Source organism: Megalops cyprinoides, chromosome 23 (genome assembly GCF_013368585.1).
Source record: "Megalops cyprinoides isolate fMegCyp1 chromosome 23, fMegCyp1.pri, whole genome shotgun sequence".
NCBI classification, from domain to species: Eukaryota; Metazoa; Chordata; class Actinopteri; order Elopiformes; family Megalopidae; genus Megalops; species Megalops cyprinoides.
The window spans coordinates 19,669,601-19,741,689 of record NC_050605.1 but is presented as its reverse complement, the minus strand read 5'-3'; the positions used below and the strand labels follow the sequence as shown (position 1 = coordinate 19,741,689).

The following is a 72,089-nucleotide window of genomic DNA, read 5'->3' as shown; positions in this document are numbered from 1 at the left end:
AATCTATGTTATTCTTTGTCTATGGAATGTTTTATTGTGTTGTTTTATTAATTTACATTTAGTATGTAAATTGCAAGTATGTACAGAATTGTATGTCTCACAGACAGTCCGATACATTATCATCAAATAGGTTTAAATGATATTCCCATCACCTTTAAGCAAACAGCACCTATTAAGAAAATGTGAGTAGACATTTACCAGTGTTCTTTAAATCACACTTTAAAACCATTCTTAACCTCTAAGATCAATGGCTTTCAGGAAACGAGGCCCTGGTCTCCATGCAATCACATGCTTAGCGAACACCTATTTGGGAAAACTGGAAAACATTTGTGACATTCTCTATATCTGGTAATGAATATAAACTTTTGTCTTCCAGGCAATGTTATAGTTATATTAAGTTATAGCTCTGGAAGAACATCTTTGCTTGATATATTCCTTGCATGATGTCACAGAAGCAAGGGATTCCAGGATTGAACAAACCAGGGCCATCTCTCATCATCTGTATCTGAAAAATTATAATACATTTTCAGATCTCACGGGACTATAATGTGTTTGTTATTACTATGTGGTATTGTTATGTAAATTATGTGCTTGGCTGGACCTCAGAAAATTGCAAGATTTTTAATGGATTGAATTTAAAGGGGAAAGCTATCATTTTATTGAACAGAAATGGCTGGCTTGCTATTCTGGGAAATGTGCAGGGATTATTTAATTGGGTACAATTAGAATTAGTCACTGTCTGAAGTAAACAAAGGATGTATTCTTTCTTGTACGTACTGTTCCTTTTCAAATATGTACCGTGGGTGTCTAAACTGTCTGGATCACTTACTAGTTGCTAGAGATAATTAGTGATTGTTTTATATGTTAGGGGTTACGTGCCACTCATGATGAGTTATTTTTCTTTTATGTCTGTTAAGGTAAGAATCTGAATAACTGCTTCTGTGTAACAGGACTGAAGAATCATTGTTGCTACCAATCATTGGATAGTGTTGTATTGTCATATGAGAAGTACTGAATAATCTAAATCATGGCATTGCTTTTGATTTGTCTTGTTTATATTGAATAATGTTTAAAATAATTGTTTTTCCTCTACTTAGAGTTTATCATTAGCATATTGTTGTGCCCATTAATTTTTGCCATTTCACCAAGGTTGCGTCTGTTAGGAGACAGTTTTGTGGAATGGCATAGCGTTTGTTCCGGAGACACGCGATGTGTATTCGAATACAAACGCTGGAGACAAGCGATGTGTATTTGAATACAAAGCGATGTCGCTACATCCGACCGGAGCCAAACGGCGCCTCTTGTGAACCCTATGGAGCCAATTAGATTACAGGGCTCAGGAAATACCCAATTAGAGAGGGAGCTGTTTAGCTATGCACAGCTACGCAAGACCAATCAGAAACAGCACCCCTGCTGGTTATCATAACTCATATGCAAATGTGACTGCTATTAACTGTATAAAAAATGAACTGAATCCTATACCTGTTGAACTTCTGCTCAATGCTGATGTTCCCACGGCCGGCTGTGTTAATAAACTTCCTGTCTTTTGCTACGAACATCGAATCTGCTTCTTGTCGTAACGAAACACTTTTTGGTGTTCCGGACTTTGACTAACACGTCCTTTATGCCAAATTTTAAAAAGAATTTCACACATTCAGCCCTCAATAGCGTCTTCCTAAATCTTCACTTTTCAAGCGACTCCAACAAATCTTTGGCAGATCAAAGCAAAATATTCAAAAGATGTGGAGAAATGACTTCATATTTGGCCTCATTTGGTTGCCACTGGCAAAACTTTCAAACTCAGATGCAAGGTCTGAAAATTGCTGTCAAAGAGGCATGTCCAAATTAACTGGCACACAAGTAATACAAGAGGTGGGAATAACTTAATGAGTGGAAGCTATGATGAAGGTGTGACTGGCCAAACAACATAGCTCTTGCATTACCTGTAAAAGAACATTTTTACCAGTGGCTTAGCCTAATTAAAATAAAAAAAATGAATGTAACACATAACTTGCTCATGCCCAGGAGCATAATAATATGAAGAATAATTAACTGGAATCACTAGCCTTATTCAATTTGTCACAAGTCCTTCACCTTTCACAAGATTTCACCTGTAAATATTATCATTCTTAAACTACATAACCTCATTATTACAAATTGCTTTTCATGCATGAATTTTGCTTTTTCTTTTTTCATAAAAACCAGAGGTTGCTCTTGCAGTGATCCAGACTCAAACCAGGGTTGCTGCGGCCCCAACACAGAGCACTACTATGATCACAGCAAGCCACTCAGCCAGACACATCTTTAGTTTTAAACGTCATTATTATACAATTTTATGTATTGTAACATCAATGTAGAAAACAGAATCAATTTCAAGATGATTTTTTTTAAAAAGGCAAATACTTTCACTCATGTCCCACTTGTTGGGTCCAAACACCTCCTGGTTTAAACTGATATTTGATATTTAATCATTTAATATACGTAATATAATTTGATATTTAAATTATAAACAGCCTAGCCAAACAGTGCCTCCATTGTTTGTCAAGGGTGGTGTTCTGTTTCCTAAATCCCTGGTAATAGATGTAAAGTAGCATTGAATACTTTGGTTTTTGTAGCCTCTTTATTGCCAGATTGAGAACATTTAACATAATTTTGGGACATACTGCTTGGCAGTTGACATACTTTTATTGACAGCTATTGTGCTACAGGTTAATGATGGAAAATGACATTGTGATTATGCACACACTGTGATTCTTGAAAGCACTGGACTTGAGTAATAAATTATCATGCTGTACATTAATAGTATAAGTATGAAGACAAAAGACCTACAAAATGAGATTTGTTTTCTTTCAGTAACTGTGAAAATATGATGAAGTATGATCTCCCACATCAAACAGCATCATCAGATAATATTAAATATATATTTATATATTTAGATAATATTAAACCCTGTTAAAATCACACCATAATATGCCATATTTGTCCTGCACGGCATATTGGGATATGAGTCAGGTAACACCATGGTTATAAGAAGAAATTTCAACCTTTGATCATAATATGTACAAGAAATTAACAGTGTGTATTACTCGTAGTAAGTTCCCATTGCAAATATGCAGTTTCTGGCTTGCCCAGGAAAAAAGAATGACTAATTAATATCAACTGCAGAAGAATCGTGGTGTCTTTATATAACACTTACATTTACATTCATTACATTCATTGTGCAGATGCTCCTATGCAGAGTGACTTACAAAAGTGCATTCGGTTAGGCTAAAAATGGAGATGATACTAAACCATAAGTGTTACAATCTGATAGAGGGAGTATTGTAATTACATAATTTACAAAAGGCAAGAGGAAATGTAAATGTTGGACTCCATAACCTATGCTGTAACAAACATAATATTTGTGTGTACTGCGCACAATCACACTGTGACCAGCTACAGAAATGGTGATACAAATAAATACTTTTTTACATTTACATTTATTTACATTTATTTATTTAGCAGATGCTTTTATCCAAAGCGACTTACAGAAGTGCATACGGCAAGTATAGCGACAGTACGGGGACAGGATGTGTACAGTTCCAGTTGATGTTGCACTCATTCAAAATGATACAACAAGTTCGTTGGATTATCATATCTTAATTCTAAAGAAACAAAGGAACCACTATTTTACTATAAAGAATAGCACTTTTTAATATTATTCTTTAACGCATTATTAGCATTGTTCCATCCACACAACTGGTAGTAATGTATTGAATTAATGCTTGGGTAAACCAAACATAAGTCAAGTAATTGCTTTCATTGAAGTAGTTGAAGCTTGTACATGTTATTCACACAAATCATTTGGAATTGTTTGCCATAATAACATGTTTAAGGTTCACTATTTGTTGGAAAACAAAAGTATTCTGGCTGATCTTTGGCATTTGCACAGGTGTACCAAAGGGGAAAAAATCCTTTAAATCCCTTATAAGCAAATATATATGGCTAGAATTCCTTTAGGGAGAAGGAAGATAAATCAACAGAAAGCAAAAGTAAAAACATTTCAGTGCATCTTATTAGATACACTGGGAATATAAAATCATTGTTGCCTTCAAAAATCAACAATGTGGCATTTTCGTGAAAGGCACAACAGAGGATAGAGATATCTAATAAGACTGCTGCCTGTCAAGAGAGAACATTTACAAAACTAATTTATAGTAAAATATTGTTTATGCTGCAGGATTGCACTTTTCCAATTATCCAGCCCGCTTTGGAAGCGGGCTCAGAGGGGAGCCGAGAAGAGGAAACTTGATTTGCAATCATTTCTTTTCATTGATTTCATAAAGCTGGTTCAAGGAGGACTCAAAAGCGCACTTCACCGTGCTTTTAAACAAGTCATTTTTGGCTTTCAGACTCTGACTTTGGCTCAGATGAGTCACTTGTATTATCACAGACTGTTCTGCATTTCATAAACCTATCTGAACATTCTGTTTCTTTTTGGTGTCGTTTGATGGGATCAGGGACTTCATTTGTGACTGGCAAACCACGGCCCTGAATTTGCTTTCCACAGAATTACATATTTGTATGATAAACTTGAGTTATGCACAATAAAATTGTGTGGTTTGTATTATTAACTGTGATGGTCATCAAAACCACAGACGATTTAGATAGTGATGGGAAAGTGAGGCTGAACACCACATCTTTGGTGCCACTATGTGCTCTCAATCATAGATTTATTTGAATGAATCTAACTCTAACATTGATTTCCACAGCAAAGTATGTAGCTGATGACATCAGACAGACACACCCAATATTACAAAGCTTCACCCTTCTATCACTGCCTTTAGATCAAGCTTGATCAGCTTGAATTCGATTGTAGTAATATGATGCACCATAGGGAGACTGTGAAGGCTTTGACCACCTCTCCCTAGAGACTAATTGTTAATCACTTGTTAATTGCGTGCACTTGTGTTAATTTTTAGGGAAACCAGCCAATTGGGTAACGAGCCACACCTTACTAATTGAAGCCTGATTAAACACAGGTGTGACTGGGGAGTACAGGAAGGCTTGTTTTTGTCTCTGCTGTTGGTGTAGGCTGGTTCCTTTGTCTTTGGTTTGTTATATTTTAAAACAAATTATTGGTTTCTTTTAACCTTTTGTTCTTTTTTTGGCTCATTTATGGGAGACATGTCGGCCAGCTTCTCCACAGCGACACAAGCACAATATCTTATTGAAGCAGGAAGCATGAAAAGGAAATCCTTTCGTCCATCTTCTCTTCAACCCCTACTTAGCAAGTATGTGCAAAAATTATCCCTCACAGTAAAGGTGGATGGAGAACAGACACGGTTTGATCTGAGTGGGTAATACCTCTAGTAATCTTTCTTTTGTATGTGTGGGGCTTTTACAACACGGGACTCAAACACACCATTCACAGTGTAATTGCATAACACAAACATAGAATGACCACCAACAACCTACCCAAAACAGATTAATACATACAGAAGTTATGTGAAGGATCAATTAGGATCTGGATGGACAGACAGATTATCAGACAGACAGACTTGAGCTTGTTTGGACAGCTGACAACCTCAACTATTTTATTTCCTCTATTCCAGGAAGGAATTTGTGAGTCAATTCTCACAGGGTTTTTAGTCCATCTGCCTCTATATCCATGACCATAGTACCTGACATCACACAAAACAGTCTTCTTCTGTAACTGCACCCTCAGTTACCCGTCCCTATTTTGCCTTTCTTCCAATTAATTATTTCTCCAATTAATCTCAAAAGGTGCTCTCTTTTTTAAGCAAAATTAAAGCTGATGAACAGTCCATGACAAAGGTCCATTAACATTTATTGGACTTAATAAAAGAAGGCCAACATATGTACTGCACACACTCACTATTCGTGTGGTAAATCCCAGCTGAGTGCCATATTTTGAGGCTGGCATTTGACTCCTGTTTGTAAAGTATTTGAGATGCTGAAGGGACTAAATGCAAATACACATTGTTTCTGTGTTGAGTTTTGTTGTACTGCATGTTGTCTGGGGAGTGTGCTTATAATGTCAGGGACTGTCCTGTGACTAGGGGAACAGATGTGTGACTGGACTTTAACCGCTTCCTGCAGACTCTGTGAGAATGCATGATTACTCAAATGATTATTTGAAATAAAAAATGCATAGCTCACCCATATGTAAGGGAAGCCATGTCATCAAAACGATCCACCAAAAAAAAAAAAAAAAAAACCCTGGGAGATTTACTGACTGGGCGCATCTCCCTGGATTGTCAGAAATGTGCAAACTTACTGCAAAAGTAATTTTCTGCTGAAAATGCATCAGAGGATTCTGTCAAATCCAATTAGCAGGGTTTCAGGCTGGATTTCAGGAGCTTATGTATCAGTGCTTCAGACAAAAACACACAGAAGTAAGAAAAAGTATAGAACAGGTTCATTGTACAATGAAATAGCATATAAATGCCTTAGAAAAGGTAAATATAAAATCAACGGATTACACAAATCTTAAAAATTCCTTATTTTGAGTAATCCCATCAAACCCTTACCTAGGGCCAGATTTACTGAAATTGCCTGTTTTAGGCATAAATTCATTACTATCTGTTTGAAGAATAAGGGGATATTTACTTAACAGGCAGTTACAAGTTGCAATCAAGAACAGATTTTCTGAGCTGATCCCAGTGTATATGTATGTGCTTCATGCATATGCTAATGTTTATATGCATATTCATTCATGGGATAAAAACCTCACTAAAACAAGGAAGAAATTATTTAAGTTAAGACATTGCATGCGATTCATGAAACGCTTCATCCATTTCAGCCCCCATTTTTGCATGAGATTTTAATGACTTGTAAGTAGGTGGTAGGAATGACTTCTTGATCATACTGTGGCATAATTAAGGCAAGGAGAAGTAAAGTAATTCTATCTTGACCATGTCAACTGACTTTGGGGCAAAAAGGAGGCATCACGGTGAAAAAAAAATGGAAGCAGAGAGGGTCCGTGGCCCACAAATTGGCCTTTTTCCATCCGAGTGAGGATGAAATGATTCAGAGGAATGGGCTTGGTGCTGGTGGGCAGATTGTAGGAGGCGGTGCCAATCGCACTCATCAAAATGTTAGGATGTGGCAACAAACTGAGTGAGACCAAGATGAGATGCTTTACACACTGTAAAGATGGCCATGAGTGTGGTGAGTTGATTTATTAATTGATCACTTTATTATTTGAATAATTTAATTCATTTCATTTTTAATAGCTGTAAGGGTAAAAAAAAACTATAGGAGTATATTGGAACTATGGGAGCTTGATAAGAGTGGTGGAAGTTGGGGGGGGGGGGGGGGGGGGGGGGGGGTTGCAGGGTAGAAAGACATTTGTAGTGTTTAAGGTTTCTGTGTAGTTGGTTCATTTTTAATTTTACAGAGCAGTTTGATAATGGTATGGTTGCTGATGTTGCAGGTAATGTGGCATTGTTGTTAAGCAAGGAGCTTTGAAACCAGAAGGTGACAGGCTCCCCGTACAGGCACTTGTACCCTAGTGCAAAGTATTTAACATTAGTTCAGTGGATATCCAGCTGCGGTGTATGGGGAATGTGCATAATAACTCAAAAGAGGCAAATAAATCGGCTAAATTGCTGTGGGTGAAGGGGCTTTTCCTATTGTAAACATCCATGTCTCTGAGGATAATTAACATTATTGTTAGTGCTGTTCTCTTTCATTGCATTCTTTTTTAAAACCCTTTCCCCCGTCTCTAATCTATTGTCATATGTGTCACTCACTGATAATTCATACTTGTGACGTATTTCGTCTGGCTTGTTCTTTATGAATCAAAAAGGAGAAAAGGAGTTCATTTGCTGAAAGTACAAATAAATCGTGTCCTTTGTACTATAGCATCTGAAAAGATAAAATTGTTTTGCATTGAGATAACTGAACAACTACAATGGCAACTCAGAATCCAAAAGCAGAGGGCAGGGGAGAGTTTTTTTTCACAGAAATGACTGAGCAGCTGATCTTCCATCTACCACGGATTCACATAACAGAGAATTTAAGGATCAGAGCCCCTTTGAACCACTAAATTCCTCCATTACAGCCTCAGTAGGATACCTCAAGTAAATCAGGATAAATCTAAAGTAATTTCCATTCATACACTGCCAGTTATCCTAAATAGGTGGATTGAAGTGGGTTTGAGATGACTTTTGACAAATGCTTATGAAACTGTCCTTTGAAACCGTAGACAGTTAAAAATTTTCAAGTGGCTCAAGTGCAAAGAGAGTATAAAAGGTCATAATTAAGATGAAGGTAATTTACGTGGTTTTAGCGTTTGCTAAAAATGGCATCTGGACTGCAGGAGGTACTGCGGTACCATCTGAAAGCGAAAAGTTTATGCTAATGAAAGTAGTGTGGCTGGACCATTTTGAACATGATCAAAGGGATGAATCAAAATCAAATCAGCAAATGTTCAGTTATATAAATTTTTTCATTAAATGATATGTTATGTAAGATATAAGCTATAAATTATAAAATTATACAGATAGGAGGTGATAGTAAGCCCTGGACCCACACAGTTTTTCCCTCCTGTAGGAATACTACACATTGATTCGTCTCTTTTTAAACAATGAGAAGTGAGGATTTCAAAAATGGGTTGCTGTGTGAGTGTGACTTGTGGCCAGGGGCCTGTTTCACAGAGCAATCTTAACTAAGTTACACTTTTCTTGTGTTGGCCAGATTAAGTTAACCCACTAAGCAAATTCAGGTTATCTCCATCTGCAGAGGGAAAATTCTGGCCAAAGTGACTATCTTAAGTCAGACTTGGATGTGCAGGCTAATTGCATGAACCCACTTGACTTCAAAAGGTACTCTATTGCTGCAGTGCTCAGCGTGCCAAACTGCAATACAAGAATCTGACACTTGTAAAAAGCACAGTCACTCTCAGTGGCAAGCCGTGACAAATTATCTTGGCAACGTATGGATTTAGTAATTTGCTTTTTACAGTATACCCTTAGGGGTGAAGCGATATTGTTCATCAAGGTAATCATCAGAGAAATGGTATGAGTGCTGTCAATCTTAGTTTGCGCAACGAAGCTTATGAGGTCCCTCAGATGAGGTGAAGTCATGTCTAAAAGTTGTGTCATGGCAATTGATTGGCCAGATGTGCTGGCTTTCATAGTGTCGTTCAGGCTTAGCTGAATTTCTTTGTTCAGTGGGCAGGTTTGGGCTGAGCAATATATTGCTACTGTAACTTAGTTACAGCTTTAGCTTGCTTCATGAAACATTTCAGTCTGACATTTGGGAACATCTTGTTAAAGTTAGATGGCAAGTCATGTGACCTGTGCCTAAGCACTGAGAGTTTTGTAGCCAGAGCACAAGCACCAGAAAAAATACAAATTAAAAATCTGTACAATGGCAGTAGGTTTCCCACAACTTTGTTGAATGAACCTCTAAAATCTCCACAATTACAATAGGGTCCCTACAGTTTCACTGTATGGACCTCTAATAATAATAGCAATCTAGTAGCCCTTAAGCTAAGCTGAGGCTCTTAACCAGAGTAGGTAGCTTCAATAATAATGATTCTATACAAATTGGTTATAGAATGTACAAGATATATAAATTACTCTGCATAAGGTTGTGTCCTCAGAAAATAAACAATATGCTGTAACTGTTAGCATAGATTAGACATAGTCAATGCCAGAGCCATAGCTGTATTATAATATAATAGAATTACTTGACACTATTACACAGTAGAAGTTCCACCAAGACTTCATAAGGAAATGCATTGTCAGTTTTTCCTGATCCTTCTAGTGTTCATGTCATGTCATTATAATGTCCCAAAGAAGTCCTAACCCTGCTGAGAGACAACCAGTGACACTTTAAAAGGTAGACACCCAGATTTACAATGCCTGCGATTGGCATCCCTAAAAGCAAGGCATGGAGATTGGAAAACAATAAGGAATTAATTTATGAAAAAAAAAAAAAAAAAAACTATACATTAAATCTTTTGAAAAAGTGGTTGTTCAAGTACCACCAGCTTTCAGAACACATTTTGAGCAGCACATGCTAATTAAATTACTTTTAAAATGAAATTCATTTCAACCTTTAGAACTCCACAGAGGTAATTATGGAAAGAAACTGATTTCATGGTGGATTCAATTAATCTTTGCATCATACAATTCCATTGTGGATAACCACAGTTCTGCTCAAAAAGCTTTTTTTTTTTTCATTAGGATTATTTCTGAATTACTAGTGCTTTCTGCATTGTTTGGAAACATGGATGTCTGGGGTTTTGACAATACAAATCAAGGTTAATTTCTGATTTATGTAAAATCTGTTTTCATGACATTAAATTTAACATGTTGTGATGCTCTGTGTTAAGGAAACAGTCAAACAGAATAAATTAGCTCCATGGATGAAGAAAACTTAACAGATGCATCTTTTAAAATTGTGATTTTTTTTGGCTAACACTGTATCTGCCCTAAAATTTCTGCCCCACAACTTCCCAACTGCATCATATTTGCGTTATCTCAGCATCACATCTCATCAGTGATATGCTTTGGCCGTTATTTAACCGGGGAGGAGGAATTCTTTCTGTGAGCATTTGCATGTAACCAAGCTTCTACGGCAACAGTTTTGCAAGATATTTAAAAATAATACATCCCTTGCCGTCAATGTTGTTGTTCCACTCAACTACAGGACTAGCTTCCTGCTGTGTAATTGCCAGCTTGTAGATTTCTACCGTCGGAAACTGTGGACCGATCCACAGAACTATTCTAAATTCACTTGATTTATGCAGTCCTGGTATGAACACACAATTCCAACAATGTGGCTACCATACCGGCACATCTATTGTTGGTTTCCTTTGGTAAGACAGTCCCATTATAGAGATGATCTATGTCCAAGCCAACTAGATTGGACTGTTACAAATGTAAGATTTGTAAACCTCTCAGGACAAGGACACCTAGTTGCAAATATAAAGTAGAAATTAAATAAGTTTGGAATGATTCATTACTACCAAATACATTTGAAATTATTCATGAAGCTGCATTTCTTGTTCTTTTCATGTAGATATCTACAGTGCATCCAGTGGATTGTGTGTTGCATGAAATGTACCATCCAGGAAAGTTCTTCCAGAATTTTGTGAGATATGAAATAACAGCTCAAATGTAAGTTCATTTTAATAATTTCTCATATTTCTACAGTTGGCTCTCCATTCTACTCACATGTTCAAATGACAAGCTGAACACGTGGAGTGCATTTCTAGGGCTTTAGAGGACACTTCCTACAGCTCTGTCCATGAAGAGTTAAATTCTTATATCCCTTCGGTTGCCTTGGTACTGCAGGACTGTGAGTTTCCAGAGAGACAAGGGGTCATCTGAGTTTACACCACGGAGGGAGATGATTTAGCTGCAGCTTTCCTCCAAATGAAATCTCAGAGCAAACATGCCTCCAAATCCCATTCGATCTGCGGGACTAAACTGCGGATATCGCATTTCTGATCGATTCATAAGGGTGTTGCCTGTTGGGGATTCGAAAGTTAAAAACTGTGTTTTCTCAGTCCAGGAACCGAAAGGAATGCTACTGCTCTTTGTAAAGTTCTCGCCGCTTGGCAAAATTCCCAATATAGCGGCGGAGAGATGGTGCACCCTTGAAAGGTGCCCCTGTCTGAAATGCAAATCTCATTAAGAATCTTTCCCTGTTAAGGACAGGACGTTAGGATGTGCAGCCAAACATTACCATTCACCGCAAAACAGAAAGGTCATTTTTGAGAGCTGGACCGGTCCGTTGTCATTCGGCAAACAATTCTGAAATTGTCTGGTATCCAAAACAATAACTCTGGTCTGTCTGAAAGGTCAGGGAGAGGGGAGGCAGTCTCTTTCTATATAGATAAGACTAGTTATGTAGTGAAAGTCACCAGAAAAGTTTCCTGTCTACCTGAGTTGCATGGCAGATTAGAAAAATAGGGCACCAAAGGCCAAGGTATGTTATATTGTAATGGCTTGCCACCTTCTGATATGAGCAACTGTAGAACGACTTAAGTCTGATCATGGGGCATGTTTGGTAGTGAGGGAAGAGTGTGTGAAAACCACCAAAACCTACCTTTTGGCATCATTTTCCATTCAAAGGAAAATTGATTCCAGCAATTCTTAGATCTTGAGTGCAAGAACCTGATTCATTCCTTTTGAATTAATGGTACATTTAATAACAGAAAATGGCAAGATTACTGCCTGAACAATTTCAAGGCCTATTTTCTTTGGGGGGGGGGGGGGGATCTGCATTCGTTAAGAAGACAACATGCTTTTTCCTCGTTAAAGAATTTACTTTAAATCAGGTGGATGCGGCATGTATAAATCTTTATATTTTTAAACTCTTAGGGTGAAAATATGTGCAACGTGTTTTCAAGATCGTCATAAACGTATAGTGAAAGCACTGCATAATCCTCTTAAAGAAGTGGAATAATATGAAGATGATGTTTACAGGGGCTTATATTTCTGCCGCATGTTCTGCATTCCCGCCACCATTCCAGGCTCCGGGTAAGAGGATTACTGTTCTTAAGCACTTAGGAAATGCTCCGCTTTGTCAACATTGTGCCACCTGAGGGTTCTAGAACAAATTACCCATCCTACCCACCGGTCAAACCGTATTAGCAATCAGTGTGCGCCTCAAAGAAACCACAAAGCAGACAGGCGGTACCGCACAAGTGTGCTGCATGATGTTCGGTCATGCCGTTTATTATAAGAGGTTCGCCGGTCCCAAGCTCAAACGGGCCGTTCAAATTGCATTCTTGAGCAAGACCCTTCACCTGAGCTGCTTTAGTAAATACCTAGCTGTGTAAATGGATAAAACGGAATATGCAGGCTATGTGTACCACACTTAGATAAGCATGATACGCTATTCACTTATGTCTTCACCTCATGTATGGACATGGGGTGGCAGTGTAGCATAATGGTAAGGTGCAGGGCTTGTAACCAAATGGTTGCTGGTTCGATTCCCTGCTGGGGCACTGATGCTATGTGTTTGGGCAAGGTACTTAACCCAGAGCTGCCTCAGTAAATATCCAGCTGTATAAATAGATAGCATGTAAAAACTGTAATGTCTGGAAGTCGCTCTGGATAAGGGCATCTGCTAAATGACAATAATGTAATGTACATGTATGGACCATGGATAGTGAACGTTCGTACTGTAGTGAACAGGAGAGGGTAGTAGTGAAGTTCTAGTCAGGAGCACTCATTTTACAGTTTCAAACAAGAGCTTTATACATATTGCCCCAAAAAAAGAGCATCCAGAAATTTAAGTGGGTTTAGTTAAAAAGCAGGAGTTTAATAAATGCATAATTGGATTGGGACCAAATCCAATATAAAAATAATTACATTTACAATACAAGCATATCACCTTATGTAACTTATCACATTATTTTAGCACAAATTAATCTACTCTTCACTCCTCAGTACATGTGGGGATATTACATTTGTGATTACTGTCTTATTGGTTCCAACAAATTGAATATGATTGACAATGTCAAGCTTAACTTTAGATGATTCCTTTCACAGTTCTTACTTACAAAGTTAAGTTTTGGTGCATCTAAAAGAATCTATTATGGTTGATGTGCTCAGTTACCCTGTTAAAGGAAATCTCCACCAAAATAACTCGATTATAATTTGTGTTATACTTTTAGAACAGTTGCGATTCATATTTTACCTCCCCACATTTGTTGAACCTGGTATTCTGCAACCGAAGTAATATGTCAGAGTATCTCTGGATTCCTTTAAAAAAAATCAGCTGTAACATTACATTACGTTATTGTGACTTAGCAGTTGCTCTTATCCAGATAAACTTACATGGGCTATAATTTTTACCTTATCCATTTATACAGCTGGATATTTATTGAGGCAGTTATGGGCTAGGTACCATGCCTGAGGGTACAACAATGCTGTCCCAGTGGGGAATCAAACCTGCAACATTTCAGTTACAGCTTAGCAACCAATAGTCATGAGCAAAATTCATCTATAAAATTGCTTGATTAACGTAATGCGTAATGTCAAAATGTCATTTTTGGATTGTGTGAAGTTCACTGTTTGTCCTTGATGAAAGTTGATTTCCGAAGTCTTCGAATCATCAGAACCCAGCCAGGACCTATGTTCATGTGCATGAAAAGTAGACCCCAAAGGAATATAAGTATGTTTCATTTAAAAATAGCTATTATACCTGTTTTTGTATCTTTAAACATTTTGGTCAGTTGGAGTTTTTTCAGATTGACATTTCCCTGCAATTACTGCTATATCTGAATCTCAGCAAAGCTGCATCGTGTCACCAATGTAGACCATTGAGTGGTTTATCACCAAGTCCAACATCTGTAATATCTCCACCATTCTGGCATCAATGTCGATTAAATTTTATATGCTGACTACGACGAGCAGGGACAATTATCGCACAAAATTTCATAAGAGTCAATCTACTCAATAAGAGTCCATCTATTATTTTTGATTATATACAGATCTTTAAGTACAGGTACAAGTACAAGTGGCTAATCAGCTATTAGCAAGAGCTTAATGTGACTGTTGAAATGGTCTAATTTCACATTGGGATCTACGAATGAATGAAAAACTGCAGTGGCCCCTGCAACAGTGCATCTCAAACAATTGCATATTAGGCAATTGCATATTACATGTTATGACCAAGTAACCAAGGGCAACAGTGGCTCAGGAGGTAGAGCAGACTGGGGATTGGAAGATCCCTGGTTCGAATCTGGCTCCTCCTGGCAGAATGCCGAAGTGTCTTTGAGCGAGACACTGAACCCCAAACTGCTCCCAGTGGCCAGTTGGTACCTTGCATGGCAGCTTCTGCCACTGGTAGGTAGATGTGAGGCATAAACCTTTAAAGCACTTTGAGTACCCAAAATGAGTAGAAAAGCGCTGTATATTTAAGTAGCCGTGCTGTTTCAGTACCACTAGCCTTGTTTACTGCCATTATGAGTATACTCTAGTAATGTGCTTGACCTCACAGTGATCCTGAAAATAAGCAATTGACTGCAATTCAGAAAAGGAAGAACAACACAGAGAAACACCTTTGCAGTATTCTTTTGTTATTCTTCTTCAATGAATGACTTCACCTAATATCAGACAGCAATATTCTTACGTTGGCATTTCTGTTCTGGTAGTCCTGGCACAATGTTCCAGCAAAATAAGATAAATCTAAATTACAGACACAAGGACAGTGTAAATTAAATATCAGATTCATGGCAAGAAATCAACAAAGCAAAATCATTTTCCTTTTGAGGTCAAGTCAGTTTTCTATTTGTTGTTGTAAAAAAAAATCATTGCTTTCACCCTTAAGATCATTATCACACATACACACAACCCCAGATGAATCAATACAAAATCCAAGCAAGCATCTAATGACAAGAGCTCTCCAAATCCTCCATTGTGTTGATGGGTTCTACCGTCGCAAGAGAACAGCTTGTTTACAAATGATGAACATTCAACCGAACAAAACAGACAGAAAGCTACATTTTCCTGTCTGCCATTTTGATAAAGTCAGACTGCTAAAGACGATATGGATGTGCCAATGATTTTCCACCAGTAAGATTTTTTTGTGAGCTCTTCCAATATTCATGCAGTTAGATTAGGTTGTGGGTTCTTTGCACTTCAACAGTAAACTATTTCCATTGAAAATGTGACACAAACGATTATTAATCCTTAATTATCATAAAACAAATATAGCTAACTGGCCAGAAATATGCTAAATGGTTTGGAGATTGAACAGGTAACCCAATAGCCAGGGTAAACAATAAAATAAAATATCAAGCTACTTATTTACTTTCAAGTGTATTCGGATTGTATTAATGTGTAATATCTACTGATTGCATTAATGTGTCTGTATTATCTATCAACTTAAACATACCCAAGCAGATTGTTCCTGCAATATATACATGTCAATCTCTTAGGTGCCACACTTTATTGTGCCTGACCTTGATTTCACTTGTGTTCTCTTTATTGCCAAATGAAGTGCCTAATCCGTTTGGTGCTGTAGAGTGACTAATTAAATAAATCTGTTGCTAAATTTTACAATGCAGCTGCATGGCAGTGTTCCTGTCGTGCCTCTAGAGGATATGCATTATCTAGTAATGTCTGTTGCTAGGTTTCATGGGTTTTTTTCCATTTCTCTTCCTGGAAAATCCTCCAGACTGGCTTCAAGGAATATGTCAGATTACCTAAGTCCTGTTTACTTGCCACACCGGGCATGGTACGAATTGTGTTAATGCTGTCAGGTACATGTAAACATCCATCATTATAATGCCAGCATCTGAGGGAAAGAATGCACATTTCATTGTGAAGGTCGATAAATGGCCTTGTATAACATGATTGTAAAGAAGATGGCCAATGCTTCTCACAAAAAAAGAACAACAGATGGAACAAACTTACAGGAAAAACAAATCATTCATTTTAAAAACCCACAAAGAAAGGAACCAACCTTTAGCGCACAGCCAAACTGCTGAATTAGGTTTGAATTAACTCTGACATGGGTGTCAAAGACTCATTTCCCATCAAATGACACAGTGATTTGTCAGTTTTAGTAAGATGGCTTTACCCTCTATGGTCACCTTTCAGACCAAAAGCTGATGCTGTCTGCATGCCAGTGATTGGCTGGTGCAATAACATTTGCACTGTACTAGGCAGAGTTGCATTTAACCAATTCATGCACAGCATGCGTGTTTGTGTATGAATGATACCATCTTATTCTCAGTGATTCTCAGCCCCTTTATTCCAGAGAAATGATTCCCGTGGTCTTGATGCTTTGAGGACCACTCAAGCATACAACTCGAAGGAAGGAAGAGAAAAAAAAAACTCATCCCTTGAACATTTAGTCTTTCTTTGTAATTTGTTCTGTAACTCTGTTTCCCTGGATGTGTGTCTCTCCCTGTTAAGTGGCCACTGTCTGCCTGCTGTTATGACTGCCTCTCCTTAGTTCTATGTTCCTAGCTCCATGCAACTGTGGATATCTCTGTGGATCTGTTCTGTCCCACACCGGGAATGCATTTTAATTGCACCCTAACCTCTGGTTTCAATTGTCCACATTTGATCTTTCATAATATATAATTTTATAGTGGAAATATCACCCAGAAATATATATATATATATATATATTTTTCCTTTCAGATTTCCAGATTGCGGAGTTCTGAATCACTTGCTTCTTGCCTTTCAGTGCTTTTACACTACAGTATATCTCAAGGCCATGTTGTTTGCTAAAGGCAATTGCTAGGTATCTTGTGGATACCGTATTAACGTTGTTCTGACTGATGCCTCTGAGGCCTATTTTTAACATCCTACAGACAGACAGACAATGTGTCCTCAGTCGGGCAGTTTAGAAACATTGCTCTGGCTTAGATTCATTCTGTGACTATAAACGGGACTCATTCAATATCAAACAGCAGAAGGTGGCAGATTTGCCATTTCAGAGTACTGTACAAGTTTCATGGAAGGATAGCATAATGGTTGAGCATGAGCACATAGGATGCCTAGGTGGCAGTGTCCATGCCCCACCCACAACAAAAAAGTTGAAAACATTCCAACTTTAACAGAACTAGTATCTAACTACATCTGTCTTCTATTTAAGTATAATCCTTTTTCAGGGAAACTCAGACTCAGAGAATGAAATAGCTGATGCTTGCAGTGATACCCCAGACAGCACCATCATGAATGTGGCACAGGTCAATGCGCTTACTGCTCCTGCCTTGTCTTCTGCTGCTAGTCAGCCTGTACATGTATTGTCTCCTAGACTATCATCCGCTGAATGTCCCGCTGTATAGGTCAAAATGACATGTGCCTTGCTTAACAGCAAGTGGATACACTTTACAAAATGCAATATCATGAAAAGCTGTTTATAAACAGAATTGTCAGGTGGTGTAGTCTCATAAAATAAAAAATAGTGCTGTGACTAATAGACATCTGTGATCCTCTTTCTCACATCAACAAAAGAACTGACAAATATGCAGTAGTTTATAGGTCTCTAAACAAGTATATGATAATGTATGTACATTTCATGGCTAAAACTCACTTAAGAGATTTAATCCTTTATTTGTTACTTTGAGTGGTATTATTTTTCTTTTGTCATTGTACAAGTGAAAATTTTTAGGCAAAGGCTTTCTCAGTTAGAGCATGAATTTCCAGACCACGACACATCTAATTGCCATACGCTTGTGAAACAAGCCCCAGGCCTTCCAGTTCTGTGTCCAGAAACACGGCGTGAATATGAATAATGCTGTCTCTGATGATTCTTGCTATGGTGACCCAAGCAAAGGCCTTTGCCTCAAAACAAATGGGGAAAAAAAAGCATGGAGCAGGTCATAACATGTGCGGTTCTAATCAATTTTTCCTGTGGACATCCCTCAACGGTATGTTCTCTCAGAGATTTCTCTGCAAGACAGCATCTTCCCATTACTTCTCTCCCCTTGCTGAGGTTTGGTGTCACCAACTTTAATGAGAGTACACTGAAACTCATGGCAGAGAGTTGGCCTTTCTCTGAAGTGCTCCTGGCCTAGGATTGGTCTCTGTCGTCCTTTCTTTCCTCTGTAAGTAAAATAAAGGGAAAGTGGTCTGAATATGCCTTTCCAATTATACTCGAAAGTTCGGCAAGTTGTTTGGCATGGTTTTTGTGTCTGGTAAAATAATATACAAAGAGGAGGTGAGAAGTCAATGTTAGAGGAGTCATTGTAGATATTGATTTTTTTCTCTCACATTCTTATAACCGTGACAAGAGCACAAAATATGTAAGATTATAGAGACAGGCAAACCTAAAGTCCCAGTTATTTTTTTTCCACGCATTTATTATCCCATGATGGTCAAAGTAAACAGACTAAAACACAACTAGTTGTAACAATAAGTTGTAACAGTTGTAATTGTCACTAAGTCTCAATTATAGTGAGACACAGTTGATACCATTGGCTAGATGCCAATTGATTGGAGCCTCTGATTAGATACCTAACTCACTAGCTAGCTACATTGGTAGGGAGCTAGCTAGCTAAATTGGGAATTCACTCCTAAATTGTACAATATTTTACAGTAAACTGAACTGTTCTTGTGATGAAAGGTATTACTGTACTTGGTGGTTGGATGTTTTCTGGACAAAGAATTCTGAGGGACAGACTGGCTTGTAAGCAGTTGCGTCTTTCTTCAGATTTACAAATTCTGTCCTAGCGTCACTATGTAAGGTCACTGTCAATCATATGTAATTATATAAATGTCCATTCTGATTGGTTAAAACCTTTATTTGAGTTTTTTGCTTGCTAAGGACCTTGTTATTTTCAGATAACTAGCTAAGTCATTACCTACCTACGTAGCAATATGGAAAGTTTCACCATTTACAGCCTGATTACCGTCATTGACAAACATATTGTTTGTCCACTATATACATATATCATCTATATATGAGATCAATATTTAGCTGTCTTTTTTTATCTCTACCTCTGTTTGACTCACTATATGCTGATGACATTTAAATCCATATTAATCAATTTATTGTTCTTCTGTAGTATCCATCTGTGTCTCTCTTTTCTCTCTCACCTCCTCTGTCTACACTGAAGGGTTAAACATAGGGGCCAGAGTTCCTCTTGATGGTACAATGCGTCTCATCACCATGGGAACCCTGCTGTGACCTGGTCTTCTCATCCTCAGATTCTGTGGACTGGGGATAATTATGGGATGTCACAAGGCCTTTCACAGCAACAAGGGCGCCCTGTCCCTCTGAGGCTATTTGTGGCTTCTGCAAACTGTCGCTCATTTTAGTTTTTTTTTTTTTTTTCCGTTTCCAGACATTTGAAAGGAATTCTCATTAAAGCACTGAAAGGAATGTTTCTCAGTGATACAGGGTACCTTGGTACCTCTGTTCTGTTTTGATGCTCGTCGATAAGGAGGACATCAGTTTTTTAACTGGAAATAGGAGGATGTAAAAGTTTTTCCATTTGGTTTGTTTCACTCAAAAGGATCTTATAATGCTTGAGTCTGTGAAACAGACACCTGGTGAATGCACTATTTTTCTGTCCAAAGCTACATTAATTAAATGTTCCTGTGTTCCCTGTACCTCTCGACAGTCGGCAAGCAAAAGTTTATTTTTAGGTTTTATGGAATTTCGTGAAGTACCAAGAATGAAAATGCGAGTTGATGCCTCTTGAAACAGAGTCATTTCAGGTCAGGTTTATAATGACATTATAATAACATTGAAATTTTGTTGAAGACTGTTTTTGAGTGCCTGCTCTCCATAACTCCACACTGTAACAGAGGTCCATTTGAAAAACATGCCATCTGCTTAAAGGTCCATTTGAAAAACATACCATCTGGACTATGGGGACCGCCCTATTTTACATACTGCTGTGGCCTCTGGGTTTAAAGCCTTTCCAATGAAAGAGGTGACATTTTGGGGTTATGGTGAGGCAGTAATGCTAAGCTGGAATGTTACTATCATGTCGTCTGTAAGATGATATCACATTTAAACGCAATCTTCCTCTGTTCATTTGGACACCCCCATTCATGACATGTCATTGAGAAGAATGATTATTATATTTATTCCCAGCTAGGGCATAATAAAGGGCTTTCTGACAATGGTGAAAGTAAAATTACCTGGTATGTTCTTTTCTGGCTGTCCCCCATCACCAGGCAATGCGGTACAAAGACGGTTGTGATCATTTTCTTTGTCAGAACTAGGGGAAAGGGAGAGAGGGGAGAAAAGAACAAGATAAGGACACAGATTACATTTTCCATAGCTGATGCTCTTATCCAGAGCGACTAACACAACTTGCAATGTTGTTTATACATGATCCCTTTATACAGCTGGATATTTACTGAAGCAATTCAAGGTAAGTGCCTTGCCCAACGGTACACCAGCACCACCAGTGATCATCCTAGGAATCAAACCAGCAACATTTAGGATGTGAGCCCAGCTCTTTCCCACTACACCACACTGCTTTCCTGTTACAGAGTGTTGTAACGGGAAAAGAACATTTCATAAACTTTCATAAAATTTCAGAGTGAATGGTATTTCCTAGTAGGCAGTAAGTTAACTCTCTTGTCCAATGAAAGACTGTAGTACAATAATCATTTTCAGTTTCATCAAGGATCCATCAGACCACTGCTATGAGCTGTGTGCTGTAGTGTCTGAATTTTTTATCACCAGTAAAATTGGTATCAGGAAAGGTCAGACCAAACATTGATCTCCATTTGCTTGCTGGATTGTTCTTGATGCCACATATTGCCATCTTTTCAAGCTCAAGAATGTTGCTAACCCACATCACTAGCTGGGTTCCAGATTTATTTATATTTCAGATCGTTCTTATTATAATGAAGAACAGGATTTAATAAAGTCTGCCAAAAAATTATGCAGTGCTAAATTACAGATGATTACTAGCTGCTTTTAATGTGCATGTGCAATGAGCCTGGTGGTGGCTTGCAACCAGAATGTTGCAGGTTCAGCTCTCACCAGCTTTTCTCTATAAATATCCCTATCAATGGATAATACATAAAGTAGGGATTGATATTCAGAGAGGAAGAGGAGGGTAGTTTGATTAGAAGTTATATGATGAAGAATCTGGATAAATGTGAAATTCCTTGAATTAGTGGCTGGATTGCACGGGGCATCAATCTTGTATTTCAAAATGGGAAGTCAAGGATTGCGGTATACTGGTTGATTTGATTTCTTCAAGTCCGGACCTGCTTGACGGTGGTCTGTTATTGTTGTTTTGGGGCTTGATCATTACTTGGTTGTATATGTATACATATATGTATGCATACCTGTCTATATGTAGCTAAGTACATGTAGTCATTGACATCACACAGTCTGCAGGTAGAGCTGCAGGACCACACCCCACAGAAGAACCCTGTGTCACAGTGTACATCTATCAGCCACATCTTGTGCCCAACATGCCCTGATTGGGCCACAACGCAGATCCGCATCACAGGACTGACCCCAAGAGTGTTCTTTAGCCAGCCCACCCCTTGTGTCACAGAGTATCCCTGACGCCAGTTCGAAATGGTCAGAGACACGGCTGCTGCTTTCTGGGATGACCACCAGATGGCCTCATAACTTGCTGTGTTCTATATCTCGTTTAGTTAATATCTTCCACCAGTGTTAATTATTGGTTTCACCTGTGTTTTCTGTTATATAAGCCCTGCCATTTGCCCACGTATTTGCTCAGTCTTGAGTTGCCAGTGTGTGAACTCTTGTTCCAGGCTGGTTTGTTTTTCTCTTCAGCCTTCAGTAAAGGAAGCTTTGTTTTCTTTGGACCAAGCTGTTTGTGTCCTGAGTCATCTCTGTACTTGTTTTTGCCCCTCTCCTTATTTGAGTAATACTGCTGATAATTTCAATGTAGAGAAAGTCATTCTTCCCAAATCAATACTGAAGCTGTATTTGTGATGGCAGTGCTTATTGCTAACACTGTCGCAAATTTAAGTCCCAGAAGTCTATCTTTTCATCCATTTAAGCTCATAACAAACAGCGAAAGCCAGTCTTGCTTTCATGGTAAAGTCTTTTGGTTCATATCTAGAAGCATACATACATTAGGCAATGTAGGTTGCCTGGTGTTTCTGTTTGTTGAAACTAGTTGACAGAATTTGCGGTTTGTTGTGACACGGCTGATTACTCTGTGATGATTAGAAGGGATTTTTACACCTGTTTGTTCTTGCAAATACAGAAGTACTCATAAATTCATCAATGCAGCTTTACTGCCATTTCTTTTTTTAGACCTCGTTGACTGAATTTGTCTGTGCTGACTTAGCTAATTACTCTGTGATGATGTGCATGGTTTTAACAACTTCATTATGTTGCTGCACTCATTATAGCTGAACAGTTGCTCTCACCTAAACCCTGCTTCTGACATCCACATATTTTGGTTATGTGTGCACTATATTCTGCAACAGTTTTGATTTTTGCTTTTTATTTTGTCATTGGTTTTTCATTTTAATTGTGTCTCTGTTTTGAGTAGGATAATCAGATTACAATGAGGACTATTATATCTTATAGGACTATCTTATATTTGGTACTTGAATTGGTACTTGCATTAGGTTTAGTTTCTAATATTTGTTAACATTCAAAAGACCAGGTGAAGCACATGCACTTCTAACAGTTTCAGCTTTCATATAGTGCAAATTAGAAACAACATATTGCTATTTAATTATTGCTGTTATAGAACAGAATTGTAACGTGTAATAATAAGTAATTGTAACATATGCAAATTGAATTTGTAATGTCAGGAATAACTAGATATAAATAGATGTTCTGAATGTAAATAGACTCCTTATTAAAATGAATGGAATTGACTTTAAAAAATTGAATTATATTAACAAGCAAAGTTGGAATTACAGTTTCATGACTGATGTAAACATTTCCAGTTACAACTTGTGAAAACTGAATTAACCATATTAATAACTGGAATTTCCTCTTGTAAGGATGCATGCTAATTGTAAATTTTAAAATAGATGAATGAAACTAAACTCTCTGACTAGCAACTGTGAAATTGCTTACAAATGAGGTTGCTGTTCCATTGAAATGTAAAATACAAATTGGGTTATTACCATGAATTGTTCATGCATTGTAATCGTGACTAGTGAGAATACAATTGCTTTTACTGAGAACAATGATGTCTTCATCTGAGTAAGATGTCAAAATGCATCAGTGCTGTTTTTTTTTTTTTTTTTTAATGAAAGAAAAGCCTAGAGTTGCACATCATTTGGGAGTGCCTGTCCACACATCCGTTTCAGTAGTTTATTACATGTCGCTCGGGCACAGCTGTTATAGCCAGGAGCTTGCAGGTTTGAATGTTGGGTAGGGATTCTGCTGATGTACCTTACAGCAAGATGCTTGACTTAAACTGCTTCAGTAGATGAATATAAAATGTAAAATGTGACGCTGTGTGCATCATACTACATCAGGATGAAAATGTGAATAATGCTATAATTAAGAGAAACGCGTCTATGAACTTTTCAAAATCAAATTAAAACTTCAAAGTTGAGGCAACAATTAAACATAGAGCTCAAAAACAAATATGGAAAGAATAATACTCATTGCTAAATAGTTAAATGTCTGCTTGAGACATTTGGGAGAGAGGGAGAAAAAAAGGGGCACTACTGGTTCTACTTTTAATTTTCCTCTTCATCAAAATACACCAACGCACTTCAAAAAATGAATGCAGTTCATTGACACTGCAAGATTGACACTTGTGAAGATTGGGAAGCTTTACAATAAATTGTGCTCTGAGACAATAAGTCGTCTATATCTGTCATTCAGCATAATATTTTCCTCTAATAAAAATAACATCTGGTGAACACATCCACCCACATCCATATCACATACCAAACAGTGAACAATAGACAGCCATGTGTCCATGTAAAACTAGAGATATTCCAAAATGTATGGTAATTTCATGTTTATTCTGGATTCTTTGAGGTATTATGTCTGTGGTGTAAACCTTGTTTCGATGATTAAACCAAACATATTCATTTTATGTAGTTTTGCTAGTAGATGAAGAAGGTTCTTTACATTGCTAACCTTCATTCTGGTAACGTTCACTTCAAAGTCATTGCCTTTTAGCCCCCTCTAGTGTTTACAATCAAGCAAAACCACATTAGGGTATAAATGTACTCCTACTGAAAATGCGCTTTCTTTTAATGTAATTTTTGTTTGACCAGAATCCCCCTCCCAGCCTCCACGAAAAAGGAAACAAAAATCTCCAGAGTGAATTTTTGTGTCTTGGTCCCTGTATTAGGACACTGGATAAAACAGTTACACGTTTTACCTAGTCAAATACAGTAATGAAAAGGCACTGTGAGTACAATTTGTAATAGGCCCTGAGGCACTCAAAATGTAGTCCAATCTGGCATATGCAGCGTAGAAATTTTACTTATTCACAGCAGTGGGCACAACCGTGGCTGTTGACAACTGTTTATATCGCAACCAAGCCTTGCCAGTGTTAAGGAACTAACCAGGAACTAACCAGGAACTAACCAGGTTGTGGCTGCTTAGGATCCCAGCCAGACCCTTGACCCATGCCATCAAGGATACAGAACTCAGATGGCCTTGATTTCCATGAGAAAGTGTTGTTTGAATAATCTAGATGGTTTCCTTTCCATTGTTTAGAAAATAATTTACAACAGTTACCAGTTAATATGCAGATGAAACAGTGCACTCTATGGAATATTCACATGCTGAAAGAGATGTTCTTTCATTACTTAATTTCACTTGGTAGAAGTTATTATATAGGCTATTATTGGCTAGAACATGCGGGTGTACATGAAGCCTTCAGCCACTCACCTCCAGTGAAATTGAGCTAGTAAGTTCAAACCACCAATCTTCAAAGAAACATGTTCAGGCTCAGAGAGTACATTTTCAGAACTATTCAGCAGGCAGAGAAAGCCAGTTAGACCTTCATTTGTTAGGAGCCCAGTTGGGCCCCAAGCCTCCAGGAACTAAACCAAGTTTATGCAACAATAGTGTCCAACCGAACCTCTTAGGCGAGAGAAAAAAAAAAAAAAAAAAAAAAAACCCAGTGAAACTTTATATTGCATTGAATTCTGGACCATGTATTCAACTATCCAATCAGAACACGTCTGAAATGTTAACAAAGGAAGCCTATGTAGTTCTTATGTGCTTTCAGTGGATATTTTATTATCAGAGATAGCCTTGGTAACCAAAGGGGGGTGTTTTATCCTCTCACCTTTTTTTGCTGCTGCTTGTTTGGAGATGACGGCATGAAATATGAGAAACATTGACATTGATGCATTGACATGTTACACCAGAACATGAAATGTTCACAAGATGACTGATCTTGTTTTGGTTTAAATTTTTACAGACATGTAAGTGCAATTTTTTGGGCGTTTAATACATTATGCTTCCCTTGCACCAAAGAACTTGATTATCTTTCAAATCAAAAACTGAAAATAATTTCTTCACCCCTCTACACTGGTACACTAGGTGGGATACATCCACATGCATTTAAGTAGGTGCACTAGGTGACAGAAGCCAGTGTGGGGAAATCACCTCTCACTGGTAGGGTAACATTACCAGAATTGACCTTCATAATTCTAAATCACAGCCTGACAAAGAAGGTTGATGTAAGTAAATTGTCAGTTTAGCATCTGGGAAACAGGTTCAATCCCAAGTTCTGGTATGCCAACACTTCTCCAGTTTGCAAAAAATTGAAGGGCTCCCTGAGATTTTGCATACGCTATTTATAATTGCTTCGCTCTCTCTGCATTCTCTGCTTTTGGACAAAAACTTATTTAGCCTTTATTTTATTAAACATCTCCAGTAACGCCCATGAGACTGGGTCACTGCCGGCAATGTGAGGGAGAAAACATCTCACCGGCGATATTGAATTAATCGCAGTCACCCTGACCGCCTCCCGCCTGTCTGGATATTTATAACACCCAGACTCAGACAAATAAAAGCCAGCAGAGCCAGTTTCATGGAACTATCGTGTAATTTAATTGTGGAAATGAAAGGTGAGCAGCCCCGGCGCTCAGGAACAGACTGTTCTGGGTGCGTTCCTATGGAGACGGCGGCAATGAGGGGATTGTGTAGCTCAGGTTAGCGGGGTCCCCCCTCGTTCTTGGTGAACCGATATAGCGAGAGCTCACACAGTAAACACAGGCAAGCTCAGGGTCTGCTAACAGCTTTTCACTGTGTGATGAGAGTGGCATGTAGCCACCTTCCCTCTTGTCACTGAATATTTTCCCTCATTAATTCAGCTTTTGTGTTCCTCTACCGGCTTCCCTCATTAGTAATGTTTTTTTTTTTTTTCTTTCAACAATTTTTTTCAGAGCTCTGTCAGAATTCATGAGGTATATAGGCATTTTACTACACCTCAAGATATAATTGATGCTTACCCACTGTTATTACTGACTATTTTTGTGTGTCATAATGTTCTCAGCTGAATAGGTAAGTGTCAAAATCGAAAATGAAAATTACATTGTTACAATTATGGGCCATTGTTTTCTGTGCCATGTTGATCAGCTGAATTCTCTTTCCTTCATTTGCATTCTTTACCTGTCTCTGCAGTGCCATTGTTAGGCAGCTGTTGTAACTACAGGGTGTGGTACAGCGGTCGGTCACACTCTTGAATAAGGGTATTGTTTTTAATTACCTGAAGAAATAAGCATCTGTGCAAACAGATCATTACTGTGCTGTTATATAAGATCTGTGAGTACCGGAGAAAGGATATCTGCCAAGAAACTTAATAAAGTAATGTGTTATGGTGAAATGTATAATGAGATTTTATCACCACTCTCTGCTCATCACTGTCTAATAACCAAATAATTTTCTCAGCCTGACATTTTCAGATACACTAAAAATGAGAAGTATCAGTTGAAGGTGATATTTGATTTGAAGTGTGGTTTGACAAACCCTAAGACTCCATCCCAGCAAAGGCAGACACAAAAGAAGCAAAACTGAGCATTGAACTCAGGGTACGTCCTGTCCTTAACAACTGATCCGGCATTATTTTAACCCAGTCTCAATCCCAGCCTGTATATGAAAAAATGAAGCTAATGAAGGATTAAAGCCTGAGGTTGAATCAGTTTTCTTGCCAAATAAGTTACATCTAAAGGCCCTATATTTTGCCAGAAAAAGAGAAGATATGGCAACCACAGACTCCGGTTTCTAACATTTATTAGTGTTGGACCAAATAATGAGTATGAAAAATAATTGCATATAATCGAAACAAACTTAAATGAAAGGTTCCATTCATCCCAAAGTGAGTATCCTATATGTGCTGACAACACTAGAGGGCAGCACAGGTCAAATCAAATAAATGAGACTGCGCTTGGTGTGACACTTTTCAACAAGCTGTCGCACAATGGGAGAACATCATCACAGACCAGGGCCTGCAAATTCTTCTGCAATAACAACCAAAGAGCTCACCAACTGGTGATCTCCTGTTCAACCCAGGTAATAATATTCCAAGTTCTCATACTTTCCCACCTGCACCAATGTAAACAACTTATCAAGAATGCAGCAGCTTGACTTGTCTGCAGCCGGCCAAAATATTTACATCTCACTTCTGGTTGTACCCCACCTTTCTGCTCACTTACCAGTATCAGCTCACATGGGATGCTGGCCTGAACAGTTAATGCCTTATTTTATGTACCATCAAATTCTCCGTAACACCTCTTCTCTCCTCCCCATAACCTGGTTCTTGCGATTCTTTCTGTGCAAAGACACACATTCTGGTCACAGCTTCTCTTGATTATTGCAGCCCCGGTGGTGGAATGAGCTACCTACAACATTCAGAGTGACACTGGCCAGTCACTGGCCATCTTCCAGCATAGACTGGCCAGTGTCACTCTGAATGTTGTAGGTAGCTCATTCCACCACTAGGGGTGCAATAATCAAGAGACGTCATATCCATAACACCACAGGTGCTTGATTACTGGTGCACTTTGTGGTTGCAGCCATTGCATTTTTATTTTTTGGCTCATTTTCTATCATATATGGTACTTGTGCTTGACAGTATGTTGATTGTAGCACTGTTTCTGTTTTATTATGGATGGTCTATGTTCATCCAGCCTTATTATATGCACAAATCCATAAGATGCCCCGGATAAGAATGTCCGTCTTTGTGAATCAAAGTGAGTCCTGGTGGGTTACTGATCCAGATTGATCACATTCTGGTCATCACTTAGTGTAACATTTAAAACAGGATGTTGTGAATAAACATGAGAATTTAAAAAGTAACTTGCATCCCATTGTTTACGTCAGAGTTTATGGAATAGACGTCATCATTTTCACAGCAATAAGGCATTTATTACACATGGGTAAATCGTGTAAACTCGGTAGGACTGTGTAATTCAATGACCAAACAAATTTCTAGAAAGGACTTTTGCCATGTCGTACTAATTGTTTTGACATACTCTGTTTCGAATGGGACTGCATTCACGGTCTGTTGTGTCCTGGCGATTTTTTTTTTCCTTTTTTTCAGTGCATCTGCTCCAGCCACTTCTTTGGATGCCCTCCAATGTTTGTTAAAAAAAAACGATAAGACGCTTGAGATACTCCATATGGCTTTCTCTCAAACTTTGGGAATTTAAAACCACGTGATTCTCTCTTCTAGCCCGTGCTTGGCGCCCAGTATCGGAACATTTGCAGGAGAATCCCTTCAGTCTCAAAGCAATCCGGTAGGAAGCGGGGGCGGGATGTGCTGGCGGTGATGTCTCCTCCTTGTCTAATTCTGCCGACATGGCTTGAGAGAGAGAGAGAGGGGGACTGGGGCGGCCAAAGGGGGAAAACGAAGGCAGCTGAAGGAAAACAGATAGGACGGCTTGAAGGCTTTATGGTGCAGAAACGCGTTGTTGTCATTGCGGGAAAGTTCTGGTAAGTGTGTTAGTTTGGCTCATGAGACTCGATATGAACTCGGTGAGTCCATCGCTTTTTCAGACTGTGCCTTGGTTCGGACTAAAAGTTGATGGAAGTACACGTGGATGAACGATTTTGAATTAAATGATAATGTGCCAGAAGTGAGGAGCAGGGTGGGGCAGTCTTACTTGCTGCGTATATGGTAGCAATTTTCCTTGTGCAATTAATTATGAAAGTTAATGGAAAAACAGCTGGAGTTTATCATATTTTCGAAATCTTCCACAGGTATTATTGAGAAAATGAACAGAATTACTATATATTCAGTGAGACTGGAATTGCTTCTGGGGGCCGTGTAAGTCTTATCAGTTCTGTTAATCGCAAAATGGATTTTTGTCAACCATGTTAAAAACAAAATCAAGCATGTTTTATTCAACAGAATTTTAGAAGTAGTATATCTCCCGATTTTCTCTTATGTGTGTTTTTGTATTTTGCATTTTTGTAACCTAATTAGATTTTTTTTTAACTCGCCTGCAATTTATACACGGTTAATTAGAGTAACTGATGGTCATTGCTTCGAAAGGGTAAAATGGTATCCGTTATTTTCAACCATGGTAAAAGAGAATATGACGGGGTCCTTGACTTCTCAAAGGAAAGCTGCATTCACATCTTTGGTTTGCAAAGGTCTGCAACTGTTGACAATATTATTTCACATATTAAGTACATGTGTTCAAAATCACATGTTTTATTGTGCAATGAAAATATGTGCACCACACGTGTTAGAATCATGATGAGGAATCAGTCATACACAGTAGCTTACATTGAAAAGTACATTTAATAATACCTTAAAACAAAAAAGTAATCTACTGACTGCTGGGTCTTTCTTTGTGAAAAGGACTTAATTACTCTTGTATTAGTGACTAACAAGTTTGTTATGATTGCTTGACAAAATAAAAACAATAATTGCAAAATGACTCAAAGTCAGTTTCTGGATGTGATATTTAAAAATGAGTGCGCTGAATTCCAGGTGTATATGGGTGTGTGCATTTCCCATTCAACAGATAAGAGTTTTAGGTAAGCAAATGAATAAATAAATATTTTAAAAAATTCCTGGGCCCAGCCCACAGGGCTAGGTGCACAAGCTGTCCAAGAACTGGTGGGGATGGTAGGAAAATGAACCTATGGGACATGCTCTAAGGGCACATAACCCCCAGGGGAAGATGGACCAGTATCTTAAGCTTTCCAGCCACAGGGTTGCAACTGAGTTACAGGGTGAATTTCTCTGCAGGAACAGTTGATTTATTTTACCAGTGTTGTTAATCCATGTTGTATTGAATTAGTCAAAAAGTGTTAAAGTTGTGCTGTGCTTAGCTGGAAGTTAAAAAAGGGGTATTTTGCCCTGTTATGCATTACTGTTAAACATTAGTGTGTTAGCTTAGGCATGTCTTTAGTCTTGTCAGTCAAAACCACATCAGAGCTAGTTACAATGAGAAGGCACTATTTAAATTCTGTAGATCTGTCATAGATCCCAAGCTCAGCCAGCATGGTCCAATTCCTTTTTATGCAGACTGTTTACCAGCAGTAATGTAATTTATAGTTATGATTGTTATCTGCCTGATATTTACTGCGCTAAACTCAGTATAGCTGACTGCTCAGGACAGTGTCCCACTTTGGACTGAACACATGATCAGTCATGAGGAGAGAGCCTTCACTGCTGACTGTGGCTAAGTACAGCAAAAAGTGTGGCATAGTAGGAGCTTGGCTTCTAACTCAGTGTTTGCAGTTTAGATTCTCAGCTGGGGCATGGGCGTTTTACCCTTTATCAAGGTATTGCTAAAAGTATAAAGTCGCTCTTGATAAGAGCATCTGCTAGATGAGTGTAATGTAAGGTACTGATTTAGTTCTGCAAATATCTGGCTCTGTAAACGGATAATGTAGACAATGTTGGAAATGTAGGCTATAGTACAAATCATATTGGATTAGTTCTTCTGAGACTAATTTCAGTTAATTTCAGATATCTTAACCTTGGTCACCTCCCACACCTTGATGGGATAGGATTTAAGATTGCTGCTTTCAACATTCTAGGCTTAATTGGTTTACAGTTTTTTTTATTATTTTGGGTAGCTAACTATGCTCCATCTTTTTTTTTTAATTGTCACCAACCCTCTAAAATTTCTTTGCTTTTCTGACCACCATAATATAGCTTAATTTCATTATCAGAGGCTGTCACAGCTGTCACTTGATTTTGTTGTTTTCCCACTCCAAAATAGAAGGTATGCAGGGAATCATTGGAAATGTGTGAAACTAAACCACAAAAATCCACAGAATGTCCTGAGGTGTGCATGAGATAACTCACATGAACTTCTATGGGAAGATAAGCTTAGACCACATATCCCAATTTGGTGTTTCACACTGTGTTATGAGTTCAAAAAGAGTATTTTGAACACAGCTCTGACTGACACCAGTTGTCACTTTTGAAACTCCATTTTTTTTGGGTTACAGAGCACCACACTGGTGTATGAAATTCATATGGAGCTTCACTGGCATAACAGTACATTGCCAAAAAATTGTCATAGGTAGTTGTCAGTATGAGTGACCACTAAAACACTTACTTTGAGAATGTATAAACTGTAACAAACTACTTGTTCACATATGCCATCTAAGTACCAACCACTGAGATATTTAAAGTGAAAAATAAAATGAATGGAGATTGGCAGGCTGCTATACTTTAAATTAATTGGCTGGCTAACATACCGGAAGTGAACAATTTAACATTAATTCACTTTCATTAGTTGAAATCACACTACCAAGTTTTCTTTTATGTGACTAATTAAGACTAGACCAAATGTGAAACTGCCTTTTTAAAAGAACTGAGACAAAGCCTGCTTTCATTTCAAGTGGAGCTATTCCAAAAACAATGTAAACAGTGGCTTTCAGATGTTGCTTTTTGGTTTTCTATTTTTAACGACCCTTTTCCAGTCTCCATTGTGAGACAATTTGCGGCCTTGGCACTGTACTGAGTTTTCACAATATTTGCAAAGCTTTTTCAGCTTAGCTCTGTAAACTGTGAAATCTGGTAGAATTTGCTGTATTTAAAACAGGAGATACTGGTTTGCTTGTTCTGGGGGCTCTTAATTGAGTGAACGTTGCATGGTATATTTTATTTGAATAACTCTAAGGGGGCATACAGACTGAAGCCAAGATGAATGTTTTACTGTTACTGAAAAATATTTATATTTAATTATGTTTTCCTTTGTCCAAAATCAAATGCAGACAAGAAGCAAATGGTGTAGACACATTTCGATTATTTTGGAGCATCACAAAATTTTGTCTCTGCTGATGAGTATGGATTCAAAATGTTTCTCAAGTTTATTTTTCTTTTTTACTGGACAAGTAAGACTACAAAGAGGATTTAATGTAACAACAAATGCTAACATTGCAATATGATCATGATATTGCTGGCTGCACATGTAAGAGTGAACTCTCTATGGAGTCAGCTACGCAGGTGTGTGAATTTTCTTGGGTCATCTGCGCCAAGGAAAGAGACTGAAAGTCACCAATTAAGTCTGTTGTGTTTGATATTCATGCACCAGATTTTATAAATTAACTTTCAAAGTTGGGGGTATCGGTATATGTCCTATTTAGATGTTTTGTAACAAATGTGGTGGATTTAAAATGTTAGTTTGACAGTATTCGCTGATAGCTGCTTTAGAGAGACATTTTCTGGTCATAGAGTGGATGAAGTCAAAGTGTCTAACACAATTACACAGTCACAAGCTTGTGGTATTTGTACTCCCTCCCCTCTGGGTTGCTTGTTTGTCTCGATTAATGTCTAATTCTCTGTTCTGAGGAGAAAATGCCCCCAGCAGCCACAATATTTAGCATATAGCCTTAGCATCTGGAGCTCCATCTGGTCTAACCAGTCCTTGATATTTCAGCCACATAACTCACATAAGGAGCATGTACATAACTCGCACATGCTCCTTACAGAAAGTAGCTTGGGGTTTCAACTCTAAACAGAAGTTCAGTGACTCATTGGTCCTGCAAATTCTGGAAGATTTTTTTAAAGTTGTCATTAACATTAATATTTTACATTCTCTAATACTGAGGTGATTTTTGGGGATATATATTTTGGGGATATATGGGGATATAAGTGAGCATGTCACTTACTTTATTATTTTTTTTTTTTTTGGACTTTTTTTTGGAGGAATTTGATGAATAGCATAGTTGCCTCACGATTTTTTTTGGGACGAGTGGGCACATTTTTCAGGCACGTGCAGGAAAATGTCTTTTCCATCAGCACAGTTTCTGGGTGGTTTCCAGGAAGGGTGAGGAGCTCATAAATAGCATGCAGCGTGTGTGAGAAGGGGTTCAATCCCAATCCAATCTGACTGTTTTTGAAGGAGAAGGGAGTGGTGGGCTGCCATTTAGGCAAGCTATGTGGTTTAGCACTTTCACTATGAAACATGTGCCTGGCTCTATCAAAAGGGCACAAGGATTCTTTGAGTAAGTAGTCTTTTCTCTGCCCTTACCTTCCCTCTATTTTAAGGTAAGAAAATTCACACAAATTTTTCAAAACATGGACTATTATTAATGCTATTTTTCATACAGCACCTAGCCATGACAACATGACATAACGATCATTTCAGTGTCCTTTCAGCAGTTCCCTGAGACTAGCTTGCCGAAGGGTACAGGTCAGACTTAAACCCAATTTTCCCAGTGCTTCCTACCTATCTGTCACCCCCCCCCCCCTTGTTTGAGAGACAGTTTTCTCCCGGGGCCCCAGCTGTAGGCTGACATGCAGTCTGTCCATCCGTCATGCGTGACCAATCTCAGACATGCACACTCCCAGCTGTTTATGCACAAGTTACCAGTGATGTGCCCCAACAGCGCCTGGTCCATTTGAAGCATTAGTGTACTGTGTGGCACCAGTTAGAACTGGGAGTGTAAGGAGTGCTTTAAACCCTTAATCTTTGGCCATATTTAAACACCGGTCCTACTTTTGAAAAATAAGCTTTTTTAAATTGTGATTACCAATAGGAAAGGTATCAAAGTGCATTAGTGAGTTTTGTTTATATGACAAATGGTGTGGACATAACTGGTCGAATTGATCTGTGGTGAAAATGGGTGCTTGAACAGTGAAATAGGGCTGTAATGTCTTCTTGACAGCCAGCTGCTCATGAATAAGATTGCTGCATGGGAGCATGTGACTGCATTTAGTTGTGACTGCTTCTTTGGTCAGACCACAATAGCACAGCCTTGTTTTCTCCCCAGAGGGGGAGGAATCAATCTGAACGGGATACAGAAAGAGCTTCACTGCCATTTTCCCATTTACATTGGAAATTAGACATTGACTCGTAACTACTGTAACTTAAGGACATTATAATGAGAACAAAAGACCATTCAGCCATCTTGGTTTTTTATTTCTGTCTATATTTGCAATAATAATGATAAACCTTTATATATGGCACTCGTAAAAGACAGCAGAATTGCAAAGGAAGTAATCATAGTGCTGTTGGAAGTCATTGTAAGAAGTCCTGTCAAATTAACTGCTTCCTGCCTTTTCCGCTGAGTCTTAGAGTATGAATACAAAAGGTTTGCTGTAATTGTATTGCCTAGATCCATTTCTAAACTAAACTGAAGAGGAAGACTTAGATCTTTTTACTAAGAGCTAGGAGCTAATACCTATGTGTCATAGAGGAAGGAAGGGTTCATAACCTTAAGTAAACTTGTACCATAAACACCCAATTCACCTGGGTAACTTCTCTGGTCCACCACTAACTCAAGCTCTCCTGTATTTTTTGGGATGTGTGTAAAGTGACTGCTAGCTCAACAGGTTTGTTGTGTGCCTTATGTTAACATCCTTTTAAAATGTTTTGATATTTCTTTGTTCAAAAATAAAACTTTGGGAGCAGTTTTTTCAGGTGTACTCAGCATTTCTGCATAACTAAGCATGTTCATGGAAGCACTTTCCCTTGGCTTATTTTTTCCTTTTCACATATCATATTGACCTATTTTTCTAGTAAATTTCAGGCCTGAATCACACATTTAAAAGATAATTTTACTGCACATATAGACCACTTTCAGTGAACAACCCCTAGTTCTCATTAAAGAATGTGAGGCAAAAAAAAAAACAAATGACAGGAAATTTTTCAAGAACTGCTAGCCCTGGTAGAAAAAAAAGATTCTGGGCTTTCCTTAGACATGAAACAGCTGTTTAAATAAAGCTTTCTTTTCCTGCTGCGCGACTGAGTTTTCTCAGAGAGAGGGGCGCTTTTTTTGCATGGCAGGCAGTTCTCATTAATCAGGCACAAGTGGAGAGCAGAAAGCAGGCCTCCCTGCAATTGGGGGGGAGGGGGGGAGGGGGGGGGGGCTGCATACTTTTCTCATATAGGTTTACAGGTGTCACCAGGCGTGTGTGAGAGGCTGTCTGATCAAGACAGTCGTGGCACACCACTCATATGTGGGGATAGTCATCATACAAGAGCAAGCTCTTCAGAACAATTAGAGGTCCTTAATTACCACAAATGAGGCCCTTTTGTGTTCAAATTAGAAGATAATCTAACTGTAATATCAGCTGTGACTGTCATCAGGGAGGATTACCCTAGGATTGATCAGGTGTGAAGCAAGAGTAGAGAGGCTAAAACAGTGAAGTGGGTCTGTCAGACTTGGCTGAACAGATGTGGAAGATCCAGGCTTTTTTCAGTGCGCAGAGGCCTGTGCATGTTTCCATTCCACAGCAGACAGCCTCCAAATGAACAGCGAATGGCTGCATTGTTACCCAAAGCAGACCTTTTTCTCACGCCACGCGACCGCATAGATGGCAGGATGTTCACCCGTGCATCGGAAGGCAGAGTTCTGCGTTCGTCAGACTTTGGTATTTAGAAGTCTCCCTCAGTCTGGCCTTGTTGCCGTAAGCGTGAGCTGACCTTTGCTTCGCTTTGAATGCAAGGAAGTACTGCACAGGGCAGGGAAGTAAAGAGTGGAATGGGAGGAAGGGTTAGGTACAGGCCACGCTTGCATGCTTCTTGCCTGAAGAAGGGCTTCCATTATTTCATTATTTATCTGCTTAGTAGACATTCTAATCCAGAGTGACTTTCCCAACTCACCGGTAAGTGTGTTTCTGTCTGGTTTTCTCCAGTCAAGGTTTGGAACGTGATATCAGAGGGGCTTTGAATGGGGCCACTCTGGCTGGGGGGCATGAGACCTGTGGGTCATAGTTTTGAATTTGGGATTTGATATTAATGTGGAGACATAGAGGATAGCGGACAATAAGATGCGTAAGATGTTGATGTTTCTATGAATTCCAGTGTTGCACATGATTGCATCCCATGCAATTGCTGTATGTTGGAATTGCTGTATGTTCTCAGGGCAAAAGGCCAGTGCCATGACATTTGTCTCAAGCACCAAACCCACAGGAAGTAGAGTGCTTTAACCTTTACAGGAAAACCGCGAACAGACCTTATATCCATGACAAATTAACTTTAGTGGCAAGAAGGCAGTTCAATTTGTCATCACATGGACTTTCACTGAGGAAAACTGCAAAATATTGCATCAATAATTAAATTAATGAGTTTATAATATTTTAAATATGCTGTTATTCTTAGTGCACACCCTTTTTTTAGGAAAATTTACATAGCCAACATGTCATATCTTATACATTCCATAATATTTGCTGTTTTTCTTAGGTGAACGAGGTAGAGATCTTTTAGCATAAAATGAAATCACAACCATGGTTCAAAACTATAACCATCGCACAGTACGCTTGCATAATGCGCTGCTGTGTGGAGTCCCCAGGTTGCATACCTAAGGACAAAGTTTGGGCCCTGGGGCCTCATTTATACCTACTATACATGTTAGTTACTGTATTTATCTCATGTTTTTCCAAAGGGTTCACAGAGAATTGTGGGACGATGACAGACGCCAGTGAGATGTTGGCGGCAGCCCTGGAGAGGATGGACGGGATCATTGCAGGTAAAGCCAAGTTTCCTGTCCTGGAACCGCCATACTGACGCAATGACCTGAACGCTACACAGTCCTTCTGTCTGTCTCGAACAAATCACTTGTAGTGAATAATAGCCAAATGATTTAAGTTTGAGAGGTTTCTCAAATAATGAATTGATAGGTACTGCAGAAATATATAAGCTGATTATTACCACATACATAGATGTTTTTCTTTCACAGTGAACTCACAGCAGATCAAGTGATGTCATAACAGTATTGCAGTGAACAGTTCAATGAAATGTAGTTAAATAAGATGTTAGTTGGCAGGATAACAAGTGTACACACAAGTGTTCCAGAACTAGTGTTTGGAAACACTAATCTGTAGAATGTGGAAACACGGTATCACAGGAGTTTCTGCACACTTCTGCCTCTTTTATATCAGGGATGCGTATTATGACATACTGAGAGTCAGTGGCTCAAGTGTGGCTTTTACCGCAGTGAGCGCGCACTCGCCCATTTAGGCTCCAAGGCCCTGGGTTACTTCAACGGGCTCTATGGCTGCCAGTCCCCGACGTCACCGTTGATGGGCGGCCTGCAGATTCTGCACCTGCTGGAGGACCTGCGGGGGGCGCTGGAGATCATGGACCCGGAGGAGAGGGAGAGGCTGCGCTGCCAGATTCCAGAGCCCACTGCCGAAACCCTGGCGGAGTGGCTACAGGGCCCCCTGGTACCATCAGTCAGCACAATATTATACTGTCTATGCATCTGCTATATATGCGTTCATCTGTCATTTATCTATTAATTAATTAATCTGCTGAGATACTCAATTGCTTACTTTTATGGTTTCTTGTTCAGATTAATATATGAGCCCTTTCTGTCTAGTCTCCTACTCTTACACTGTGTTCTTACTGTATACACTTTGTGTGCCATGTCTGCTTATATGAGCATGTCTGTGTAGTTTGTCCTGTTTTTATTGCTGGTTAATAATTGACTTACTTACCGTTTTCCTCAGAAATACAATTTAACACACATCCCACTGCTGGATCCTGAATTAACACATATGTCCACTTCTGTAAACATGTCCTGTGATTGTATGATTATGATCAAATCATGATGGATAGACTGATTAAGATAACATTGCATACAGCTTCAGCCCCTAAATAACTTTAAACATGTCCACTTTAAGGACCATTATCTAGTGAGGCACAGTGCTTAAGGTCTTTCAGAGGACAGGAATAACTATTAAACAATTATGTAATAACTTCTTCTCAGGGAGAAAGGCTTTGATTTTATTTGGTGCCAGGAATACAAAAAGCTCCGAAAACACATGTTCAAACCATGTGCAGTAGCACAGCTGGCCATGAGGCATTCTCTAGGGATCCATTACAGAAATGTACGGAAAGTTCTGGAAGTCTCTACCATGATGTGCCTGTGTGGAATGGAAAAAAAAAACTCAATATGAATGTTATCCTTCATTTAGAGCTCTGCTCAGATTTCTTGTAAGGAGAGAACTCTCAGAGGCAACGAAAAGACTTTCCGGAAAGTTGATTTATTTCTACTTTAACCATAAGGAGAGGCGCATATCCCTACCAGTACTTTTTTTTTACTTTTTGTGTTGGTACCCTTACACTACCATACTCATTGTTTTCTGATGTTGGCCTTTTGAAATGTTGTCCTGGATTCAGCCTGAGTATTACTAACAGGCAAAAATCTAATTAATAATATATAATTATTAAAAATGTTATTTAATTTTTTATATAAAATATACAATTGTAAAATATCATTTTATATGCAATTATATGTAGTATGTAATGTTAGTATTTTTGTTATATAATGAGCTGACTTCTTTCATGTTCTATCTGTTGTTTTGAAAGTAATGAACACATTAGTGGTAATCTGATCTGGGATGTGGCCGTAAACCCACATCTGTTAAGGAAATTCTTGAGAATTTTTGTTTTTCCTTAGTATTTCTTCCACCATTATATGTTCTCTCTGAAATTTGCCATTTTTTTAGTCTTAAAATATTATTACTGTATATATGTTTTCATAAAATTTCCAATAGTAGTATATATGATAATTTGCTGCATCTTCTTACACATGGCATCATTTTATGTGTAAGAAATCTGTAAATCAACATCAGTTGATCTTGGCATTGTGCTCGCATGATGTTCTTGGCTCTACATATCCTTCCTTACCTCAATAAAACCTTACTACCTATGTGAAGGGAGTGTTTTGACAGTTCTTCAGGAAAACGTTATGACGGAAGTGGTATAAAATGGTCTTGAAATTTGTTAGGATGTTGTCTTGTGAAATATTATGAAATGGCTGTATGAACTTGACCAATTGCTTTTGTTGTTTTAATTTCAGGCAAATGGGCACAACCCGTCAGGCGATGGTGATCTGTATCTGGACAGGCTTGCTCGACTGGAGACCAACAGGGAGTCATTGGTGCTGCAGGTAGTTTACAAAGAAAAGCCTTTCATTTCTGTCTACGTTTTACCACTTGAAACTTAACATGTAACTATGTGGCATGCTGGTCTTGACTTCAGTAGTCTCAGATGAGTGATTTTGAACAAATCCTGTTATGCAGGTGAGTGTCCTGACAGACCAGGTGGAGGCGCAGGGAGAAAAGATCAGGGACCTAGATCTGTGCCTTGAGGAACACCGGGAGAAGCTGAACGCCACGGAGGACATGCTGCAGCAGGTGGGCACCTACATCAGGCTGTCTTGGCATCTGGATATCACACCTACCACAAAGGGCGCTCGTTGGTCTAGAGTACTGATTCTCAATCCTGCTCCTGGGGCCCCCCTGCTCCGCACGTTTTCTATCTTTCCCTGCTCTGCCTACCTGACTGAACTCATCTGTGGCACTTTTGATTAGCTGAGCACACCTGATTTAATCAAGAGATTGTTTGGAGCAAGGATAGATAGAAGATATTCAGGACAGGGGGTACTCCAGGAGGAGGATTGAGAAACACTGGTCTAGAGTATTATTTCTTGCCGTGGGTGTGAGAGTTCCCTATATATCCAGATGAGCCCTGGTGCATTGGTTTGGGGCAGGGCTCATAACCAGATGGTTGTCAGTTCAATCACCAGGTGGTCAGCTGGTTGCCCTTAGGCAAGGGACTTAACCTGAATTACCTCAGTAAATACCCAGCTATATAAACAGACAACATGTAGAAATGGTAAGCTGTTTTAAGTTGTTGTTAAGAGTGTCTGCTAAGCAAATATATTACAACACCTCAAGCATTTAGTGAGTTATACAGTCAACATTTGCTCTTGCCATGTAACTTTTTCCTATGCCGACAAAACACTTGCATATGCTCTCGAGTACTGTTGTTGTATGAATAACATTGTAATTGAAGAGTTTCTCCGAAGAAAGTAATTTTTGCTGTAGACTGTGTGGGGACCGTCAGTTCTGGCATCTCATTGCACAGGAGCTGCTGAGCAGGACAACACTGGAGACGCAGAAGCTGGACCTGTTGGCCGAGTTGTCGAGCCTGAAGCTGGAGCTGACTGCCATGGAGAAGGGACGACTTGACTACGAGCAGAGGCTCATGGACAAAGAGGTGGGAGTGCTGTGGACTTCGCCTCCTGTGAAGAAGCTGACTGAACAGTTCTCACATAAAAATATTTTCTCCTAAAAACACAGGAATGCAGACGCCAAAACGTGTTTAATTTTTACACAAACACGGCAGATTGAAATGGTAAAACAGGTGTACACAAAAGGGATGAAATGGTTAAAACAAGGATAAAACAGTGTAACCCTAAGAGTAAATCACAAGCAACCCTCGCAAGCTCTGTCTTTACCCTTTTTTTTTCTTCTCACAATCGTCCTCTCATTTATATCGCCTGGTAGGAGGTATGGCCGATCAATTAAGCAACTAACCCATTATCCAATGCCGAAAAACTGATTTGCAACATTTTGTGCATTATGTTTGATGAAGGAATGACTGGTACATCCCTCATTTCGAATCAGATTAGAACAAAGTGGAAGTGATCAGTGAGTATAGGGTGTGTTGTCATCATTGTTGGATTGTAATCTGTTGGATTAGATGATCACAACTCATTTCCCCAACCACAACCTTTGAAACTCATGACCACGGTTTATACCTACAAAATCAAAGTTTTAGAAGACAGAAAATCTCAAATTTGTAGCATACTAAGAAAATGAAGATTAATCTGGTCCTGAAACCTGTTTGTATAATGCTTTAAACTACATAAAGATAGTAAAACTTTGATCACAAAAAAAGCTTAACTGAATGAATGTTGTTAATGGGAAAGTGCTTGTGTTAGCCTACTTCTGTTGACCCACTCGCTTTAAAAATGAACTCACACTCAGACTTCCTCAGAGTTCCTGGAATTTACACACCCTAGGGACTGAGGGTAATGGAGTCCTCTTTCTCCCAGGATCTGATCCAGGAAGTCATTCATCTGAAGACACAAGTCAGAGAGATGGAGAACGAAAGACTTCAGTATGAGAAGAACCTGCAATCCACAAAGGTTATATTATTTTATTTATTAATATTGTGTATTAATAAAGCATTATATCATTACAGCATTGCAAATATCCATTACAAATATGATGTATTCCTGAGAAACAATTGATGTAATGGCTATATAGCCATTGAACCACATCCACCTCATGTCAAGTGTACAATAAAACAGATTTCACTTCCAAAAAAATACATGTCAATAGAAAAAACATTTGTCAGTTCTGGGTAGAGTAAATATAAGACATATAGATATGTGCTTCCAGCAACTGCACTGGAGAGCCCTCTGGTTTGTGTGCAGCATGAGATACCTGATGTGGTTTATTTTCAGTAATAAGATATTCAGCCTCTGGCTTCATTGCATTTAGATAGTTTGGGTGCTGCTCTGCTAGACAACATTAGCCTTTGAGACTAAATGCATGCTTAATCCCCAATTTTAGCTTGGTGTGGTCAGGTGCTCATGTTCCTATGAACAGCTTAGTCTCTTATCGCCCTGCTTTCACTGCCCTAATTTAGCCCTTTGGCTCTGCAGTGTGCTGTCTTTGTGCAGTGTGCTATCTTTGTGCAGTGTGCTATCTTTGTGCAGTGTGCAGTCTTTGTGCAGTGTGCAGTCTTTGTGCAGTGTGCTGTCTTTGTGCAGTGTGCTGTCTTTGTGCAGTGTGCAGTCTTTGTGCAGTGTGCAGTCTTTGTGCAGTGTGCTGTCTTTGTGCAGTGTGCTGTCTTTGTGCAGTGTGCTGTCTTTGTGCATTGTGCAGTCTTTGTGCAGTGTGCTGTCTTTGTGCAGTGTGCTGTCTTTTAGTGTGCAGTGCAAAGGCTCTGAGTGGGCGGTGTGTGGTGTTTTTTCTGTGTGCAGTCTGTGGCGGTGTAGTGTGTGTGGTGTTTTACTGTGTGTGGTGTTTTACTGTGTGTGGTGTTTTACTGTGTGTGGTGTTTTACTGTGTGTGGTATCTTACTGTGTGTGGTATCTTACTGTGTGTGGTCTCTCTGTAGTGTGGTATCTATGTGTGGCCTCTCACTGTGTAGTGTGTGATGACTGACCGTGTGCTGTCTCTCACTGTGTAGTGTGTGATGACTGACCGTGTGCTGTCTGTCACTGTGTAGTGTGTGATGACTGACCGTGTGCTGTCTCTCACTGTGTAGTGTGTGATGACTGACCGTGTGCTGCCTCTCACTGTGTAGTGTGTGATGACTGACTGTGTGCAATGTGCAATCTTGTATTTGTTCCATGCTGAACAGGGGGAGCTGGTCGCGATGTACGGGCAGCCGGAGGGCAGCAGCGGTAAGAGACTGCAGGATGAGACGCAGCTCAGGGGCACCGCCCTGGAGGGTGCAGACAGCGTTGAGGGTGAAAAGAAAGGTGAACCACACAACCCTCAGTCTGTGCTGTGGGACCACGCCTGCATTTTGTGCAGGCGTGGTCCCATTTTTGGTGTTCTCACACCAACGTTGCAACACTTCCATTCTGTTGTGTCAACCTAATGTTTCTCCAGCGTCACGCCAACATTGAGAGAACGTTGTGCATGCACCTTCACCATGTATTCCTTTACACTACAACGCTCCACCAGTCACACGTTCTGGGTCTCGACCACACTATTGCATTAGCCTTGTTTTCTCTACATGAAGCTGTATTAGCAGTGATTTCCCTGAGAATGACTGTGACCGATAGTCCTGTATTCCCATGCCAGGTGTTTTTTTTTCTGTGGTTAGCTGTCCCTGGTTGAAATGCTTTTTGTGGCTCCTCAGATGCGGAAGTGCAGAGGATAAGAAGGTGTGATCTAAGCAATGGGCAAAGAGGAATCCTGCTTCCAGCCCATGAAATTAATCTCGGATCATTTTAGCTACCCTCAGTTTGGACCTCGATCATTTTGTGGTGGATGCCGATATAGGGTCAGAAATTGGGGCAGAAACTACATCCATATGGAGTTCATTAGTATCAATTACAAGCTGCATTCTGACATCATGGTTACCTCCGACCCCCCAACAGCTAAACCAGGATCATATTACCAAACCCTAATCCCAGCACTAGCTATATTGTGTAAACGGTGAACGCTGATCTAGGGTCAGCTGGGATCAGAGTAGGGGATGGGATTAGGAAGGACAATACAGAGGACTTTAAACAGAAGAATATGTGTGGTGTAGCCCAGTGAACAGAAGCTAGTTGTTTTAGAATCACTGATAAATGAACTTTGGGCAAGGTTTAGGGGTATAGGTGTTTGTTTCCCCATGCTTATTATTCACACATATTTCAATAAGATTTCAGTAACCACTTGACTAAATCATAATATTGTGTCTAGATCCATTCTATCTTGAAGATATGTATGAGTGGCTTTGAAAAAAAAAACAGCATAATAGAATAGAGGTTTATCAGTTGCTCCCACCTGTGTACTCTTGACAGGGATTTAATGGGACATGAAATTTCATTACTGTTTTTTTTTTTTTTTCCTTTTTCACAAAGTGAAAGATGGTGATATTGAAGAGAGTTGCCAAGACGACCCCAATGCAGTATCCAACAATGTTCCTGTCAGTGTGGAAACAGAGACAGACACCCTGCCCAGTGTGAAGGAAGTGACACAGACAAGCCCTGACGAGGTACAGCCTCTTATATCACATAATATGATTTTAATCACACAATGTGGGCAGAAACCAGATAATTTGTCAAATGTATGTATGTATGTATCGTGCTAAAGAACATGAAAGAAACTTTCACTACTGTTGTGAAGCAGCTTTGTGAGTGTCAGTTCCCTGAAGATTTTGTTTATGATTTATACACGTTTTATACACATAACCATGCTACAGACAGAATATTGTGTACATTTGTACATTTCAGATATTATGATCGTAACCTTGACTGAATTGGTATTAAGTCATTTGCTTTATCTGGTTTCACAGCTAGTGATGTGTGTGGGACCTCTCCCCGTGTCGACCCCTAAGCCAGAGGACACTCCTAAACTGGAACAGGCAAGAGGGCCGGAGCTAGCAGCGTCAGATGGGTGAGTTTGACCTGTTCTGACCAGGTCAAGTCGGACACTGCTATAATGACATCCTGAAATTGGAGACTGCACACTTTGTGGTCTTTCCTGTCTTAGCAAGGGAGTTCTGTTTGTATCGAGGTTGTTGATACGGAGTTCCAGTGATAGACCAGTCTGGTGCAGGAATGGAATTTTCAGTGCGTAGGAGCTGATGGAGTTAGATATCTTGTGATTATAGAAATTATTTTGTGAAGTCAGTATCCAAAACATGTTATTACACCACAGACTAATCTTGACCAGCTGGATCGGTTTACCAAAACCTAATGTCATCTGCATCTTGTCTGTACTTACAAGCATGAAGGCCTTATCATTGAGTGTTGATTGTTTTAGGTTTGAAAGCTTAAATCAGTGTTTATGGTTAAACATCTGTTCATTTCAGCTCACCAAATCTCACTGAGGCAGACAGTATGCAGGGAAAGAATGTGGATCAGGTAAGAGCATTCAAACAGTTTACACGTGGCAAGTGTGTGTAGATGTGTGTGAAGCTGCATATGTATATAAAGATGTCTTCACATGTGTGTTTGTGAAGAGTGTGTGTTTGATTAATATGTGGGATTCTGAGTGAAAGACAGCTTCTGTTCACCCTTGTGAGAAAGAGTTAAGGTGCTTTTTCCATACTAGTGTATGTAATATTTTAAAATTCATCTTTTATATGTAATGCTTAATGTCAAGATTAATACTTAATGTCAAGTGAGATTTGTCTCTTAGAAGATAAATGATAGGTAATCAACTATTTTTCAGAGAACAGACCTCCTATGTAGGTTAAGGCTTACTAAGACATCAGATAGGGACTGCCCATGTGTTGTATTGATGCATTGATTTTTTATGAATGAATTTCATACTTGTACAGTTTATAGGCAGGAAGTCATTGATCATAGACATCCAGGCAGTCACAGCTCCATTACTGCGTGGATGCAATGAACGTGTGAACAGCAGCACGCCTGGAACAGCTGAGACATGAAATAACGTCAAATAACAAAGCTCATAACAGGTCATGTTCTTGCAACCCTGCTGTTTCTCCAGAAGGAGGCATGCAAGGAGGTCACTGGGGAGCACAGTCCCCCACTCAAGTCCCCCGCCACCGCAGGACCCACGGAAGATGGCTTTGGTACCAAGAAAGCACGGTCCTCTTTTGGCCGTGGCTTCTTCAAGATTCGGAGGGGCAAGAGAGCTGCCAGCGCCCCTGACCTGGGTGAGTTCGCTAGGTACCCCTTCAGGGAGGGTGGAGAGAGGGTGTGGCAGGGGGGTTACTTGCTCCATAAATCAGGAAAGTTCATAAACAGTAGCCATAATCAGCTTGTGTTGTATGCCTGTGGAGGTTCGACTACCTTTAAATCCTAATTTCCTTTGTGTTTCTCTTGGATATTAAAAATGTCTGTGCAGAACAAGCAGGAAATAAGTTGAACATCCAATACGTGCAGCCTCACAAAGCATTCCCACAGAGGGCCTGACAAAAAATGCAGTCTTGAGTTAAAAACTCTCAAAAACTCTTTCCAGAGTGCAAATGCTTGGGGATCATAGTCAAAGCTTGTGTAATCAGTCCTGAAGACTGATGCTAGATGCCTTTTTTGGGTGATTGTTTTACAATCGGTGATATGTAGTCCCTACTGTGCTGATGTACTTGGGGTTTGTAGTCCCTAAGTGCTGATGGACTGTAGGAGTTGTAGTCCACAACGTGTTGTTTGTGGGCATGTGTATCTGCAGCAGAGACGGAGTGTGAAAGGACGGAGCAGCTGGACTTAGGGTTGCCTCATCAGTCGCCAAGCAACAACAGCACCCACACCCTGCCCTGCACCCCAGAGCGGAAGAAGTCCAGCGGAATCAGGAAGCTCTTTGGGAAGTGAGTTCATGCTGGATTTTTCTCGAATTATGATTACAACTGTAATTATTGTTAATTTATTTTTTGCCAGATCAACATAAGAGGCCATCAAGGAAAGAAACCTAAAATGCATGTCACGATACCAAGAAGAACACAGCTACAGAGCAGACAGTAAAATGACTGTCATAAGAACAACATACCTGGCTGCAGAGTAGCTTAGCATTTAAGGCATTCACTGTAAACGCAAACTGAGCTCTGTAGTAGCCAATGACACAGATCCGTATGTTCGAGGGAGCATAGGGGTGGGTAGGTCGATCAGAGTTTGCATTGCATACAAGCAAACCCCACAGGTGGTTTGGGAATCCATAGTCTGTCTGATCATGGTGACATCACATGTATCAGAGGAGAGCACATGTTTTTCCGCACTCTCCTAGTTTGTTAGAGGGGTTGTAGTGATGACTGATATGATACAATTAGGTATTCCAAATTTGGGTGAAAAAGTGTAAAAGTAATAAAAATAGCAACATACCTACATCATGTGCATTATTAATGCTCTAACCCTTTAATTAATCCATTAAGCCATTAATCCTTGCATAATTTTGTGGTACCTTGGTTTATATACATGTGTAGGTGTACTGAGCGATGGCTTTGTTTCAAAATGTTGAAATTAATTTTTTGTGTCTTTAGGCTGAAGAGAAGCCATTCAACTTCGTTTAACCTGGACAATGACGTGTCAGTGGCAGAGTTCAAAAGGGGTGGAGTCAGGGCCACAGCAGGCCCTCGGCTGGGCTGGTCACCTGACCAGCAGGGGACCACCAAGTAAGAAGCCAGGCCTAGCCCTGGTCAGGCTGGGTACATCTTCACAGAAATGAGCCAGTGTGTGGAAGTGCAGTGTAATTATGCACAAAATGGCAAAGTTTCCTACCTCGTTGGACCTTGTTTTATTATGCTGTGTGTCTGTAACCTTTGTGCTGTATATACAAAATTCCTGCTCAGGCTCTGTCATTTTGGCTGGCATCTGTTTATGAGCCCTACCCACACAGTACTGTGCTTTCAGATACGTACTGTTTGAACCTTCAGAGGGCAGAAAGTCTGTGTGCGTGTGCGTGTGAGTGTGTGTATGTGCGTGTGCATGTGTGCACCTGTGTGTGTGTGTGTGTGTGTGTGTGTGTGTGTGTGTGTGTGTGTGCGCACAGGGTGTGTGTGTGTGTGTACAGGCAGGAATGTGTGATTATGTATTGTCACTGTTGTCACTGAGGTGACGGTGTTCCCTGTGTTGCAGCGAGGTAGACGCACCCTTCGGGAAGTGGTCGAGAGAACAGGTGTGCAGCTGGCTACAGGAGCTGGGCCTGGGTGTGCACATGGGCGTGGCCAGGCAGTGGATCACCTCAGGCCAGACCCTGCTGCAGGCATCCCAGCAGGACCTGGACAGGGTGAGGAATGTCATAGTCCAGGGCCTTCAAAAGGAACAAGCTGGCCTACCTCTAGGAGGATATCTACAATACCTACAATGCAACAGATTATAAGAAGATTATAAGGTCCAGTTAAAAGAGCAAAGAAGGTACTGCTTGGCTAGCAGCAGCAGATCACCTCTACCTCTAGCCCCTACCGCTGCTGCTGTCTCCCGCTGGTGGAACAAACTTCCACACTTCATCCATTCCACTGAGTCCCTCACTACCTTCGAGAAAAATTACTCTGGAAAAAAAACTTACTGTGGTTGCATGCACCTTTATCTCTACCAGCTAGCTTGTACCTTGCCTGGCCAACTATTGAAACCTGGTCATGCTACATTTCTCATACTGTTGAATTTTTGCTTGTGTTGTACTCTGCCTCACTTGTATGCCCCTTTGGATAAAAGCATCTGCCAAATGAATAAATGCAAATGAAGAATTAAGCAATTTCTGAAACCTCATTGGCTAACACATCTGGCTGTTAGTGCACTATCTGCTGTACTGAGTCACGTCCCGAATCCGAGCAAGAGGAAGGGACATTCTTGTATCTTATGCTGCCCCCTTCTGGCAAGTCTCCCAGTGTGCTGACCTAACAGCAAGGAAGTGACACAATTGGCCCATAACTCTTTACATTTTAGACAGAGACAGTTCAGACATTTGGAGAAATGCACAAACTATGCAGCAAACACTTTTGCATGATCTTATCTATAAAAACCTTACTAGCTAGCTATTTAGCTACACCTGGATTAATACCAGAGCAAAAACAACTTTTCATGCTAGTGAATCAGGTGTTGCTATCCAGGCCGAACAGTTCACATTAACCAGTTAACTGAAAGCTTAGTTTTAAACTTGTATATTTTTTGAGCTGCACTCATTTTCTCATACAATTCTGTCATAGAATTGTGATGCTTTCCACAAAGCAAGAGTTCTCTACATGTGTCCCACAGTGGATGTTTAAAAACCTCCTGCCTTCCTCCTTTCCCCACACTAATTTTCTGCTCAGGCGGTCCCCTTTGGTGTCACAAAAATGTTTTTACACGTAATTGGATGTTGTTTACCTGTGCACAGATGCTGTTTGCCTGCATGTTGATGTTTGTCATCTCTTCGAAGGAGCTGGGTATCAAACATGCCCTCCACAGGAAGAAATTAAAGCTGGCCCTGCAGGCACTGATCTCAGAGGAGGATGACAGCATGGGCAAACTGAACTGCAGCTGGGTGACCAGTGAGTGACCTTAGCAGGGGACGCTAATAAAAACGTGAAACTCTACGCTTGTTTGCTGAAGCCTTGGAATGTTCGCTGGGCCAAATGGAAAATTTTCTCGTTTAAATTCTGTGCTGGATGAGCAGTCCAGATTGTTTTTAAAAACTACAGTTCTGTCAAACAAAAGACTGTTTGAATTGAAATCATCATTATTCTTTTTCTAATACATCTAAATCTATGCCGAAACCATTAACTCTTTCTATGCAAAAAAAGATGGTGCTAATTAGTCAGCAGTGATCTGATATCTGATTATCATTAGCTGGTTGATTTATTGGTTGCCTGATTTCGTAATTGGCTGGTTTGGTCAGTGGGTTGATGAGACAGTTGATGGCTGATTTTGTGGTTGGTTGCCTGGTTGATTTTATGGTTTTATTGTTGGGTTGAGTTCCTCTTCCTGTCTGATGGCTGCATGGTTGTTAAGTATGTTATGTGTGCCTCTTTCTGTTCTGCAGGGTGGTTGGATGACATCGGACTGCCACAGTATAAGACCCATTTTGAGGAGGGGAGGGTCGATGGTCGCATGATTCACTACATGACTGTGGTGAGTAAACATGATATATGACCACGATGAGTGACCACCACATGATCATGACAAATGACTATGAAATGACATGGTTGTGGTGGGTGAAATCTCCGTTGTTATGTTGTGTGACTGCTACATGACTGGGGTGAGAAAAAGCTGTACGACTGTGGAGGGTGAATCTCCACATCTCTCCTGGGCAGCAGTGTAGCATAGTGGTAAGGAGCAGGGCTCGTAACCAAAAGGTTGCTGGTTTGATTCCCTGCTGGGGCACTGCTGCTGACCCTTGGGAGAAATACTTAACGCATAATTGCCGCAGTAAATATCCAGCTAAATGGATGACATGTAAAACTGTAACCTATGTAAGTCACTCTGAGTAAGAGTGTCTCTTAAATGCCAGTAATGTATTGTAATGAATGAAGAGGAAAGTAAGATACAGATATTCTTAGTAAGAAAGAGATGATGAAATTTTTCACCTTTGTCAGTGGATTGTGTCCTTGTCTTCCCCTGTGTGGTGTGGTCAGGATGACTTGCTCTCTCTGAAAGTCAGCAGTGTGCTCCATCACCTGAGCATTAAGAGAGCCATTCAGGTCCTCCGTCTCAACAACTACCAGCCCGACTGTCTGCGTCGACGCCCTTCGGACGAGGTGGGGTTTTCTGTCTTCCTGTCCATCTCTGGCTTGCTCTCACTCTCTGTTTCTCTCCCTCTGTCCATTTCTCTCTCTTTGTTCCTGTCACTCTGTCTCTCACGCACTGTCTTCTGAATTTCCTCCCAGGGCAATGTCACCCCGGCAGAGGTGTCCCAGTGGACCAATCACAGAGTGATGGAGTGGCTACGCTCTGTGGACCTGGCAGAGTATGCTCCCAACCTGAGGGGCAGCGGTGTGCATGGGGCACTCATGGTAAGGGTGGGGGGTTTATTAAATATGGTTCTATTTTAGTTTAATGTGTTTATAGAATGATAGGACATCCAGCTAAGGTATTCAGTCATCAATATCTCAGGTAGAATAGAATTGACCAGTCAGGGAGCCCCAGACTTGTCTGCTGGTGGGTTAGGATTGTGGTTGCCATTTTCAAGTGGTAGCTCTGGGAAGCAGCGGTTATTAGGTCTGGGAAAACAGGTGAAAAGAGCTAATGCAGGGGGTGAAAATGTTATGTGATCCTGCGTGCTGTGGAGGAACCGCTCTCTCTTGTTCAACCCCGACCCCTGCGCACCCTGTCGTAGGTTTTGGAGCCCCGCTTCACGGTGGAGACCCTCGCCCTGCTGCTTAACATCCCTCCCAGCAAGACGCTGTTGCGGCGCCACCTGGTGACCCACTTCCACCTGCTGGTGGGGCCTGACGCCCAGCACAGCAAACAGGAGCACCTGGAGTGTCCCGAGTACACCCCCCTCACTGCCACTGCCAAGGTCAAGGTAAGGGGGTAGAGAGAGCAGTGTTGGGGGCTGGGATTTTGGGTGATCGAAGCAGTCAAGGGATGGTGCTGTAGGAATGTGACAGGGTAATTTAAGGGAGTGTGGCTGGGTTATGTAGGGAATGGTGATATGGTTATGCTGGGAATTGGGCAGGATTTTCTGGCTAGAAATAGCAGGCATGAGCAGCAGTCCTGCAGGCCTCAGAGTAACTTTTCAAATAGCAACACATTTAACGACCAGTAACTACTGAAGCCCTCTAGGAGAGGAGGTGTCCTTCCCAACCATGGAGCCTTGTAAGATGATGAATTGAACATGTTTCTGGAAGAGGACGAATGACATAAATCAAAATCATTGAAATAAACAAATGTCTCCACTTAAACATTTATTAAATTTAACTTTGTGTTTTTATCTTGTAGAACTCGTAAAGAAAAAAGTATGATTTTATTTTTCTCTCTGTCCTTCTTTGACCTTACATGTCTGTCTGTTTGCCTGTCTGTCTGACTCCGTTTGCCTGACTGGTGTATCTGTCTGTATGTTGGCGTTGTCTCTGTCTCTGCCTGTCTGTTTCTCTGTGCGTTGCTCTATATGTTCGCCTCTCAGCCCAGAAAGCTGTCATTTGGCAGTTTTGGCAGCCTGAGGAAAAGAAGGCAGGAGGAGAGTGAGGAATATGTGTGCCCCATGGACGTGGAGATGCCCTGGGGAGCCAGCTTCCAGAGGAGTCATGGTAGCCTGGACCTGCGGCTTTACGGGGATGACCTGGAACAGCTGGAACAGGTGGGACCAGCACAGCCGAGTCCATTGAGAGCAGGGTTATTACCCAGCCAGACTATATGCAGTAGGCTATGCCCTTTCCTTAGCAAACATCACAAGGCTAGTGTTAACGCGGAGATCACTCTGAGGCAAAGGTTGGTTGTAAGAAGACAAAGTTTTCTTTACTGAATGCTCAAGAATGAAAAGCAGGCTTAATATATATACATATCTTACTGATCTCTTGTAATACTTCTCGATAACTATTCTTAGCATAGTGGGGTACTCATTTGGAAGTCGCTCTGGGTAAGAGCATCTGCTAAATGACCTAATGTAATGTAATGCATGACCAGATTAGAGCAAAACAGAATCAACACTCGATGTCAGCCACAAAGTGGAGTTGTTTAGGGGCAGGACCTCCAGATTTAGCCCATTGTGAACCTGAACCTTCTCTGCCTTTGTATCTGTCTGCAGATGGAGGACTCAGAGGGAACCGTGAGGCAAATTGGTGCTTTCTCTGAGGGCATCAACAATTTGACAGTAAGAGTCTCAAATATCCTGTCTTTCACCTCTTTCAGTCGCGGTGGTGTTATGGTATTTGGGTATTTTTGCCGACAGCTTCCCAAATGCTGCCAGACTTGAGGCAGCTATTTTTCGCACCTTTCTGTATTTAATGAAAAATGTTTACAGTGCAAAGACCTGAATGAGTGTCTTTGCATTTAAACTGGAGAGGTGCTGTTTTGGAGATGTAGTAGGCAAATATCTTGCTAAGTAAGTAAACTCAAGAACGGTGATAAGGAAGAGTGAGATTACATGATTGGATTAATCATTTCTCATAACGATCATAACACTGGTGTGGTACATTGGGGATTATGTGATCGCTTCAAAAAACACCTGACATTTGAACATTATAAGATACGATGTTGCATTTGGAGAGCTTTCAAGGAACAAATCTCCAAACAGTCCACAGGTAGAACCCTCAGTGTAAACAACGGAGGGATAGAATAACAGTATTAATACAGTGATTGCAGCATCCTCACAATGTGTTTGGACAGATAATATGGTTTTGTAAGAGATTATTTTAGAGAGAGGAAATAAACGCTCAGCTTCCCCAGTTTGCAGCAACAGAGACATTAATTGCTGTTATGCTCCCCCCCCCCCCCCCCCCACTGGAATGCATTCTGCTCACCTGTGTGTTACAGAGCTTGCTGAAGAAAGATGAGTTCCTCAGAGAGATGCCCACATGCTCACCCAGTGGCAACACGACAGAGGACTCCGATGCGTGCGGGCAGCAGGGAGCAGCTGGAAGTGACAGTGCCAACACTACCCATTAGCACACCGTCACCGGTACCTTACCTGTGAGGTCCAACCCAGGGCAAGGGTCATATATCACACCTGTATTAAAAGCAGCCACTAACAGGAGGCATAAGTAATGTATCTTTCTATGGAAAAAGAGAAAGACCCAGTATGCAGATGTGTTTTTCTCTCACTGTTTAAGAGAAGGTGACACTTTCATACAGGTCTCAGCTCCATTTTGTTTCAATTCCATTGTGCACTGATATTAAAGACACCAAAGTGACGGACCAAATATGCCAAAGCCTATATAGATATATAGAAAGGTACATATACTGTTTATAAAACACCTATATGTTGTCTACCAAAGAGTGTTTTATTGAATTATCTTAATGTACTCTTCATAAGCACAACACATTAGACCCAGGTTTTATGTCTAATAATAACTGCATTAGAGCTAATGTACTGTGTTCAGAATGGAAGCCCCAATTTATTTAAATTTCATAAGCCTCTGTAAGGCTTCCCTTATTGTAGAGCTGTTATCGACTCTTCCCTCTCCGGACCAATGAAGGATTTATCTAATCCCCAACTGTAATTAACATCTGTTTGTATTTGCATGTTTTTTCATCTGAGTATGTTATGAGCACAAATAGGGTTGAGTTTTTGAAATTCCTGTTCTCTGTGTCCTTGTTCATTATTTAGGCCTTTATGTTTGACTATTGCTTAGGGTCTATTATTATTGTTGTTGTTATTATTATTATTATTATTATTATTATTATTTAGGTAACTGCCAAAATTAATGAAACACTAGAGTAAATTAGTAAATGATAAAATCAAATATCGGTCTAGGGTGTGAGCAGGCAGCTTCATCAGAGAAGAATCTGTTAACTTCACAGTCAGCTTCACGGAGGGGAACACTGTGGTTGGGTTGCAGTGCATAAACCCCTTATTACATCTAAAAATGCACATTTGTGAGTGACGTGGTGCAAAGAACTGAGACAGCGGTCCACTGAGCAGTGGACAAAAAAGTCATATGGTCAGATGAGTCATCCATCACCCTGTTTTCAACAGAGAAGCATATGTGGTGTACGGCAAAAGAAACCTACAGGCCAGAGTGCCTGTTTCCCACAGTGACGGGTTCTGGTGGCTCTGTTACAATGTTGGCTACATCCTCCTGGAATGGTTTAGGTCTGCTTAACCTCTTAGAGGGCAGGGTAAATGCCAATAAGTACAAAGTCGTTCAGAATGATCACCTTCATCCTATGGTGAAGCATTTCTGTCCTGATGGGAGTGGTCTCTTCCAGGATGACAATGCCCGATCTACAGGGCACAAGTGATCAGTGAATGATTTCACAAGCATGATGACAAAAATGATGTAAACCATATGCCATGGCCATCTCAGATACCACATCTCAACCCACTTGAAGACATATGGGAGATACTGGAACGACATGTGAGAGAGTGTTTTCCACCACCATCAACAAAACACCAAATGTGATGGAATTTTCCATGGAGCAATGATGTAGTATCCCTCCATTAGAGTTCCAGACACTTGCAGAATCTATGCCAAGGTGCATTTAAGCTGTTCTGGCAGATTGTGGTGGCCCAGTGCCCTAAGACACTTATTGTGGGTGTTTTCTTAAATTTTGGTAGTTACCTCTACACTTCAATAACAGACTGCAACAAATATTATTATGCAGTTAATTTGGGAAGTTTGTCTTTTATGAGTGAAGCATCTATTTTGAAGTGTCACAAAGATACTGTTATGCACCTGTTGTTACCAAAGCATATTTGTACTGTGAACTGGTCTTGTATGACTTTCTAAGAAGTCAATAAATTCACTTTTAAGCAGAACCAGCTGTGTTTATTTAAAATACCATTAGGGGACAAGGAGAATTTAAGCCAGTCTTCTTCATTTCGTAACAGTCTATGCTTTCCCCTATAAATGGCCTAGAATACAGCATCTGGAGCAGCAAAAATCACTGACCCATGTCTGAAAGGTTACTAAAGAATTGCTTTCAAATTTATTTATTTGTATCCTGTTTGTGTGCACCCACTGCCTAAACACTAGACCTGAGTCCACAGTTTGTATATTGCTTTTCTCTATATCCTCTCATTTTGAGACCTTCACACAGTACGTTTCAAAACAGAGTATTTATGTGTGGGAAAAGCATGCCCTCTTGTGGTAATTTTGTGGTAATGCGATCCCTCGAAAAGAAGGAGTTGAATTTCATGCCAAAATGAGTAGAAATAAAATGTGAGCGAATACAACATTGTCAACTGCCCAGAGCGATATCTATGTATGCAGATCTTTTTTTCTGCCCACGCTCACAACCCTGTGTTTTTTTTTTTTACTCAGTCCTCTGCTTGCACTCAAAACTTGGAATACTTTCTTTATACTTTAACAGCAACCAAGATTACAACCTGCTCTCTTAAATGCATTTCTGAGCTGTCAATTACGCCAATTACAAAATTTACTTTCACCCGTTTAAATGTCACTTCACACAATGCATTCGTTTCAGTTAAAATTAATACGCTTTATGTAATTAGCCTATAATTCCATTCAAGATAAAACTTCATGAAGGCAATGTGATCGATTTATCCGCCGATCCATATATTGTACGAATCGCTGAATCCGACTGACTCCCGCAAGTCCTGATTAACTGACAATACTCTTCCTTGCTCTTGCCTGATAGGAGCAGGATAGCAAGAGGGTCGACCCTGGGTGGGGTAATGTTTACTGACATCCTGATTTGATAGTATTTTTCTGAATCAGTTACCGTCGCCAACCACAGCAAGTTGAAGCAAGGTTACTCCTGCAGACTGCGAGATCTCACTCGACTCTGGAGATCGCCGATGTACCATGGCACGCGGGTAATACATTTTGAATTATTTCAGTTTCTAACATCGTATGTCAATGGCTTCAAGACTGTTATATTATTTCTTAGCTTTATGTTGAGCAAGCAAAAAACATTATAAGGTGTAAGTAAAACTTCAAACCGTAACTTTAAATGTTCTTGTATCTGACAACCATACACGTTTTTCCTGAGGTTTGTGTCTGAACTTTATGCCAAAAGTCTAGTTTTGAATTCAGCAACATGTACTTACATTGCATTTATTTTTGTTGTGAAATAATGTGTATACTATGGACATGTTGTAACAGAAATGGACTGATTTATTCAGTATCTTATAAAGTTACCAGTCAAATACGAATGTGTGGCGTTTTTGTACAGACGCAATAGTAATGGTGTTTCGGAATATTCCGTGTCGTCTTGTTTCCAGTCCTGCTCTTTATTTTGATTTTTGTAGATACTCCGGGCGAGACTTTGCGGTTGTCTTCTTGCTGTTTACAGTCAGTGTTCCTCATCTTGATGCAGCAAGGTAAGTGGTTATGACGTTTATGGCAGCAAAAATAATAATTTAAAAACTGGTGTGTGTGTGTGTGTGTGTGTGTGTGTTCGATTTGGGTCTGTGTGCTAAACCATAATGTTGCAACACTTTCAGAATTCCAAGCTGAAAATTTCAGATTCCTCACAGGGAAGGTTTGAGGGTGTGGTCTCGGGCTACGGGCCCAACATGCTCTGACCTGTCCCTTAAAGAAAATTAGCGGGTGTGTAAAACCGCTGGCGTATACAACCTTGATTACCGTTTACCGAGAGCGCTATACTCTGAACCAGAGTGTTGGGGGTTTGAATCCAAACTCAGAATTTCTGTTAGAATGTTTAAGGTGGCATACTGGCTGTAATGTGAGCGGTTCTGGATAAGGATGTCTGCTCCGAGGGAAAAGTACAATAATGCTAAAAATCATGCAGAATCATGTTATTGATAAGGGAGCGTGAGACACCTGTAATGGGTAAAGGGTACTAAGAGTTGCCCTTTGAAAACGTGATCAATTATCTTCCTGGCATTTATCATATAACATTATTTAGATTAGAGCTCGTTGTTGAACTGTGTGTACGAGTTATTGCTCTGTGAAGGACGCTGACGCATGTTCGAACAGTTATGCCCTTTATGTACCGTTTACCACGCGACTTTATTAGATGCTCGTTGTAAGTTTCGTTTGTAAGTCGATCTGGGTCAGAGCGTGTACTTAATTAAAAATAATAATAATGTAAATCTAATGAAGAGTCCATTACAAAATCTGAACCTGAAACCTGAATCTGAAAAATTTGATCTAAACCCAGAAGGAAAGTGTTTGATTGAGATAATATCCAAGTACACACCAAAACAGTGGTAGGCCTACTTACAAGGTATAATAACAAAATTGTGGTATGGTCTCACACTTTTCCTGGGTTTTACAGCAACCTTAGGTGCCTTTCCAGAGCTTGCATGAGTTAAGGGCAATGATCTGAGAACAGTGTCAAAATGCAGATCTAGGAAGGCAGTGACATGCTTGGGTGTTGAGCAGCAAATGTTGGCAGCAGCGTGGAGTGTTTGGGGAACTGAAACTGTTGCCATAACTTCTGCAGTCTTAAAGCCTGGGTGGGGCACTTCTATTGTGCCCCTGAGCAAAGCAGTTCATTCCAGCTGGTATAAATGGATAGCATGTCAAATGTATAAGTTGCGTAAGCTGGCATTCATGAAGGCGTGTGCTGTACTTTAAACAACCTCGTACCCACCCCCACTGCAACTGTGATGAATGTGATGAAAAAAAAAAGTTTTAAAAATTGTGCCTTGATTGGCAGAGCATAAAATATCTACTTTCTTGTGCAAACTATGGAAGTGGTTGTGAAATAATTATTTTATAATGGTCTGATATGAGACTGTATGCACTGTTCTGCAGCCAGGGTGTGGACCAGGAACTGTCTGAGATCCTAAATGAGCTGTGGAAGTTAGATGTTAACCGCCTGAAGCCTGGGACTGATTACACTATCTCTATACAGGTATTGTTCTTTTGTTTACTCCCACTGCAGAACATACCCCTCTCTTACTTCCACAGTGGTGCAACCCTTTATGTATAGCAGTAATGCAGAATAACTATTCATCTGTCATGGGGTGTGTGTGTGTGTGTGTGTGTGTGTGTGTGTGTGTGTGTGTGTGTGTGTGTGTGTGTGTGTGTGTGCCTGTGTGTGTGTGTGTGTGTGTGTGTCTGTGTGTGTGTGTGTGTTTTTTTTTAGGGAAAAGCTGGCTATGTCTCCCAGGGCAGTAACAGTGCCAGGGACCATGCCCATTCTCCACTCTTTTCGTATGTCAACGAGGACAGACTGAAGAACCTGAAGACCTACAATCGTAAGTCATGTGAACAGCCCTAAATAATGTGGGCAAGCAATTCTTGAACTGTGAGCTCTGCTCTCGTATTGTGGGGTGGGGGGGGGGAGGGTTGGGATTGGAAAAGCTATACCTTCAGGTAGTGGTGTCTGATATGTGTGTGCTTCTAGCCAAGTTAAAATGCTGGTCCTGATTTACAAGTATATTGAAAATGTTTTCAATCAAATGAATGCCAAGTTACTCCAGTGCAGCCAATGTTTCCAGAATTCTTTCATGTAACTTGGCCCTGTGTATTTTCCATCTTTCCATTTGAAAAGAATGTGGTCTTTTAAACCAGCCAGTACAGTGCAGCAATGTGGCATAGTGGTAAGGAGTAGAACTCAAAATTTAAAGGTTCCTGCTGTTTCACACTTGGGCAAGGAACTTAGCCTGAATGTGTGTAAATAAAAGATTAAAAGATTAAAACAAGCAAACAGCACAAGAAAATTACTATTAACAGATTTTTTTGAAGTTCTGAAAAGTCAGTTAGTTGCTTAACCAATTTCTTTGTTGCTTTGGGTTGAAGATGTTGTCAGTGATACATCTTTAGGCTTTAGAGTCAATGACCCTGTCAGCAACAACCAAGAAATCTGCTGAAAATCCTAAAACTTAAAAACAAAAGGCTTCCATTCACATCTATTCCTCCAGTTAAGGTGCCTCATTTGTGAAAGCCTCATGAAAACATGATCTTACCTCAGTCTGAAAGACATTGTTTTAGGATTGCCATCCAGTCTTGCTTTGTCGCTCATAGCTCAGCAATAACACGGCTATAACTGAAGGAAGAGTGTGTGAATGAATGAAGGGATGCACAAATGGGTGAGTGAATGGGTGAAGGAGAGCGTGTGTGAATGAGTGACTGGGTAAATGAATGAATGGGAGCCTCATCTCGGACTGTGTTCCACAGACTTCATGAAGTTGCTGGACAACTATGAGACGTCCACTGGCGTGTCAGAGCTGGTTACCCCAGAGGAGCAGGCAGAGAATTACCGCTTCCTGGACTCTATCCTGGAGACAGAGGTCATGAAGGTACTGGACCTCGCCTGGATTACACTTGTATTCCTTCTCAACAGCACTGGTACAAGTCTGCACTGCTACAACACCTCTTTATTATATTATTACATCTTTACCTCACCATTACTATACATGAGCTTCACATGGCCTACACATCCACCATACACCTGTACTGCACTTTGACAATGCCTCAACTACAACTGGCACTTTACTAATAATACAGCATCTCTACAACATCTACAACTACACTATACCAGTGTTTCACATCTAATACACGTGAGTTACACCTGTACCACACCAGTGGTTTTGTCTTGGATTGCTACCAGATGTGTTCTTCAGTAATGTGGGCGTGTATATGTCTGTTTGGTTTCATAGCATGCTCACAGATACCTCACAGTAAGGTGTGTGTGTGTGTTTTGTCTTGTACTGTGTGGGCAGTTCAGTAAGGTTTGTTTGTGTGTGTGTGTATTTACAGCGTGCTCACAGGTACCTGGTCAGCAAGGGGAAGTCGCGGTCAGACATGCGTCTTTTTAAGAACCAGCTCTACGACATCTGGTTCCGCCTCTACCACCGAGACAGGAGTGGAGGGTGGGTGTCGCCACAGCACAAGCCCAACTCCACCAGGAACGGGGTGTCATTCCCGTGCATGGTGTTTCACTTCAGTGTGTGATGACCATTGCGTGTCCATTCAATGTAAAGTACGCCATTTCAGGATTTAGGTGCAATCCAGATACTGTCATACCAATGCCAGTGAAGGAAAATTGCTTGTAATATCGTGAAATGTGAAAGGGATGGTTAGTATCTGTACATAACCCTGACCTGGCTCTGCTGTGCCCACACAGTGAGGACTCCTGTGGGTTTGAGCATGTCTTTGTCGGTGAAACAAAGTACGGTACAGAGATCCTGGGCTTCCACAACTGGGTCCAGTTCTACCTGCAGGAGAAACAGAACCACCTGGACTACAAGGGCTACAAAGCCAGGGATGCGGTGAGTAGATTACATTACATTATTACACTATTACATTATTGTCATTTAGCAGATGCTAAATGATTATATATATATATATATATATATATATATATATATATATATAGTACTCCACCAGGTAATTTGACTTGCAGGACTTACTATGTCCAGCTCCTTAACCATTACTCTACATGGTCATCCTGATTTTTACGGCTACTTTTCTGTTGCTTAGGGCCAACCAAAGCTCTTACCCTGGGTTATTCTTTATTTTGTTCAGCTAAATGATGTTGAGTATTTCTGCCTGCAGCCTAGTGGCAATGACCACGTCCTGAACGTTCAGTTCAGCTGGAACGGCTTGGTCAAGCCCGTGGGCAGCTGCTTTATCGGTGTGAGTCCCGAGTTCGAGGTAGCCCTCTTCACCATCGTCTTCCTCAAGTCCACGGAGAGGACGACCCACGCTGTGGCGAATGTGGACAAGTACCAGCTGGAGTTGGTAGTGTACCGCCACGGCCGGTCCATTGGGACTTCCTACCCAAAACTCCTTCTCAGCAACAGCAAGAATGTGTAAAGGCCTCCAGTCATTGATCCTGGACCAGTTTCAGCATTTTAGACCATGTTGTTGGGGTCACTGATCCGTTGCATTACAGGTTTGTTATTGATCTTCATTCACTTCCATGGGTGTGAGAAACACCACTATACCACTGAGAAACACCGCTATACTACATCAAGGAACAAGTGTTGACTACATTACAATACATTACATTACATGCATTTAGCAGACACTCTTATCCAGAGGACTTCCAGCACAATAGAACATATGTGTATCCATTCGAGTTAAATGAGCAACAGTCTCAGACCAGGCTAACAACACTCCCAGACCAGTGAGTGTGAGCATAACATTATTCAAGCCCTACCACAGTTAACTTGTGCAATCTGACTAGGCAACAGAAGCCAAGTATACTACAATACATCAGTCACTAGAACACAGAATCCAAAATACATCACAAAACTACGCCTAAAATAAATATCAAATACTAGTGGTAGCAGGTGTTAGGGGGCAGGCATTGAGTATTTCCACAACATGGCAGCACATAGTTGTAGTCATTTTATGCAAACATAAACATGAAATACAGCATTAGAAATCATTACTAGCTAGCTACAATAAGCAGGTGCAGCAAACTTCATTGAAGCATCAACACTAGTGTTAACCTTCAGTGTGTCATTCTAGTACGGTAACAAAGATCAGTGTCTTATGTTTGGGTGACAGTTGGGTTAGCTGGTCTTGGATCAGTGATTGTGGGCTCTGTAAGTGGCCCCGCTCATAACATTTATGGATATATTTGCGCTTGCTTTGCGACACTCCTACTGTATAGGAGTGATCTGCTGTATCTCTGTAACTCTTCTTTCACGCATATCTTGGTGTCAGTCTATGGTCAGTCAACACACATGTTGAATTGAAACTTAACATTGATCAAGGACACATTTATTTACCTTCAACTGCTAATGCTTGTGTTGGCTCAGATTTGTTAAACCTTCAATATACCAGGTAGTCCCAGCGAGAATGCATATGGATTTTGGAATAGCAATATTAAGGGAATGATTGTGAGAATATTCCCAAAACCAAAAACAGATTTTTTTTTTTTTTTTTTTTTAAATAAATTGAATCGGCCTGCTACCACCTTCACTGAGGCAGAAAACCTTGACATTGTTTGCTTTTTATATCAAATGATGTTGCATTTGGAGTGACAGTACATATATTAAGACTGTTGACCAAACATTTGAACTACTGTTTTCTTGTAGTCCGTTAAATCTGAAAATTTGCTCAATATGCTAATAAGTTTGAATACATGCATAAATAAGAAAACATTTTCTACATACATGTTTTCATTGCAATAAACAATTTATCATAAAACACGCCTTGTTTGATTGTCCATGAGCTGTTTTGTAGTGTTTACAGGCGCACCCATTTTAAGTAATTTTTGCAATTTAAACAAATAGGGGGAAAAAACAGTCTTCATTCCACTGCGTGTAGGGTATGAGTATGTTGACCAGGGTGTCCTGAGGCATCAAATAGATGTGATTTGCATGGATCACATCAGTGATCGTGGTAACCTGTGTAATCCGATGAATACCCGCTTCACTATGATGCACCGTGTGCTGGAAGCAGTAGCCGGCTGTGTGGCTGCGTATTAGAGGATTGCATTCCTCATACTTCAATGCTCCTCTACGAGTGCAGAGATTGCTGTGGTGAAATGAGCCTAATGTGCGATTAGTAATTCCAAACAGGGTTGCATAAAGTGGGAAAGCACCCTGCATCAAGTAGGCCACCATCATTTCAATTGTCTTAACCTGTATTTTGAGGATATGATGGGTTTATGTTTGCTTATTGCTTTCAGTCCTTAAAGCCTGAGAGATATCTTAGCCACCTTGGTAAATGCACACTCCAAAGATAAAATGGAATACTGTACTGAAAAAAAATCATTATTTGTAGATGCTTTTATCTAGCGCGACTTACATAGATTACAATTTTTACATGTTATTTATACATGTAGGTATTCAGTGAGGCAACTGCAGGTTAATTACCTTGCCCAAAGGTACAACAATAACCCCTGTGTTTATTGTAAAATGTGTAACCAGTACAGTGAAATTTCTTTTTTTTTTTTTCTCGTGTTGCTCCACCATTGATAAAAAATTTGAACCATTACAATCATAATCCGCTTGTTGTCCCCAGTTTATTGATCACAGTAAAACAGATATTAATTAGGACAGCAGTGTTGTTTTGGCCATGCACTTTTGGTTATTAATTTATTTAATTTCCTCAGAATTTAAAAATTTCTAAGATATTTCCTAATCTGTTACCTGGTGATCAACCATTTACATAAACAAATCTTTCAGAAGTTTGTAAAGCTGTGTAATTCACAACCTGAAATTCTTCTCAGGCATTCTTTCAGTGCATCTGCTGTGACAAAACTCATCATTCCCAGTACTGAGCTGTGTTTTTCACATAAGCCAGTACTTAAATTGTTTTACTGTAGCATGTAAACTTTAACTTGGGAAAAAAAATCTGCTTCTGATGCTCTCAAATTATTTCTTCTCCTCCCCAAAACAAATTTTGACCATTTGGCATTGTGGTTTTGAAATGAGAAATATGCTCAGATTCAACATGTCTATAACACTCTTAATTTATTTGCTTTTATGAAAAGGATCAAAAGGCACAGGTATGTGTTTTTCACATGAAATAATACTCTAGTCATTTTACAAGGAGGTTTCTTACATTAGAACTTCATTCAGGTGCAGTAGAGCTGAAACTTTTCAACACAGTAGACAATCTGGGGAATTTTTAACAACTATGTTATGCACCAACTGAATCAGCAGTACTACATTTATATTCTTCACTTATGAAGTCTCTGGTGCTTATTTAAAGAAGATGCCTGTTTAAAACATTTACTACACTGGCTACATTTGTAAGTTTTTTCATTGGAATGAATCCTCTGGTGTTGTTTTAAATTGGAAGCCTGATTAAAACTCTTCCCACACTGATTACAATTATATGGTTTTTCACCTGAATGAATCCTCTGGTGACGATTTAAATGAGATGCCTCATTAAAACACTTGCCACACTGGGTGCAATTGTATGTTTTTTCATTTGAATGAATTCTCTGATGTTGATTTAAATTAGACACCTGATTAAAACACTTACCACACTGGGAACACTGGTATGGCTTTTCACCTGTATGAATTCTCTGATGCCGTTTTAAATTCTGCACTTCTTTAAAACCCATACCACACTGCGTACACTTGAAAGGTTCTTCATTTGTATGAATTCTCTGGTGTTGTTTTAATGTTGAGGCCTGATTGAAACACTTCCCACACTGGCTACATTTATGTGGTTTTTCATTTGAATGAATGATCTGGTGTTGATTTAAGTGAGATGGTTTTTTAAAGCACCTTCCACACTGGTCACACTTATATGACTTTTCAACTGCGTGAATTCTCTTATGTTGTTTTAAACAAAATGCCTGAGTAAAATTCTTTCCACAGATGCTACAGACGTGTGTTTCGTCACCAGAATTGATTTTCTTTTGAGGTATCAAATTGTAAGTCCCAACTAGATGCATACTATTCTGGACAAAGCTACTCTGAACAACCGATTTGTGTATTTCGTGGTGGTGATTTAAATTATCACAATGAACTGTCTCCTTGTTATTAATTATTATATCATTTTCATAAAATGGGCTGAGTTCTCCAGGACTTTGCAATGTTTCAATGTGGGCTTTGCAATCAGCCCCAGTTCCATTCACATGATTACTTACAACAATTTCACTGGATTCACATTTCACTTCATCAAATCCAATCTTAACAAGATTAAAATCCTTCAAGTCAATGTCTGGCTCTGCTTTAATGTAGTCTCCGTCTTCAGTCTCTGTTTTAATTTGATCGGGATGGAGCTGAGTTGCATATTCCAGCTCTGTACTATCCATGTGCTCTGTCTTTATAAGACCCCCAGTATCGGTACAGCCGACATCAGTTTCTGTTTTTATCAACGACATGTCCGGGTGGTTAACATGACTGACGCCACTGTGTGCTGTACCAGAGTCCGGCTCCGGTGTGCTCAGTCCTGATGCAGCACACCCTCTCTCTGACTTTGCCATGCAGAAAAACAGACTCCAGACCGGTGAGTTCTTCTTTTCGTCTGACACTGTGCTGCTCAGGCAGTGAGCACAGGTAGTGTTGTCTCAGTATCCCATTTCAGACAGACTCTGGTGTGCATCGTACTGCAATTCAAAGGCGCGCAGAAGTGTAGCTCCTGGAAGAACATACAAAAGAATGAGTCTTTATCAAACTGGTCCTGTTGCCTCAGTTGAGAAAGGTGTATTAACTTGGCCTAATCCGAGTTTCAGGAAGCAGTTATGTAAATACATTTAAGAGGTGTTCACTACATAATTGGAATAACACCTGTTCCTTCAGGTTCGCATAAGACATTTTATATGGAAACTTTTATTAATTTCACTAAGAGTACTTCATAATGAGAAGGGAAGTAACACACCACCACATACTTTGTTAATGCCCTGCAGCCACCTGGCACCAAAACATGCATAAAAGATCATCTGAGATGATGGAGGCAAGGATTTAACCAACCCATCAATCTGGGTGATAGACAGCTTCATATATAAAGGTTTTTTAAAATTTTTGGAGTGGGAGGGTGGGACCCTCTGCAGTGAATGTCATGGGATATTTAATAAGTGGCAGTGATTCAGCTGCTGTACAGCTGACCCTTAAATCATTCGCCATTATACAAAAAGTCAGATAACAATAATTGCAGAAAAACAATAATTTCTTGAAATTAATTTTAATTAATAAATTTCTTTATTTTGACTTTGAACCCAACTGTATCTGAATTGTGTTTAAATACTAAAATACATTAATGCAGGTACACGTACGGCAATACAGCAGAATTAGAAAAAGAATAAGTGAATATTTGCGGCCACTGGTTAATTTCATATGCTTACCAAATGTGCTACTAACAGTTTAATAAGCGGGTTCTCTTACGCTGGGATCAGTTAATAACCAACTGAGGATTCTATTTTATTTGGATGTGTAGCGACAATATTCAATTTTGATGACGTGTATGCGAGAAGTCAAGTGCAAATAATCGATTTTTTTATCTTTACCTCTTTACCTCAACTCTCGTGTTGTCCATCAAAGGTTTTCTGGAGATGCGCTAACGCCAATTTGTTTTGTTTTTAGTTTAGCTTTCTTGCAAACTATAGCTAAATAGCTAATACTAGCACAGTTCTGTGACGATTTTCTCAAACAGCAATCCAAAACGATTCTGTGATAAACGGTGTAGCGTATACTATCCACTTCATCCGGTATGTGGCCTAGCGACAGCAGAAGCTGGCTAACTTATGAAAACAATACTGTCTGTGACAATGATCAACAGCTTTCAAAACCTAGCTACATTGTGGCTGAAGAAGACTCAGAGAGATGATTGTAGTTAGCCAGTCTATCTAGTTAAAAAGCAGCAACTTATGAGCATACCATTACTTGCTTGGACTATGCTGTTATCTTGCTTTGATTATTTTAATACTTCACACATAGCTAGCTAACTTATTTTCACCATCAGACCCAGTCTCGGATGAGCCAGTGGGACGACTGCATAGAGCCAGCAACAATGTCTATTTCCGGGTGAGGAATTTCGCAACATAGGCTACGTCAAAATAAAAGCAGAAATTTACACACCATAATATAACGCTCCAAATCATATAATTTCGCATGAGCTGTCACAACAGCATGATTTTATCAACTTCAACTTTATCAACTTTTATCAACTCTATCATAGTAATCGTATATATATGAAACTCTGGACATTTAAAGGTTTTTATAAAGCTTTCTATGGCTCATTAAATCAAATACACCATTTAAGATGGCACACACATAACCTATTGGGATGTAAAGACAAAGTCAGTCTGTTGATGAAATGAATTCAAAAAACGGCGAGCACTGTTGCTTTTAATTAGGTATTTTCACTCTTGCTAGAAACCGGAAGTAGTTTCCTTTCTGTGGCTGGCTCGATCTCCATTCATTAACCATTTAAACTGCTCCCAGTGGAGCTGTGCAGAGCGTTAGGAAGACATGAGGAGAGTGCGGATTTGTGTGCAGTGTAAAAGTGAAAGGAGAATGGAAAGGGAGAGCTTAAACAGCGAATGAAGTTTGGATTAGGTATGTGAGTTTGGAGAGGGCGATGTACGCGGAGACTGAGTGAAGGATAAAGAAGGGAAAAACCGTTTGTTTATCAGTCAATTCATTGCTCCTAGTTCCTAATTCGTCTCTGATATTCGCTCCACACGACTATTAAACATTTTAAAATGGGATGTTTCAGAATAATATTGGAAAAGCTGTCTGAAGACAGACATACACTGTATGATTGGGTTATTTTAAGGAATCATTTTTACTTTGAAATCAAAAATAAAGAGGACATAGGTTAATGTAAAAAAACTTTATGCGTTATCCGAGTTTTTCCCTCATGTTTCTCGCACGAGTTTGGAGTCATTACATGTCAGTGCTACAAGCCAAGCCACCCTCCATCTGAGAATCTGGTTTCTGTTGTACCTGTAGCAACAGATCATGATTGATTGCACCTAGACATTTTAATTTGGCGAGTTTCATATAATATTCATTAAATATAGCACCCAACATCCGATTAAATTATTAATTCTCTGTGTTTCACAAGTAGTATGAAGTTACGGCTTGGAATATTGCTTCTTATGAATCGTTGAAGTTTGCGGTGTCTCATAGAGCCCGATAGAACCAGGTTTTAACCAGCAGGTGGCGATGTCCCCGCTGTTACATGAAAAAAAAAGTTCTCAACGTTAATTTAAAGCTTTGCCTTCAAATGATAATGATTTAACTATAAAATATATTTGTCAACACTCAATGCAACACTGTGAAGAAACCTCAAAGGAAACAGCAGTTTTCACTCTTTGATTGCTGCATCTGTCACTGCCTGTGGTGAGGCTGTATGCAGGAACTTTGATCACAGTCTGCCTCTAAGCTCTCAGTGAGGACTTCTCCTACCCAGCAGCTCCAGGTCCACTCCTAGCTCCTGAGCTCTCATGGATGTAGAGGAATAATACTGTGGCCACAGTGTGCTTCTGGAGGGGGTGGAACTCCCTTTGAGTGCTCCTTGGTGTCACAGCAGTGTATGTGGGGTGATTGTATTTGAGATTTGGTTCTTATTTATTGACCAGACACTAAATCGCAACAGCACTTCTGATAGTAAAGCTTATGGGGATTGAATCCACTCTGTCCATGGGATTCCACCCTATCTGTGCCACAGTAAACACGCATTCCATTTTTGCCTTTTTCTTAGCAACCCAATGCAGGAGGTGGAACTCAGTTTCAGTTTTCATTGGTATCCTCGAAATGGAAATGATGCAATGTATAATCAATTTTGCCACACAAGGGCTGTTATGAAGGACAGCCATCACCCTGAAGTCTCCCTGCATCAAAAACACCTGCTCACAAACACCAGCTTGTTCTGCTCAGGTATCCTGCCAATCAGTACTTCTCTATGTCTTCATTAGACTATAATACAGAAGAAGATAAAACAGCCTCGCGTTGACCCTAACCTGATGCCCGTGAATACTCACTGTGATGTCAGACATATGCGACAACAATTACGAATTACGGCGTTCACTGTGTATTTCGCTTAAATGCTTGGATGGTATTTGTTGTTGTCACCTTGTGAATCATTGTGTGAACGCCCTACGAGAGACACTGGAGCCAGAGTAAAATTCCTTGTATGCGTAAAACCATACCTGGCCAATGAAGAGTGATTCTGATTCTAAATCTGAATAACGATGCTTTAAAGCAGTCTCGCTTCTGGAGCTGGAAAAGAAAGATTCGCGGTGAAAATCCAATCACAGTCGAGCTCTGCTTCGAATAGTTTTTTTTATCTAAAATACTCACGGCCAATGGAAAGCGCGTCCGTGTTTCCAATTTCGTCATCAGAACATCTCCGCCAATCGTGAGTCTGCTTTGTCCGTGACGCATTAATAATTCGACCGCATCAGCGCTGGAACAGGAAGGCGGCTGTTGTTAGCAGGTTTGAATTATAAATTTGAAGAATTTGTACTTAAATCAATTGATGCTCTTTTCTGTGGGTCAAATAATGAAACAATAGGAGTCAGTCTTCTAGTAGCTGATTTTTGCCCGTAAAAGCGCTTGTACGTGTATTCGCCTTTGTCCGTAGTGAAGCTAACGGTAGTTTGAACAAAAACCTAACCAGAGTTAGCGGGTAGCAAGCAGATTCACTAGCCAGCTAGTCTGTAAGTAAAGATCTGTTTACCTAGCAAGGACATTTTCCCTCAGATTGTGTCGCACATACCTATATCGCGTACTCACTTATATGTTTTCGATTTGCTTGTTTGATTGTTTGGTGCACGGAGATATAGAAAGCTGCATAGAAAGGTTAGATCATATTTTCTGTTTACTCGGATAGGTAGCATTTAATTGCCTCACGTCATGTTTCTCATCTCATTAAAAAGAACCGTCAATCTTGAATGAATACAATAAGTACTGCAGTGTAACAACTTTGTGTTTTTATTAGCAGAAGCACATTATCAGCCTGACTGTAGACGAACAAATGTCAAATAAAGATGACTGTTCTAATCAAGGGCAAACCTAGTTGAGAGCTCCGTTGGAATGAGTGCACAGCACATATTGTCATTCTTTGAAGCAAGGCTGGAATCTTATGCTCTGTATGAGTGACTGTATTCCCATTCCGACAGAGTGCTGCAGGTTGTCAGCTGGGTCCCAGACGCTCCAGATGAGGCTGCTGATGAGATGGGCCCTACAGTCCTTCCCTTTGTTCCACCCTCAGGAAAAGTCCCGTCTCCTGCCTGACGAGCAGCCCAGTCAAGCCCCTTCCTTGTCTGGGCTGTACGGTCTCGCTGCACCGAGGTTTGTCCCCAGTTCCCCACACAAGGCTTCTCCTCCTTCGCTTACTACCCTGTTGTAAACTTTTCACTATTAAGGGTATCTGAGTGGCTCAGTCAATACGGTGCTTGTTAAGAGTGCAGGCTGAACCATATGGCCCAGAGTTGACATCAGACTTCTCATTTATTGACAGTGCATGGAATCCCACATTGGCAGAATCAACTTTATTCCACAGGGAAAAGGGTGGGTTAGATAGGGTCTTGTTGTCTCAGGCTGTCAGGCACCCTGTGAGCCAGCAGGTCCCTGAGAGTTGCTCGGATGAGATCAGTGATATTGTCAATCTGACCCTGCAGAGTTGAAGCCTGTTGCCATTAATCCTTTGTCAAGCCTTTATCTAACCATTTCTGCCAGACCGCTCAGCTTTGCAACCCTGCCTTTCCATCCCTCTTTGATGGGGTCTGTATTCTCAATCATATCTGTCCTCTACTCTACCCCCCCCCCCACCCCCCGTTGTGCAATGAGCTCCCCACAACACTGACCATCTTCTGCTGTAGACTGAAAATTTATCTGTTCAGACTGCATCTAGGTTTAACAAAGACGGAAGTCTAATCATTCACTTATTCATCCATAAACACATTTGCTATAGCTTCAAACTTCCTCTTGCACCTACTGCGGCACTGAGCAGACACAGTGGCTGTTTTTGATCGGCGGTGTTCTGAGAATCTTTGTAAGATACGCCACTCAGTGTAGTCCTTACTGATAATAAGCATTATTTTATTACAATGGATACCACTGTTACTATGGTCATGTACGAAGAGGAAAAAGACTAGGCTAACTACTTACCATGTATTGTATAAATATGTTTTTGAATAAAAATATTTCCAAGGATACCCTGAAATGCCTTTTGTGTTGGTGTGTTGTAGTGCCTCCCTCCTACATCTCATTTTCACAAGACATGGAATTTAATCTTCCGTATGATCTTTTTTCCCCCCAGTCTTTTTGTGTAGACCATCAATACATTATGGTTATGATTCAACGTCTTGTCAGGTTGTAGTCAGGATTAACTGCGGACAGCACTTTTTGAACGAAGAAATAAACTTCTTAGTTCTATGTCACCACACCATGTTGTGTGTGACCTGGGTGGGGGTTTTTTGTCAGCAGGAGGAGTCCTGACAGACAACACTGACGCAATATCGGAATATATGGAGAAAATGTAAATAATGTCCCCTGATTTGTTACAGTGCTTGTTTGAAGTTTTCCTGTGCTCTCTCAAATAAGGCAGCAGTGAGTGTGATTGGTGGGTGGGGTGAGCTCTCTCTCTCTCTGAGGGGGGTGGAATGATGCACAAGGGCTCAGTTGCTCTGAGAGCTCAGAGGGGAAGGTTTGAGTCTCTGCTCTGCTCTGAGGAGGGTTCTTATGTACTGCTGAAGATGGAGAGCTGTCTGTTCTTCATCTCTCTTTCCTCTCTGCTCCTCTTCTCCGCAGCTCGTAAGTACCATGGTCCTCTTCTCCAGCTGCTTCACACACAGGCAGGACTTAGACTGGGGGTCAGATCAGGGGGTCAAGTAGTCAGAGGAGTGCTCCTGCAAGGGCAGGAATACGGGAAAGATTTAAACCGCAAAGATAGTTGTGAAATGGTGTTCTCAAAGCATTTTTGAAAAAAAAAAGTTTAACCTAAATTTAAAAGAGATTTTGAATTATTTTAATTTCACCATATGTATTTGTTTAATTTGTAGGCCAGTCTCTGTGTTGACATGGTGGTGTAATGGCTACCCCTAACCCTAACCCTAAACATGTGATTGATGATCGATTTGTCTTTAAATACAATTAAACTACTTTGGAACAGCTGTTTAAACATCACTGACATCACTGTAAATACTGTGAAATGTGATTGACTTTAGATTGAGATTAGTTCCATAGAGAATGCCATGAAAATAATAAAAGTAGCATTTTATTTGCCAATGACGGGAGGAGGAGATTCACTGAAAGGAACATGATGGAGGTTTTAAAGCGGTCACTGTATTTTATATGTATGTCTGTATATTTGATATGTGTATATACATGTTCTTTGGGAACATTACTTGATCTTTGTGTGTAAACATGACAAAACTGAGTTCATGTTGACATCGCAGAGTCAGATGATGTCTTCTTTAAC

The 72,089-nt window shown here is 40.1% G+C and overlaps 3 protein-coding genes across 3 annotated transcripts; 2 read left to right on the top strand and 1 right to left on the bottom strand.

Moving 5' to 3' along the window:
• Positions 1-29,140: 29,140 nt before the first annotated feature.
• On the top strand, positions 29,141-53,365 carry LOC118770227 (liprin-beta-1-like). Its single transcript, XM_036517773.1, has 23 exons — positions 29,141-29,319; positions 37,189-37,272; positions 37,764-37,969; positions 39,610-39,699; positions 39,833-39,946; positions 40,680-40,811; positions 41,653-41,745; positions 42,972-43,092; positions 44,191-44,324; positions 44,625-44,725; positions 45,144-45,195; positions 45,788-45,956; positions 46,469-46,604; positions 47,271-47,402; positions 47,866-48,016; positions 49,145-49,256; positions 49,748-49,836; positions 50,340-50,462; positions 50,592-50,717; positions 51,041-51,229; positions 51,830-52,003; positions 52,451-52,516; positions 53,179-53,365. Exons 2-23 carry the CDS (start codon positions 37,212-37,214, stop codon positions 53,308-53,310), a joined length of 2,703 nt encoding a protein of 900 aa, XP_036373666.1. The 5' UTR covers positions 29,141-29,319; positions 37,189-37,211; the 3' UTR covers positions 53,311-53,365.
• A 2,685-nt stretch (positions 53,366-56,050) lies between these two features.
• Positions 56,051-61,302, top strand: LOC118770465 (poly(U)-specific endoribonuclease-C-like). Its single transcript, XM_036518150.1, has 8 exons — positions 56,051-56,143; positions 56,579-56,650; positions 58,053-58,152; positions 58,387-58,498; positions 59,421-59,542; positions 60,003-60,115; positions 60,370-60,514; positions 60,801-61,302. The coding sequence occupies exons 1-8, from the start codon at positions 56,133-56,135 to the stop codon at positions 61,059-61,061; spliced, it is 936 nt and encodes a 311-aa protein (XP_036374043.1). The 5' UTR covers positions 56,051-56,132; the 3' UTR covers positions 61,062-61,302.
• A 1,095-nt stretch (positions 61,303-62,397) lies between these two features.
• On the bottom strand, positions 62,398-65,296 carry LOC118770484 (zinc finger protein 501-like). The gene has a single exon (XM_036518195.1). It carries the CDS (start codon positions 65,143-65,145, stop codon positions 63,886-63,888), a length of 1,260 nt encoding a protein of 419 aa, XP_036374088.1. The 5' UTR covers positions 65,146-65,296; the 3' UTR covers positions 62,398-63,885.
• Positions 65,297-72,089: the final 6,793 nt, after the last annotated feature.

Coding starts and splice junctions, on each gene's coding strand:
- LOC118770484 (XM_036518195.1), bottom strand. CDS start 65,145: ATGGCAAAGTCAGAGAGAGGGTGTGCTGCATCAGGACTGAGCACACCG.
- LOC118770465 (XM_036518150.1), top strand. Junction 58,153..58,386: donor ATTACACTATCTCTATACAG/GTATTGTTCTTT, acceptor GTTTTTTTTTAG/GGAAAAGCTGGCTATGTCTC. Junction 58,499..59,420: donor GAACCTGAAGACCTACAATC/GTAAGTCATGTG, acceptor TGTGTTCCACAG/ACTTCATGAAGTTGCTGGAC.
- LOC118770227 (XM_036517773.1), top strand. CDS start 37,212: ATGACAGACGCCAGTGAGATGTTGGCGGCAGCCCTGGAGAGGATGGAC. Junction 37,970..39,609: donor AGTGGCTACAGGGCCCCCTG/GTACCATCAGTC, acceptor TTTTAATTTCAG/GCAAATGGGCACAACCCGTC. Junction 52,004..52,450: donor ACCTGGAACAGCTGGAACAG/GTGGGACCAGCA, acceptor ATCTGTCTGCAG/ATGGAGGACTCAGAGGGAAC.